Source organism: Panicum virgatum, chromosome 8N, assembly GCF_016808335.1.
Source record: "Panicum virgatum strain AP13 chromosome 8N, P.virgatum_v5, whole genome shotgun sequence".
NCBI classification, from domain to species: Eukaryota; Viridiplantae; Streptophyta; class Magnoliopsida; order Poales; family Poaceae; genus Panicum; species Panicum virgatum.
The window spans coordinates 27,723,496-27,795,584 of NC_053152.1; the positions used below are offsets into that span (position 1 = coordinate 27,723,496).

The following is a 72,089-nucleotide window of genomic DNA, read 5'->3' on the forward strand; positions in this document are numbered from 1 at the left end:
GCATGCTACTGCATACATTGAGAGTCGCCAGATCCCAATCCTCAGAGCTCAGAAACGTCTCTCTGATCGACTTCACCAAGAGCAAACAATCAAACAGAGAGATGATTTGAAAAATCTTGTGGAAGTGACTCGAGGAAAGATCATCTCCTTAACCTAGTCTAAGGCAGACATGGAACAATCCAAAAGAGACTTGGAAGCCAAGCGAGGGCGCCTCACCAAAGAACTGGAGTAGGTAAATCAAGAGATTGCCGATGTGGGTGCTAGACTAACCCAACTTCCATCGGCACTTCAACAACTTGAGATAGAAAAATAAGAACAGGCTTGTCAGACCTACCAACTCCACAAAAGTCTCAAGCCAATACCAGGTTCTGCTGAAGCTGATAACAAGGAGATCCAAGAAGCTGATGACATTCGCCTACGTGCGATTTCTGTGATCCAAGACACTCTCAGGTCACTGTAAAATGCTACTTGTTCTGCCGTAGTGGAATTAAAACTTCAACTTGATGTATTGCAAACAATGCTAACCATTAACTCCACAACATTTGTCTTTGGCAAACACATCTCTTCCCTCTGTAACCAATGCTGACAAAACACCATTGGCTTTCTTTTATATTTTTTGCTCTAAAGGCGACATTTAACATGTCGGCTATACCAAACCCAGCCGATGCTTAATTCAGCAGCTTTTTACATCACCACTCAAGACTCATCTGTAGATCCAACTGTCTGACTCAATGACATTTCATAATCAGCAATCTTTAAAAACTCTGTCTCCCATGCTTGACCAGAAAAACAACTTATCCTTTCATAGCTTTCTTCACAAGCTTCTGCTGATGCAATAATGAATGACGAATTGGCAGCAACGACTTCAACAACATCGCGGATCCATTGTATAAGACATTGATGCATAGTAGATGGTATGCAACAATTGGCATGAATCCAGTCTCTCCCAAACAGCAAACTGTACGAACCCTTTCCATTAATAACAAAGAAAGTAGTGGGAAGAGTTTTCTGCCGATGGTCAGATCAACACATAATGCTCCAACTGTTGGAGATACGATTCCCTCAAAATCTTTGAGCATCATATCTGTCTTAGTCAGATCTTCACTGCCTTTTCCAAGCTTATGCAACATGGCATACGGCATTATGTTCACCGCTGCTCCTCCATCTACTAACATCTTCGTGACAGGTTTGCCATCAACAAATCCTTTCAAAAATAAAGCCTTGAGATGTTTACGCTTTTCATCTTTCGGCTTCTCAAAAGTAGTCGGTATAGGTTCCAAATTCAGTTGAGCCATAGCTTCTTCCAAATTTTGCTTTTCATCATCGTTATCTGGCGCCATGAACTCGCTGGGCAACATGAAAACCATGTTAACCGGTGCAGTCGATGACCTTGATTCTTGCTTATCATCGGCCCTCTGCTTGACACGCCAAACCTCTGACTTGACTCCCCTTCTGGGAGCCTCCTTCCTCTCTTCCTCCAGTGCTTTTGTTTGACGCAGCCTCTGAACTCGCCTTTTCTGTTATCTGGTCAAACCCGCTGGACACCACCGAGGCTGATCAACATTGTCATGAACAGGCTCTCTCTCTAGATCCCTACGATGTGGGTACTCATCTGACACCTGGGCATCAGCAGTCTGCTCAACACGCTCATCGGCAGAAATCTTTCCTCCAGCAGGGTCACGTAGCATGGTCCTGCCCCCCAGCTGATCATGCACTGAAACCCTGCCCCCCAGCCGATCATGTACGGAGATGTGTCTATCATCGCTCCTCTCTCTGATGATAGGCCCACGAGGCCTCTAGTCGAATCGTGGCTTCTTGTATGATCGGTCTTCTCAGTAGAAACCATTGCACTCTGGACAATTATCTACTGTCGGCAGAGTCAAGCTTTCTTCCCAATAGTACACAAAGAAAGGACATCTCCAATGCCCCTCATGATGTCGTGCAGCTTCCTCCCTATTGATAAGGACACGTCTACGCTGTCCGTAATATGCCCCAATCTTTCACGGTACTAATTAAATTTCTTGACAAGACCGATCTCTGAATATTTCACCCAACTAGTGTGCACAGAAATTAATAAAGCTTCTTGCCAATGGCACCACAACTTCCTGTCGTGATTGTGAATAGTGGCAGACAATACAGCAATACTAATCAGTACTTGTCACGGAAACAGCAGTCAACCAATTCAAATAGGTTGGCCAGTATTTTATTCCACAATCTGATCACAGCGGCACATACACAGCTACTAGTATAGATGAGTCTCGCGTACAGCAATAAGTTTCACAAGACCAATCAAGATCACTGTATGTAATATTCCACGCCAACAATAGCTTGTTTGATCAACCAACACAAAGATAATAACGATGGTAGGAGGGATCGGCTTACAGCAGATGTGCAAACCAAACCCTAGATAGATCTTCCACCCGCGGCCACGACGAACCACGATCAGAAGATGGGGATCCACTGAAGAATCCGGAGTAGCGCACCCAGGAAACAATCCTGATCACGCTCCCAATCACGATCCAGAAGAATCGGCAAGGTAGATGAGATCGGACGGCGTCTCGCTGTTCGTAGGAGAAACCCTAGACAAGAGACACAAATAAAATCCAATCTAATCTCCTACATGCCTGGGATATTTATCAATGTGCACGCAGGCACCCTGGACTCCACGGCCCATTAACAGGCTCGGCTAAAACAAGTGCACGCAGGCACCACACCAGGACTCTAAAACCACTCGACCATGCCTAACTCACGTGTAGAAGTATCTCAAACCTAAGCATGTGACAGAATAACATTAAAATAATTGTAACATGCAACTAGTAATCTAATAGTATAAAAATGTGGACATATGCAAATCACGCATCTCTCAGCATCATGCTTGTATCTGCTTGTATATATGGAAATTACCACTTTTCCCCAAGTATTTCTCCAAGGCAATAGAAATTCAAGTGACGTCAACATGCATGGAGCCGATGTATATATATTTCCTTGGCTTCCTTTTCTCTTCTATTTGACGCAATACAGAACCTCTGAAAATGATATTGGATGAAATAATTGAATCATTTTTCACATCCAAAGAGTTGCTGCCTGAATTATTTTGTCCAGCCATGGGCTCATCATTCTCTCCCCCTTGAAACAAAGCCGTCCTCGGCTTTGAGTTATTGTCAATAGCTTCATTAATCCGAGAATTAGCATAATTATTGATAGACGTGCATTTTGTAGCATTGACCATGCTTGGTCCATTGCCTTTCATGTCTGCAGCAGGACAACCCAATCGAGACCCACGAAGTTTCACAGAAGTACCAGCCAAAATATTTGTATTAGCGCAAGAGTTTTCTAAAATTGCAATGGCAGAATTTTTGGCCACATCATCAGTGCCTCCATTGAAAAAGGTCTTTGGCTCTGTTAGTTCCATGGGTGAATCATTATCAATTGAAGTAACAAGCACCTCGACCTTCCTGGAAGCATGCATATTTTCGCTTGGCAATGTATCATGTCTTGAAATGTGAGAGAAAGAACCAAACTGGATAGACAAGTTTTCCAGACGACCCTTGCATTTATGTTCAAATGTACTGAAAGGAAGTATTTGATCATCTTCAAAAACATGAGCTGCTATAGTAGAGTCCGAACCAGAATGCACTGAAACAGTTTTGGGAGAAGGTACAGTGACATCGTTTTGTACCTCGTGAAGCAAAGCTGTCTGCGGCTTTGTGGCAACCGTGGCAGCCTTTTTCTTTACTTTCGAAGTAGCAAACACCCCAACCTTAATAGCACCAACCGGCATCGGTTTGAGCACATGATGAACTCCCTTGTGCACAAACGAATAATTATTGGAACGACCACTATGAGTAGCATCAAGATCAAACTGCCATGGTCTTCCGAACAACAAATGACATGCACTCATCGGCGCAACAGCACAATCTACTGTATCCATATAATTTCCAATAGAAAATTTTACTCTCGCTCTATGAGTAATTTTCAGCGTGCCACTTTGATTCATCCATTGCATGTAACGAGGCGTAGGAAGCCTCCATGTAGATAATGACAAGGCATGTACTAAATCTGAGCTAATAACATTAGTGAAGCTACCACCATCAATAATTAATTTGCATACCTTATCTTGGACTATGCACTGTGACTGAAAAATATTGGAACACTGCCCCTTCACCATGACAGCAGTACCATCACTTTGTACATCCTGTGCCATCATAGATAAGCCATCTGATGCATCATCTGTATCATCAATATTGATATCAAACTGAGAATCATAAGAAGCACTACTATGCAGCCCCGATGTAAAAGAAAAATCCGAAACACTAGCATTCACTGGGGCATCTGCTTCAACAATGGATGTGGTTGCAGGAAGATCACTAGGCAATCCCATTATAGCCGGCTGGTTAGTAGAATCATTTTTCTCAAATTGTGAAGCAGAAGCACATTCAGAAGCAACCATATAAAAACTCCCACTGCTTGATATTATATTCTTCTCCGGCTCAAGAGTAGGAGCAAATCGTCGCCGTAAGACCTCCTTCATCGCATACCAAGAAGTGCAATAGTCATCACCATGTTCCATCTGCATTCTTCGAAACCATAATGACACAGAAAAAGAGAAGCTTTGTTTAGCCAAATTTGCCAGCTGGTTTAACAGCAATTCACCAATACTATAACAATGTATTATAGCATCCTCCCACTCATAGTATTCTGACGGAGTGGTTGTTGCATACAACATCGGCACAAACTCAAGGTATATGTCAAAAGAGTAATCCATCATCAAAAATTAGCAAAGTACCGTGAGCAACCTGTCTCTGATACCAACTGATAAGGACACGTCTACGCTGTCCGTAATATGCCCCAATCTTTCACGGTACTAATTAAATTTCTTGACAAGACCGATCTCTGAATATTTCACCCAACTAGTGTGCACAGAAATTAATAAAGCTTCTTGCCAATGGCACCACAACTTCCTGTCGTGATTGTGAATAGTGGCAGACAATACAGCAATACTAATCAGTACTTGTCACGGAAACAGCAGTCAACCAATTCAAATAGGTTGGCCAGTATTTTATTCCACAATCTGATCACAGCGGCACATACACAGCTACTAGTATAGATGAGTCTCGCGTACAGCAATAAGTTTCACAAGACCAATCAAGATCACTGTATGTAATATTCCACGCCAACAATAGCTTGTTTGATCAACCAACACAAAGATAATAACGATGGTAGGAGGGATCGGCTTACAGCAGATGTGCAAACCAAACCCTAGATAGATCTTCCACCCGCGGCCACGACGAACCACGATCAGAAGATGGGGATCCACTGAAGAATCCGGAGTAGCGCACCCAGGAAACAATCCTGATCACGCTCCCAATCACGATCCAGAAGAATCGGCAAGGTAGATGAGATCGGACGGCGTCTCGCTGTTCGTAGGAGAAACCCTAGACAAGAGACACAAATAAAATCCAATCTAATCTCCTACATGCCTGGGATATTTATCAATGTGCACGCAGGCACCCTGGACTCCACGGCCCATTAACAGGCTCGGCTAAAACAAGTGCACGCAGGCACCACACCAGGACTCTAAAACCACTCGACCATGCCTAACTCACGTGTAGAAGTATCTCAAACCTAAGCACGTGACAGAATAACATTAAAATAATTGTAACATGCAACTAGTAATCTAATAGTATAAAAATGTGGACATATGCAAATCACGCATCTCTCAGCATCATGCTTGTATCTGCTTGTATATATGGAAATTACCACTTTTCCCCAAGTATTTCTCCAAGGCAATAGAAATTCAAGTGACGTCAACATGCATGGAGCCGATGTATATATATTTCCTTGGCTTCCTTTTCTCTTCTATTTGACGCAATACAGAACCTCTGAAAATGATATTGGATGAAATAATTGAATCATTTTTCACATCCAAAGAGTTGCTGCCTGAATTATTTTGTCCAGCCATGGGCTCATCACCTATATTGTCGCCTTTCTTGATCACGTTGGAACTTGTTCAGCAACATCCGGGATGTGACCTTCTTCTTTGGTGCCGCGGATTCTTCCTTCTCCTGCAGCTCCTTACTTTTAGCCTCATCGGCCGTTATCTGAGCTTTAGAATTGTGACGTGAGCACCTTTGTCTGCAATGCATTCCTCTTCCCTTCAACATCTACCATGTTAGCAGGAAACGGGTGTCCATCAATCTTCATCGGCTTTTTGGGTGTCTCAAACTTGAGCCTCCCTTGTTATGTAGCCAATTGTATCTGTTGACGAAACACTTTGCACTCATTGGTGTCATGAGATGTTGCATTGTGCCACTTGCAGTACTTGATGTCCTTCAACTCTTGGTCTATTGGGATCTTGTGATACGGTTTCAAATTAATCTGACCCTCTGACATCAACAGATCGAAGATCTTATCACCCTTGGTAATATCGAACCCGTACTTCTCGGTTTCTTTGTTGCCAAATGGACATGAGATCGGCTTTTTATTGTTCTGAACCCATTCAGCCGATCCCACCATCTGGTCATCATCTGAATCAGATGCATCTGAGCAGTCAACAAAATTGACTTTCTTCTGAAAGTTACCTTTCTTCTACTCATAAGGCTCGACTTCCCCAATCATCCTATGAGCCATTTGACTGATGCTGTAGAACTTTTGGGAAGCATACTTCTCTCTGATGTGTGGCAAGGGTCCTTGGAAAGCAACTTCTGCAAGCTGCTAATCAGACAGAACCAAACTGAAGCACCGGTTTCTTCACATCTCTGAACCTCTGAATAAAAGTAGCGACCGATTCATCATTCCTTTGCCTTAAGTTGGTCAAATCGGTCAGCTTCATCTCTTCTATACCAGAGTAGAAGAACTGGTGGAATTGCTTCTCTAAATTGGCCCAAAATATTATAGAGTTGGCTGGCAACATCATGAACCATGTAAAGGCCGATCCAGAGAGAGACATGGAGAACAGACACACTTTCAACGCATCATTTTGTGCTGCTTCTCCACACTGCATGATGAATCTGTTGATGTGCTCTACTGTGGAGACCTCCCCCTGTCCATAAAACTTAGTGAAATCTGAAGCTTGTACTTGTGGGGCAATGGTAGTTGATCATAAGCAGCTAGATATGGAGTTCTGTACATCAGATTCTGCTGCTTTTGCCTCAAACCAAACTGATCCCTCATCACCTCAGCAATCTTAGATGCCCAGTCAATCTATTGACCATCAGTTGATGCTGACTATGATGTTGGAGAGGCTATCGGCATGGCTGCCGATGCTAGTTGTGCACTGGGTGTAGCCATCGGCTGAGCAACCGATGCAGTTCGCGCAACTTGCTGAGTAACTTGATTGGATGGCAGCTGGTAGAGGACCATCTCATTTCTATGATTAGCCTGTGCTGACCCTTGATTAACTTGCTGCTGTGCCATAGGAGGTATGTTTGGCACATTCACGTGATGAACGAAACCAGACACAGGATCATGGAATACCCAAGTAACTCCATTGGCGTGAGGGAGTCTAGTCACCAGGACCTCTATTGGAGACTTGGGTTGTATGATCATCGCCAGATTTTGTTGCTAAGGTGTCGGCCCAGAAGCCGACACGCTTCTTGGACTTGTTGGCGATGGTGCTGATGCAGTTGTAATCGACGGCTGTGGAGCCGGTGCGGTGTCTTAAGACTAGGTCGGCTGTGGAGCCGACACATTAACTTGCTGATTCATCAACTATGACACCATGTATTCTGGGGGCATACCAAATCCAGTAGCAGGATTCCACCGAACTGGAAATCCTGTCATGTAGTTCCCCTGTGCATGTGTAGCCATTGGTGTAGAACTGGTGTACACAGGAGAAAACTGAGACGATGCTGCAGTACTAATCGGTTATGAATTCCCAATATCCCCATCTTCCTGAGCCTGAGGGTCAATCGGTGATGTTTCAGTAGCCGATCCAGTAGGGGCGAAGACCATCTAACTAGCCTGCTGATAGGCCGGTCCCACAAAGCCAAGCATTCCCCTATCTTGCAGCGTCTTGAGCACAGCATTGTGAACATAATTTGCCATGATCGGAGCATGACACATTAAAGCTTGCCCTATTGCTTGATTCATCATATGCACCATCCTGTCCTCCTTCTGTGACTCATCATAGGGTGGAAGAGTAGGAAAATCGTACTTCTTGATTACCTCTCCACTCCTATTGGTGCTGAAGGATAGAAGGCACCGCTGCTCATAAACTTCAGTAGATGCCTTGAGTTCTACTTTTTTATCTTCCTTCAGCTTGTCCTTGTCGATCGGGATCTCGTTTCCTGTAGAAACCTTATCCTTCCCTTCAGTTGTCATCTTGATGCTTCTGTCCCACCGAGCGTGCCAAAAGATGTGTTGACGCGAAACGATCACACACCAAAGCCCGAGAGCCCCGTATGCCAAGCTCGGACTGCACTTGATTCAAACCAAGGCGTGCCAGTCAATTTTACCTGTAAATTGACAAGGAAACAACAAACAGTCAAATTCAAGAGTGTATCGGCTGGATTTCTGAATCACTCTCACACAGCGTATCGGCAAGGCTTTGCCGATACAGAAAACGACAGCAGATTAGGTATAAAGAGCATGTAATAAAAGTGATCTACAGGGAATCGGCAAAGGCTACCGATACCGATATGCGACAAGACGGCTAGACCTAGAGCCGACACGTGCCAAGTAACAATGTACAAACCCACGAATGTGTGGATCTAAACAAAGCTAAGCTTGTAACCAATCTAATCAGCTTTACAAGGTTTATCGTGATAAACAAGGAGCTTACAGCCGATTAAACAGATCACTAAGCCGGATAGATTGTGAATAGATCTAAACGAGAAAACAGCGATGCGCCCAAGATCAAAGCTTAGATAAATTCGGTAAATTTTGAATAGATCTGAACAAAGCCACAGCGATGCGCCCGGAAGCTAAAGCTCAGATTTACTCGGTAAACGAAGACTTACTAGCAAACCAAGTCTCTCGAATGTGAGGCGTCCTTGATCGGCTTGAAAGAACTCGCAGAATAAAGAAAAAAAAGATGGCGAAGTCGCCGACGAGAAAGTAAATTGCAAGTAGTAAAGTTTGTTTGTTTGGATGTGTATCAATATTCTACAATGGCCGGGGGCTCATATTTATACCCCACGCTAACACAGTCCTAGCCGATTACGGCAAAGTACAATCTAAAAAACTTATTTTAATAAACAAAAACACCACCTTCTAAACTGAGGCCGCCTCGAACCAAATCTGTGCATTAATACCAAGACACCTAATCGCACCAAATTGTGACCGATTTTCTTCTCCCGGACACCATTCCCGTTCCTTAAACTGACATTTCCTTTATTCATCATCTTTTTGACGCGTGCCAAAAAATAGCATCAAGAGACCCCAAGCTGGTGCATGTAGAAATTTCAGTTGGATGCTGACTAAGTCTTCCAATGTAGCCATAGAATCCGACCACTCAGACCACTTGATCAATAAATGCTGGGCTAAATCAACACCTCTATTAACCATATGGTAACTTCACACACAATAGGCATACAAGGAGATAAATGTTCATTGTCTAACACCATATTGTTTAGTTGAGAGATGTGGAAAACCAGGTGGATGGAAGAATGTGTAGGCAGATAGAGTTTATATGCCACCTGACCAATCCGAGCCAATACTGAAAATGGATCAAAATATTTGAATGCTTTCTTCTGATTAGAATGCTGAGCGAGCGATGACTGCATGCATGGTTGCAGTTTAAGATCACCCAAATTAAACTGCCTCTTGCATTGTTTTAGTTCTTATCAGCTTGCTTCTTCATACGTAGTCTTGAACGGGAGTGTTGCTTGATAAGAGAATGTGTCACTTGACACTTGTACAACAAAAACATAGCTCAGGACTAGTGATAGCATCAGCATGACAGCATCTGACATACCAAAATGGCAGTAAAAATAACCATATAGTGCTTCAAATAGGGAACGACCAATTGCCGAGTGGAAGCTCCTGTTGTACTAGTATTCGCCATTGGTAGCCAATTCAACCATTAGAAGGTGGGCATTGTCAAGACAACGCAAAGATGTAAAACAACGCAACGATGTTTCTAATGCTTAGTTGAGGCGCTCTGTTTGTACATCAGATTAATTCCGGATGGTAAGAAGAGCTCATTTGAAGCTGAACGCTTGAACATTTGCCAATTTGAATAATTCCTACTAAAAGGATATTTGTGATGCCTAGCGGGGGGGTCAATAGGTGTATCTGAAAAAAAAGCTGAAAAAAAATTTCATAGCGGTTAAATTGGTGTTGTCATGTGGGGCTTGCACAACACACGCCGGATCTGCCGCGATGACGCCGCCGCCGCCGCCGCGCCATAGAGGAGACTCAGTTAGCCGGCCTTATGAGGCCCTTAATCTTAGGGATTGATTTCCAATTCAGTTGCAGGAAACACTATTTATTTGCTATAATCAGGGAGTGATGGGGTTGAGCAATATCAAACCATTTCCCTACTCCCTTCCTCTTCTCAATCTCATCCCCTTCACAATTGGGCGATCCGAGAAACTCCGTAGTCAGGGTTCTACTACCCTAGGGCACAATGCCTTTGACAACCTTGTATCAGCATCCAAGCGTTCCTCCAACGTCGTGCCATCACTTTTGCCCGCCGCCGACACCGTCGCTTCGCCATCATTGTCGTCGACTACCTCACCAATGGCTCAGCCTACTAGGCGAAGCACGCACTGCGGCGATGGTGGTCCGGGGCAGCAGCAATACAGGCAAGGGCCCGCTCCGAGGCGAGTGCGTGCCCAGAGAGGTCCAAAGGCAAGGCTTTTGGCCAAGAGACCCATGTGCACACGCTGGCCCGGCCACGTCAAGGCCATGGCTGGTCGGCGGCGGTGCGACTGCCTGCTACGAAGCGGCGGTGGAGGCCCTGGGTGCCAAGGCGGCCAAGGGCCGACCTTGGGTGCCTCTGCGTGCATTCTTGCACGGAACATGCATGGCGTGGCCGCGAAGACGGCGGCGGTGGGCAGCACGGGTAGGTTTTGGATGGCGGAGCGGCGTAGGGTCCCTACCGGCGGCACAAAAAGGACAAGAGAGTTCCTAGGGCTAGATAGGGTTCGGCCATGACGGCCAAGGCTCACCGGAGTAGTGGAACGGCGGAGGCAAGGTGCACCAGCGGAGCTCACGATCTGGTCCAACTGGTCCCATTGTTTTACCCCCCCACCCCCCACGCATTTCAGCCCCCAAATAGATCTAATTAAGAGCCATTAGCTTGTGTTAAACCCACAAACATAGCGGCCAGCTAGGGTTATCGCAACCACCAAGAGGAAGACGATGCCGATCCCTGCAGAGTCAATGTCACGTCAAGCAGCAACGGGCCTCCATCTGCACCGGCGATGGCACCCTCGATCACTCCAGCAACAAGGCCACCACCAGCGACTACACCTGCCGTCACCACGAGGTCAAGACCTAGGTCGACGATGTCGCTCTTCCGGACTCCTTCATTGAGGAAGTCTACACAGAGTTTAGCCGATGATGATTCTGGTCATGGCAGCCAACATCAAGAAAGCTGTGGAAGGTCATCTGAACGGTTTGACACCGACGCCAGATACATTATCTAGAACCCATACACTATTGGGATTGGATTCAACATTAATGCATGATTTTGAATTAGGTTTCATTAAATCAATTTGGTATTGTTGACACCCAAAATTGGCAAATGCTAAGGTTTGCTGGACAATCTGGGCGAACCGGTCAGACCGGCCATGTAAACCGGTCAGACCAGTCTGGGTAACATTATCAAATTGCCAATTGTACTGTAACATTGCGTAGATTTCGTTGAGACGATCGAAATGCATATATGCAACATCCAATTTGGAGTCCAGATGAAGGAGTTATGCCTCCCGAAAGACCTGCACCCTGGTCTAACCAGTCAACGCTCCAGGGTGGACAGACCGGTCCAGAGACCGGTCACACTGGTCCGAAATGCCCAATTTGAGTTAGAAGTTGTATTTTGACACGGGATTTGTTACAGTTTCGGCTCTTAATAGGTAGAGACCTACGACCCAATATATATGAAGGGCCACAGCCGATTGATGATAATCTCAATCGAATCAACAAATTTATCCTTTACTTTTATCTCAAAACCCTAGCTTTTCCAACCCCATGTTGTTCTTCCGTCGTCTCTACAAGTAGAAATTACAAAGCCGATCTTACTCGATTAAAAGAAGATCTGGCTAGTATGTTTAAAGCCAAACTCGGAGTGGATATGGGTAGATCTAGTTTATATCAAAAACCCTATGTCAGACCCGGGGCAGCGGGACTGCTTATATGTATAGAATGTTCTAGAGTAAGGGATAGCTCATGGATGTACCTTACCTCGCTTGTAACTACCCGAATAAACATAGAACTAGCTGCAGTACAAGAGAAACTACCCGATTGTGTTGTAGTAGGACTCCAACCGTACTCAGCTAGGACTTTCCATATAACTATGTCCCCCCAGATATATAAGGGCGGGCAGGGACCCCCTCAAAATACATCAACACCTAAGGCAATACAAACAACCACACAGGATGTAGGGTATTACGCAACTCGTGGCCCGAAACTGTCTAAATCTTTGTGTTCCTTGCACCATCGAGTTCCAGAGCAGTCGATCCTTACCTACAATCCTACTGCTAAGGGTATCCCTGAGCAGGCTTGGCGGTAAACACCGACAGCTGGTACTCCAGGTAGGGGATTCGGCGAGTTCATCAACGAATTCGATGGCCGGATCAAGCGGCGCCAATAACGTGCCTGAGGGCACAGCACTTGTTTTTGGTTCCTGGGTGTGACACCCCGGCCCAGGGCTTAATAGGATTGATAGAATACTCATGTCAACAAGTTGCAACTTCTTTTCCGAAAGCCGGTCTCCAAAGAACTCCGAGGTTAAGCGTGCTTGGCCCGGAGAAATTTGGGGATGGGCGACCGACCGGGAAGTTCTTCCCGGGTGCGCACGAGTGAGGACAAAGTGTGCAGAAAAGACTAGTGTTGGTCTGTGAGGACAGTCTATGTCCTAGAAAGCAGCCAGATGTAAGCGGCCTCGGCCTCAGGGAGGCGGGACGTTACAGAATGGTATCAGAGCCGACTCTCGTGGTTTCACGGGCACGTATGGGCGTAAGTGCGGAGGCATGAGCACGGGCGCGTGGGGGCGCAGATGCCACCGGCATGTGCACGGGCGCGTGGCGGGTCAGTGCACGGGCATCTGGGATGCGCCATTGGCACTGGACGCACGGACGTGGCACAGGGACCATTGGCACTGGACGCACGGATGTGGCACATGGGCTGCTGGCACTGGACGTACGGTACGTGGCCAAGAGAGGACGTTCCTGGCTTGGGATTGACCGACGGGGACGTCGGTCTCTTAAGGGGGTGAGTATGTGACACCCCGGCCCAGGGCTTAATAGGATTGATAGAATACTCATGTCAACAAGTTGCAACTTCTTTTCCGGAAGCCAGTCTCCAAAGAACTCTGAGGTTAAGCGTGCTTGTCCCGGAGAAATTTGGGGATGGGCGACCGACCGGGAAGTTCTTCCCGGGAGCGCACGAGTGAGGACAAAGTGTGCAGAAAAGACTAGTGTTGGTCTGTGAGGACAGTCTATGTCCTAGAAAGCAGCCAGATGTAAGCGGGCTCGGCCTCGGGGAGGCGGGACGTTACACTGGGCCTACACGGCCGATGGATCGGGCGGCTTCTCCAGCTACCTCATCGCGCCTAAAATACATGAATCGAAAACAACCAACCAATCCGCCGAAACCTGCATGGTTGCAGAACTCGACGGGAAACAAGCTCCACTCAAGCTTGACTTGGATATTGCAGAAAACGTGTCAACTCCAACTCGAGTTCACGAGTTAGCCGAGTTTGATACAAATTCTGACTCCGAAAACCTCCACTTTTCTGAAACTCTCGGAAAATAAGTGGCTCATCCCAAGTCAATCAAACACCCTAAGATAGTCAACTCAGAACTACTCGATGGAGTAGATCGGGTCTCACGATCGATACAGGGGTTCATAAAGATCGTTGAATCCGCTCACAACATATCTAAAACACAGCAGAACCCAAAAACATTGAACGAGTAGATTCTAAACTCATCGACTGCATTAAGATGGCTGAAAGCACTCTGCAAAGCAAGAGGAAGAACTCGGGAGGAGAATTCTGCGAAAAACTCGAAGAGGCAAACCCCCGGCTTGCTTGGATGGGACTGTCTCCTTCTGGGAAACCCCAGAATCTTTCAGCGAAACCTGCTCACAAGTGGACTCATGAACCAACTGATACTTCTGTTCCCTTATTCGATCTGGACTTTGATCAGTTCATGGGAAGTCTCAACAACTTCGAACCATTCGACAATATCGAAGACAGGTTAGACAACGTCGACTTGTTTACAGATGCCATGGCCCATCCACCCAAGATGGAAGATGCCCTCTGGGAACTAGTCAAGCTTAAAAAGGGAAAATCCAAAGCTCCTAAACAAACCAGCAAGTCAATTTTCAACAAACCTTGGATTAATGAACCAGAATGATTAACTCCCACTCAATCATGCCTACATTGGATGAACAAGAATGCCCTCCGCGTAGAGATGGACATCCCGCTTCTCGCTCACCCAAAGCACACATATACCAAGATCGGCGGCCTAACTGATTCCGACTCCGAGTACTCTTATGACAAGGAGGATGAACTGGACGACCTAATCCAGTACAGTAAGGAAGTCGAATCCAACTCGACTAAGAACTCCATGCCCGATCAGGACTCTCTCCCAAACTTGGTCATATATGCAACGCCCCAAGGACGGACATTGCACCTGGAAGAGACACACGGCCAAGCTCTCAAGGCTCTCAGCCCTCAGCCAACAAATCTCCCTTTCCAGCAAGGCACCCCGATAGACCCGTCAGCAAGGAAACAAGACCAAGAAGTTTAGGATCTCTGCCGAGAAATCCTCATGGTTCGCATCTCTGAAGTCCATGAATCAACGGGTGATTCGATGGAACGTCTATACCTCGACAACTATAATTCTGATGACTATGACGAGTACCTCTCCGACAACATGTGAACTACTCCTACAGTCACAAAAGTCGAAGTTGTTATCAATCAAGACCCGCCTGCACCTCCTCCAGCAGTCACAGTAACTGTCCAACTGGAAGAGCAGCCTACAGCGGAGGACCTCTATGAACGTCGTCGCCTGCTTAACCAAAAAAGGGCATTCAGACGCCAGCATGTCGCTAACCGCCAACAAGAACAGCAGGGCGACAACTACAACTACTCCAACAGCGACCTTCGCAACGTGATCAACATTGGTCATGATGCATGCAACGTCATCATCTCAAAAAGAAAGGAGCATGAGGAAATAGAGGCGTACAGCCCTTCTTCCAACTACCGTATCCCAGCGCACACCTCCACATCCTTCAAAAACCGCAAGCCGGCAAGCACCCATCCTTAGGGTAGCCCGGCAAGCACCCACCCTCAGGGTAAACCTCGCACCCAACAGTATGGAGAAACATATCTTGGAGGAGACAGGATCAACAAAACACTCTTACACAAGTGCTTCATGCACCCCAAGAGCTCCCACACGATCTTTGAGTGCAACTCACTCCGCAAAGCCCTTGGGGCGCCCTTGGTAAAGGAAGCATTACCCAAAATCTAGTTGATTACAAGAACGATTAGAATTACCCCCGAATATTTTTCATATTCAGCTAAGTAAACCATTGCTCATGTCTTTATAACTATGAGCAAGGGGTAGGTCATAAGAGTCAGAGTCTGTCATTTTACAATCGTTGTAATCACGACAAGCCCTCAATAAAAGTTGGTTTCCTTACAAATCGACTACTTTGCTCTCGCTCATCTGACCTATACCCCGTATCTAACAGTACTCCACTAGCTTTGCTCACCATAGAGCAACAATCGAGTAGTTCCTTAAACTATGGTTTACTCCAAGGAGTATTTTTAAGATGGTTTTATCTTGGGTAACCTAACGGGGTTCATCCTAGCAGATCTATCTTAGAAATTACTCCAGTCCTTGTTTAGGACACTCTACTCACTAGCTCGAGTAGGTTTTGGATATTTTTAAGATGGTTTCATCTTGGGTAACCCGACGGGGTTCATCCTAACAGATCTATCTTAGAAATTACTCCAGTCCTTGTTTAGGACACCCTACTCGCTGGCTCGAGTAAGTTTTGAATATTTTTAAGATGGTTTCATCTCGGGTAACCCGACGGGGTTCATCTTAACAGTTCTATCTTAGAAATTACTCCAGTCCTTGTTTAGGACACCTTACTCGCTCGCTCTAGTAAGTTTTGGATTTTTCTAAAATATTTTCATCTTGGTTAACTCGACGGAGTTCATCCTAACAGGTCTATTTTAGAAAGCAATCCAGTCCTTGGGTAAAGGACACCCTACTCGCTGGCTCGAGTAGATCGTGTATATTTTCAAAAAGTTTTTCCCACTTGCGTGATCTGATGAGGTCTATCCTAACCGGTCAACTTTGAAAATTACTCTACAATCAAGGAGCATAACAAAAGCTAAGCTCCTGGTTCTCCAAGTACTTGACGAAAGTCTCCCATTTACTCGGATAACCAAATTTACAAGGGCACCGCTCTAGCTCTAAACGTTTCTTTCCAAAAAGAAATACGAAATGGGCTACGGCCTAACCACTCATTTGAAAAGTGCTTTTCCCACTTGGTTAATCCCACGGGATTCAATCCTAACCGGTCAGCACTGAAGTTCTGAATAGAACCAAACTACTCGACTCAATTTGAGTCCACCCTGCTTATATCATTAATGGATACAAAACTTTGTATCTACTTTCAAGATCGAGTAGGTGCGATACCACCAGAACCTAGGAAGTTCTATCTACTACTACTCGACAAATCAAAGGATTGCACAATCCTTTCAAATAAACAAAATACTCGACAATACAACAATTTACACATTTGTACACACACAGAGTACTTGAGGCTCTAAACGCCAATCATTTTACAAGAAACTCAAGGAGATCCAGACTTGTTCAAAGTCTCCACTATCTTATCCACTACGGAGGAGGTCTCTCTCAGATACTGACCAAATTGGTCATGACTGCAATCGGCTTTTGCACCCTCCCCGAGCGAATCTAGTGGAGTACATGGCCAGTAGGACTTCACCAACCAGAGTACATGCCCTACGTACTGTCGGGTGGTTGTGGAGACATACCTCTCAAAGCTCTCGGGTACTTTACAAAGTCTCCCTGCTAGTGTGAGCGACTCATCTTCGTTCCCCTCTGGGATCTCCACAAGGTTCGCCACACCTTGAGCAGTGTCTTTTGGATCTCTCAGCTCTTCAAGCTCTTGCTACATCAAGTCACAGGATTCTGACAGCTCCTTGAGCTGCTTGAGGATAGTTTCCATCTCCCGGTCAGAATCTTCCTTGATCTTCTTGAGCTTCTCAATCTCATCTACTTTCGGTACATAAGAATCTTTAGATCCAGTACCAAGCTTTCCTCAATCTTTAATGATTTTGAGCAGGCTGTGTACTCGATTAAAAAAATTATAAATACCAGACAAAACAACCTAGTCGACTGCATTATATATGCTCAAGACTAACCTTTCTTGGCATTGGAGAGTTTTTTATTCTTCTCCTGGAGAGTAGCCTTCTCGGACGAGAGCTTCTCCACCTGCTCTCTCAGAGCATTTAGCTCCGAGTCGTCCCGAGGCTAGCTACTCCCCTGTTCCAACACCTCCTGCCAAGAGTATACAATAAAAAGATTAGTATACACTACTCAATCTAAATACAAGTACTCGAGTTATTCAAACTACTTACGCCCAAAAGCTTGTAAGCAAGCTTCAGCTTTTCCTGTGGCAGAACACTTTCCGATGAAATCTGGGAAGTAGTCACCTGCACCACAGACACCGCCTTTGTATGCGGCGAATCCTCAACTCTTCCCACAGTACTCCCTAGATTTTGGGAAACTAGAGGACAAATTGGGTTACAAAATCAAACAAGAGGAAAAACAAAGGGAAGTACTCCCTTAGTACAAGGCATTATAAGTTTACATGTGGGGGTCTCCTCAGGAAGCTTCTCGCCGCCTCCCTCCTTTGGAAACTTCACGCTCCCCTCTTCCTCCGGGAGCTTTTCATCGCTCCTTTCAGGATTTGGGAGTGGCGAATTCAGCATCACAGAATTCGCCATCTCCTCCGCCTCATGAGAATCCATCTCTGGAGTGCTCGAGGGCCTCTCCGCTATTGGCTTGGGGACTGAATCGATTTCAGTTTCTCCCCTTGCCTCCAGGAGTGCATCACTACAAAGACAAACTAGTCAAAATGCATTTGATATAAAGACAAATCTACAATTAAGTTTCGAGGAACTTACGTAGATGCCCTTGTTAAGGCAAGCTTCCTCACGGCGAACTTAGGGGGCGGCTTGATGATCACTGTACCACCACCCGTGTTCCCGACGTCACTAGCATTGGAACTACTCGCTGGCCGAATAGTCCCAGTCCCCTTTGACGAGCCCACCATGGTGGAAGGGGCAGTCTTTCCCACCACAGTATCATCTCCAGAAGATGTAGTCCGCGGCATCTTAGCCGCCGGACTAGAAAAAGCAAGAACAAAATCAAGGAAAGCAAATGGATAAACTTGAGACAAACTACTCGATTTCAACCATCTAGCTACTTACCTGTCGCTGGTAGCTTGTGAGGAGCTACGATGCTTCCTCACCGCCGACTGCGTACCCTTCGGGTGCCCCGCTTGGGTATCTGCGCTCAGAATAGGGCTGTGCTCCCCATCAGTGTCCTCTCAAGCCGCTTCTTCATCTACACAACCTAAATCAGATATTAGTATTATCTATGCAAATTTCCATGAGAAAATTCTTGGAATTGGTTGACAAATGAAAGAGCGCTCGGGAAGGGTACAAAAAGGATGGTTAGTGCCTGGCAATGGAGGACTGCTCTTAAAAAGCTCCACATCCTCCTACAGAAAAGCTATCAGAAGCTTGCTAGGACAAAGTACTCGATCGATATACTTCGATTACTTTAGTTCATACCTGCTTTGGAGGATTTGCAGCCGAGAAAGTATCAGGGACAACAGGTAGATCTTTTACATTTTTAAGTAGTCGCTGAATTCGGCTAAAGACTTCTTCATCCGAGATCTCTTCCTCCGAGTACCTTGTTGAATCAGTTGTTTCCTGATACTGGAAACTGAATGTTTCTCGAGTCTGTAGCGGCTGAATTCTTCTTTTCATCCAGTCGAGTACAACAGCCTCCCTAGTCAATTTTTTTGCCTAAGCTCGGCAATCCTTTTGAGTAACTCGGGGATTTGGCTGCTGTCGACTGGTTTCTTGTTCCACTCTGGCCATTGGGTCGGAGGGCCTGGAGTAATCACTGGTAGGGTTTCCCACTGGTCTTTTATGTACAACCATTTGGGTTTCTAGTCAATTACCTTGCTACTAAGCTTATAAGGGATACACACTTTCTCCTTCCCCTATCTAAGCTGAAAACCCACACCACCTACTACATCTAAATCGTAGGAATCGGGTTGGGGCTTGAGATGGAAAGAAACCGAAAGAGTTCAAAATGGGGCTCGATGCCCAGAAAATCTTCGCACAAATGTACGAAGATGGAAATATGAACAAAGGAGTTTGGGGTCAAGTGGTGACGTTGGATCCTGTAATAATGCAGGAGCCCAGAGAAAAAAGCCGAACAAGGGAGCCCCAATCCCCGTTCAAAATAAGGGGCAAAGGCTACGATTTCGCCAGTATTTTCATATGGACGATCTTCACCCAAGGCAGGACGCCATTGGATGATGGATTTCTCCGGCAAAAGACCATTAGAAACTAAGGTTTCCAAGTCGGAATCGGAACACTTGTTTGGAACCCATCCCTCCTCGTGGTTTGGCTCCGCAGCCACGCCCTTGCCCTTGCTCGACTTCTTGGGGGCCATCCGGAAGTCTACAGAGCGCTTCACGCGCATACAATGGCTAAACCCTAAGGGATTTGGGAGCGAGGGACAGCAAGGAGTTTTAGATCTGGAGGCTTGAGGAAATGAGCAAGAACAGATCTAAAAATAGTAAAAAGTGGGGAATGGCGGCTGGTAGGGTAAAACCTAGTTTACCGTTCTATTTTATAATAGCAGCGGTGGCATAGTGGTAAATACCCAGAAGAGTAACAGTCAGTTACCAATTACGGTAAAAGCGGGATTTTTTGAGATATTTCTATTTTCTGATATTACATTCCGGAAAAAGAAAACACTCACATCTCTTGACAACTACTCGACGTAACTTCCCTCTACTGGGATTACATTCCAGAATAAAGGAAAAGTACTCGACACAATACAACTAGTCGATATTACAACTCGATTACTTTCTTCTAAAAACTTTACAATGACTCAGGTCTGCGCGCACACTTCTTGGCTTCCTGAGCGAAGTCTACTGTAGCTAGATCGGCCCGAGGCCGTGACAAAGTACAAACTTGTTATTCCCATCAAGGGAATAATGATACTCGTATTCTGGGAGAAAGGTTTCAATAGTAAGGAGGCAGATTATAGTAATCGCCTCACAAGATCTCTTGTAGCATCTTGCAATGGAATTTCTCCTTCTCCCTGAATACGTTGTGACAAGGTTAAGTATCCCCACTAGAGATGGCAGTTCTTGGGCACCCAGAAACAGGTAACCCCAAGAGTATGACACAACTAGATGCCACTCATCCCTTGAAAACCTGCCTCATTGGAATATTCAAGGACATGATGTTCAGCATGGATCCGCTAAGAGAAGCAGGGTTGCAGGATGAGTTAGCAGGGACTTCTCTTGTCACTCGCAAGTTCTCTTCTAGCATCTTTTGCTGGAAAGCACTACACAAATTTCAGGAGGGTGAGAGCAAGAACACCAAATGCAAGCCATAGATTCAGAGTGTTGGTGCTTCTGGCAAAGACCTCTCACCCACCTTTTATAGTCGCATGGGGCCTTACTAGATGACAACCCGTGATGCTACAGTGGAAGCACTCACGGGTGCAATAATGCAGATTTTCCGAACAGTGAAATCCCATGTGAACGTACAGTAAAGAGATAAACATCCCGGCTTTTATTTTTGAGGATATTACAGGTGCAATCAGTGTGGCATATCCAATCGTATCATTTTTCTAAGATTTTACCCCAAAAAAGTGGTTTTTTCGGATATCAGATCTGATTAAACTGACAGATACTCTTAGGAATAAAATCTAGTGCCTTGTCTTAGATCCTTAATTCCAAATCTTTGCTCAGGGGCTGCCCGCAAGATACGGGATTTTGATTTAAGGCTCGGGGATTGCGGGATATGTGCATCAGAGATTTATTTTTTAAATTTTTTGGAAAATAATGAAGGAAAAAGACTGAAGTGACCCTCAGCCTGATTCTGCGATTCAACCTAAGGCTCGGGGACTACTCCATATGGAACGCGAATACTTCGCGCACCATATATGATCAAGATTTCAGGGCTTGAGCACCTCACAGCCTCGGAGCAATCGGAAGAACTTGGAGGACTACTCGACGTACTAGAAGGAAGGCTTAGAACCAACCAGAAGGATGTTTTGACTACTTGAAGTACTCGAAGACGCCCTTTCAAGTACTCGACGCCTGCAAGACTCGGCTACAAAGAGCTCGGGGGCTTTTCAGACCCAAGGCAGCGAGACTGCTTATAGGCATAGAATGTTCTAAAGTAAGGGATAGCTCATGGATGTACCTTATCTCTCTTGTAACTACCTGAATAGGCGTAGAACTAGCTGCAGTACAAAGAAAAATACCCGATTGTGTTGTAGTAGGACTCCAACCGTACTCAGCTAGGACTTTCCATGTAACCCTGTCCCCCCGAATATATAAGGGCGGATAGGGACCCCCTCAAAATACATCAACACCTAAGGCAATACAAACAATCGCACAGGATGTACGGTATTACGCAACTCGCGGCCCGAACCTGTCTAAATCTTTGTGTTCCTTGCACCATCAAGTTCCAGAGCAGTCGATCCCTACCTACAATCCTACAGCTAAGGGTATCCCTGAGCAGGCTTGGCGGTAAACACCGACACCCTATCTCAATGATTTTGATTTGGTTTCTTATCCCGTTGGCTGGTGTGTTCTTGGTTTTATAAAATTCAGCGGTGATGATAATAGAACAACTTGGGAATACATTAGTCAATATGTGGCTCAACTTGGAGAGGCTAGTTCTAGCAATGCTTTGCATGTTCGCTTATTATCTTCATCTTTGACTGGAATTGTTTTCTCTTGGTTTCATCACTGCCTCCAAATTCGGTCCACTCTTGGAAAGAATGAGAACAAAAATTCCATGATCACTTTTATAGTGGTGTCAATGAAGCGAAATTGACAGATTTAACATTGGTTAGACAGGGTAGAGATGAGTCTATCCATGATTACATTAGAAGATTTAAAGATGTAAAAGACCGATATTTCGATTTGTCAATTTCTGAAAGAGATTTGGCTGGTTTGGGTCTTGGTGGTTTATGTTCTCACTTTAAAGAAATGCTTGAGGGTTATACTTATTTTTCGATTAATCAACTTCAAGTTGCAGCTTTAGGCCAAGAGTGCAGATTTAGAAGGGCCAAAGAAACTTGTGAAACTCATCAGTCCAATACAAATATTGATTATGAATCCAATAATTCGAACAATGAGAAAAAGGGAGTCTATGTTGCTGAGCTTGTATGGCTTTCGGAGGCTATACCTTATTCTTGTTCATCAGTTAAGCCGATTCAAAAGAATCAGCAAGAAAAAGCTCATTTTACTTTTGATGTTTCTAAGTGTGATTGCATATTTGATGAGTTATTTAGAAATAGAAACATCAAATTGTCTCATGCCATACTGCCGCTTGAGGAGTTAAAGCGGCGTGCATATTGCAAGTGGCATAATTCTTTTTCACATGCAACCATTGATTGCAATAATTTCCATCGACAGACACAATCGGCCATTAATGAAGGACGATTGGCTTCGCATGAGATGCAAGTTGACATGGCATCGTTCCCTCTTTCACACCATTGATCTGAACAATGCTAAGGTACTCATTCAGTCGGAGCAAGCCGAAGGAGCTAAAGGAAAGAATGTGATCATTGGTGAAGAAAGGCCAAAGAATGTTAATGACAAGATTCTGGCTAGGGAAGTGGTGCTAGAAAAGACTCCAGATGGCAAGGAGTCATTGAAAATTACTTTGAAAGCTTCAAGACCTGGGGGCAAGCAAGTTCCTCGTAGAACTCGAGTCGGCCTGTTACTCAAGCGCGACCGGTCAGACTACCTCTTCGACTGGTTAGACTGGTCACCCCCAGGGCCGAGCCAAAATATTCAAGCCCAAGTGCTCGGAAGTGGGTATTTTGAAAGTGAATGAATCAAAGGTGCAAGGAGTAGTTGTGAAGCAGAAGCTCACCTTTGATCAGTTGCTTAACAAGTATACAAAATCCGTTCCAAAAGATCGGTCATTAAAAAAGACACCAAGGGCACCTCTGCAACAAGGCAAACCTGTGTTTCCTAGAGGAGAATTCAACAAGCGCAGAGGTGATGTCACCACCCTGTTCCCTCCTCAGATGGTGTATCACACTATGCCATGGGCGCCACCGGCATCGGATTCTTCTTCCCCAACGTGAGAGCACGAATGGATTTGGATGCAATGCTATCCGATGTCACATCCACCATCCCACCCGAGAGGAGGAAACTTCAAAAGGCTTGTGTTTGACAGGTTATCGCAACCAGTGCACGACCGATTGGGCTTTCACCAATCAAGTCCGAGGCGAAAACCTACACTGGTCAGACCGGTCCCATCAGGGATCAGGTCAGTTTCATTCTCCAAGACAGGTATACCATATCAAGGAGAAGAAAGAAGAGGTATAGTCCACTATTGATTCAGAGAAGATCAAAGCTGATGCTATTATGCAGATCGGCAACATCAAGGTGGCTATCAATGAGGTGGGCACAAGACCAATGGTTCTTGGTAAATCGGTTGATACTTCTGTCCAGAGGCCGATCATGGCTGATGATCATGAGGCTAGCAGTAGCAGCACTACAACATCGAAGTACTTTCAACCAAGGTGGTATCCATCTGGGTTGAATCATAGTCAAAAGAGGAAGCTGTAGCATTTACAATGTCAGGAGAGGAAGGAATAGGAGGCCGAAAAGCTGAGGGCTAGGCAATTTAACAAATACATGCTCGTTATCCCTCAGAGCAAGGTGTGGCGGGTCAAGTCAGCTAACCAGCCAGCAGGACCGGTCGGACCGCCTTTACTGATCGGTCTGACCGGTACAGCCGACCGGTCTAACCACTCTGACAACCCGGTCAGACAGGCTGAGACATAGTTGAGTAGAAAGTTGAATCAGCAACACTCGTTTCGGCTCCTTTAATTGAAGAAACACCACTGGCGCCTTTAGTACAAGATGATGAGGAGCTAGTCAATCATGAGGCTACGCCTAGAATGCAGCAACGTGGAGCTCAATGAGACTTTAGTGTTCAGGGGCAGAAAATTGGCAAATGGTAATTTACCTCATGAAGTTTCTATTCAATAGATCAGTTTGCAGAGGGCTCTCAAGGCTTTGATTATGTTTTATTTTGAAGTCTTGAACTGGTTCAAAAATTTAATATTAGCAAATAAAGCCGAATTAGAAGTTTTTCAATTTGAGATAGAAAGTTTGCAAACTTTCAGTGAGGGAAAATGTAGAGATACTTTAAAACAATAAGCATCAGAACATCATGTTCAAAAGATATTTTTATGCTAAAGACCGATGTTTAGTAATGTGTGGGGGCACATCATGAATAAACCGGTCTAAACGCCATTGACACTAATCTGACTGGTTGGGCTGCTACTTCGGCTATTGAGGTTTCATAACTTATTGAGGCCAAGTTTAGTAGTTAGAAAGCTTGTTGTTGGACATTTGCATAATCCAAGACATATTGGAAGACAAGATGAAAACAAACCGGAGGGGTTCAAGAGTAATCTGGTAATCATCCAATCAAGATATTGTGGCGACCGATTGATTTTATAGCAATTCAGTCATTTTATACATCCACAACAGCTTACAACTTTGAGAATGATTTTAAATTGGTGTTTCAAGAATTCACAGCCGAGATATTATGTTTGAGAAAGCTTGGCTCACTCACACAAGTTGTATTAATGGCATAAAGCAGGACTGAAGTAAAGATATTGAGTAGAATCAGATGACATGGCCGATATACAATATCGCCCTTGAAAGCAAGACATGATTGGCACAGGAGCTTCTCGTTGTTTCAGTACAATTTTGAGCATTGAGAGATGTTTCTTGGTACGCAAGCTTTACCAAGAAATAGAGGGGCATATGTTGACACCCAAAATTGGCAAATACCAAGGTTTGCTGGACAATCTAGGCGAACTGGTCAGACTGGTCATGTAAACCGGTCAGACTGGTTTGGGTAACATTGTCAAATTACCAATTGAGCAGCACCATTGCGTAGATCTCGTTGAGATGATCGAAATGCATATATGGAATGTCCAATTTGGAGTCCGGATGAGGCGATCGAAATGCACCCCGGTCTGGCCAGTCTGACCGGTCCAGGGTGATCAGACCGGTCCAGAGATCGGTTAGACCGGTCTGAGTTAGGAGTTGTATTTTGACATGGGATTTGTTAGGGTTTCGACTCCTAATGGGTACAAATCTCCACACCCCATATATATGAAGGGCCACGGCCGATTGAGGATAATCCCAATCTAATCAACACATTTATCCTTTACTTTTATATCCAAACCCTAGCTTTTCCAACCCCATGCTATTCTTCCTTCATCTCTATGGTGTTTGAAGGAGTCCAGAGTGGCCTGCCAATCTCAGGGTAACCCTAACTCCATTGGCTCCGACGGGGTCCCTCCTGAGCTGGTGAATCTAGGTTTTCGCGGCGATCTCTGAAGGACCGGTTAGACCGGTCGTGCCAAGCGGTCAGACCAGTTGGCACAGAGGTTCTCGCTGGTGAGGATCGTTGCGATCCGCGCGTGCTAGCGCTTTCATGTGTTGACTAGATTTGTATCAATAGGTGTCATGCCACCCCTCGCATCTAAATAAAATCCTCATATATTGTACCAATGACTTTGCATCAGTGCATTTAAATCCTGATGACGTTCACACATAAGAAGAAGCAATGAATGGCACAAATTTAATTATTTACAAATTTAATTATTTACATGCATGTTGTGACGCACTTACTACAAATAATTAAAACTTCATCGCTGAAATTGCAGTATGGAAGAACCTTGGACACTGTATTTCATTTGCCAGGGGGGCGGAGGGAGACCAATTTTTTCAGTATGAAGTTCACAGGAGTGATCTCTCCTACGGTAACTTCGCAACAATCAAATCAAATCTGGGGTATGGGGGGAGGGACTGCTTGTACTATAAGAAGAGATGTGATGGTGGCGTTGTAGCACCACTGGAGGAGATCGATCCTAATGGCGATGCAAGCAATGACAGAAAGTAACCAGGGAGAGAGGGAGGTTAGATTACTTTTGTCCAAGCAACAAGTAACAGACCGAAATAATGTGGCCCTAACACCCATTAAATCGGCAACAAGTACATCAGATGTTGAAAACTTGGTAGAGGATTTGTCGGTTATTAATGAATACAAGGACGACTTTCTTATCTGCATGAAAGGGATCGAGGCATGGGTGAGTTATGCTGCTACTCTAGTATAGACGTTTTTTTTTCAATGCAATGAGGACTAATTTAACCATCCTTTTTCAGAGTTTTTTTTTGTTGAGAACTCCAGCCTTCATTCATTCATGAGAGTCCAGATTGCAGGGTACATGGAGATGGCTTTGCAACTCCATCGGTGGTGAAAGCCACTCCACCAATGGGTTGTCAGCCGAAGCTAGCTGGGCACATATACGAGCAACCTGATTACAAGTTCTAGGAACAAAAGACAATCTAACATCCTGAAAATCATGACAAATGTCTTCTAAGCGGCTGAGTATAGGCGAGATTTCAGACCGCTGGCTGGTCCTGCTCTCCCACAGCTTAACAATCCTTTTTTCAGAGTTAGGAGATTCATCCAGGGAAGAGACTATAGACATACAATGAATGGCTGAGGATGGAAGGTAAACTTGATCAAATCAGTAATATCCTTCTCCAAGTTGTCAAACAAATTGTCCATCATTGGCAAGCTTGTTTATTACTTGCACATGTGATGATTTTGTCTGCAGATGGGTATGTCAACTGTAGCCCTCAGATAGAAATTAATTCAAGCCAAGGCAGCAACGACAGAACAGCACCTGCGCGGCTACCATCTCATGCTCGGCGTACCAAGCAACTAGGAAATGGTACGTAGTGTTTAATGTGTTTTCATTTTGAGGTCCAGTTCATTTACCGTTATGCAAAATATTTTTCAATCTTTGTCATTGTTATTGTTTCAATGCAAAAGGCTATGAAAGTAGTAACAAACTAGGACGTGGTACCTTGAAAGGATTGAAAGCAACCAACAAGAGAATCAAGTTAGGCAATCAAAAGCTGAAAGTTGAATTCTCCAAACTTGGAGGACCGGTTGGTGATAACACCTTCACGTTAAACTGATGAAATAGTAATGTTTACTAGGAAAAGGGCACCACTCATTGGAGTGAGATCGTGGAAAGATATTGACCCAGATGTAAAAGACTCAATAGCATCTGATATCTTGGTAAGATTCTTAATTATGTTTGTTGGGCATCAATTTTACTAATTAATGTAACAAATTAATGACCTAGTATGTCTCTGCTATATTAATAACAGGCTAGATGGGACCTTGAGGATAATGAGGATACAAGGACAAAGATATGGAAAATTGCTAAGGAGCGATACAAAGGATGGAGAGCAACTTTTAGTGCTACCTACAAGGCATACAACAGCTACGATGAGAGAATGAGAAACTTGCTTGGAGATTTAGACATTGTTGAATGACACAATCAGGTGTGTTATGTTGTACCTTTTTAAGACTTGGATTATCAGTATTCTTGATGTTATAGGGCTGCACAATGTGGTGATACATTTATAAAATTTCTACATTGCTTGAAACATAGCAATTATTTAATAAATTTGAATTTGCAAGAAGAGTTCATGTCATTTAACCTGGAATTCTGGAGTTGTAAAATACTTCAGGCTCAAAGGGTTTTTCTCAGTGCAGCTATAAGAAGGTAATAACTCGAAAAGCACATGCTCAAGCTTTTGTATCAAGCTACAATATTAATTTGTAACTTTGTTGCCAAATCAGAAAGACCCAAAAACTGGTGAGGAGCCTGATGATTTGGAACTTTGGTTCATTACGCACACCAAGAATGGGGTATGGACGAACGAAGCAACTAGGGATGTCTATGTGAGTATATACTAGATTTGTACATACCTTAGAAGCAACTGGGGACGAACGAATAGTACTATCAACATCTGCTCGACCCTTGCCGCATGAAGACTATCAACAAGACCTTGGTATAGATCAGCCCTTATCTGATCTTGGTTATTGGGGAAGTAGTCTAAACGAGAGCTCTCGCTCTTGACATAACTGTCCACAGCAAAGTGCCGGAAAATACGCTTGCCATGCAATATTGGGTTAAATATTCTTGGCCGCATCTGAAATTTGTAGTAGTAGTAATCACGTACAGACATGCATAGATTTTCGGAGACTCTATACATATAAGAATATTATATTGGTGACCATGATTGCACATCCTACAAAGGTACACTGCATGAGTTATGTCAAAACAAATTACCTAGATGATCATCACCATTGCCCTGCCCCTGTTGTCTGCATATCTCGCGAGCGGCATTCACTTCTTCCATAGTAACACCTGCCTTTGGAATCATGTTGTGCCACCCAAGTTCACCTCTTGGAAAAAAATACAAAGTACGAGAGTGTGTTGTAGCACCCATGGTATGACCGGATGCCATGCATAGACCTATCCTTCCCATGCAGGACAACACTATGCTCAAATTGACCTCAACGCTCGCTCCCTTCTATCCATATAGCGGCCACTTCAGATGTGAGCGGTGTGTTATATGTTCTCTGGTCTAACCGCTAATCAAGGTCAATTCCACGTGATAGTCGTCAAGATTCTCATTCTGCCCCATACTCCTGAGATGTTCAGAGTATGGGTTACCATGCATGATGTCGACCAACTTCTGAATCACCTCCTTGTCCATCTCTATGCACTTCTGCCGGCACTTGTGGTACCGATACTCAAGGCTGGGGTCGTCATCGTAGAAGTAAAGTTTCAGGTGTTTAGGTTCCGTACCATCTCTACCAAATGATCTGAGGTTATGGTAAATTTGGCCATGCGCACAAGACGTGTATACCCCAGCGGTCCTCATATTGGTGGTGATACGATCGAGCTGACAATACAGTGAAGTGAATGAAAAATTCCCATTGAAATATCTGATGTTTGCACGAAAGTGCCTAGCATCAGCATCTGAACTTGACCACAGCCTCATGAGCTTGGGTGGTGTATCAGGTGTGGATAGCTTAATCTTCCCGCCGTGGCAGCAGAATCAGAGGGGTCGGACTCAAACTTCTTCGCGTTGCAATGCGGGCAGTTCTCAACTGGCTCCAACATGTGGATATCTTCAGGCAAATTTGCATACACTGCGTCATACGAATCTGATACATCTGGGATTGAACCAGAGTCATCATCCATATCATTGAGTACAACTTCCTCTTCGGTGTCATCATCTAAAGTGGAGTATTTAGACAGTAACATGTTAGACATATTTAGCGATGGTATTAAAGCATCTTGGAATTTATCTTCATGCATATACGTACCTTGGCCTGCGAAGAGGTATCCTTCAAACTCTTCGTCGTCCTCCTCAAATATCACGTCCTCATCGCAATCATCCTCGGCTGTGAGGTTGGCACACACATTAATGAAATGGATGGTGTCATGTGTGAAACAAATAATAATTTTAATCTAAAGAAAAAAAAGAAATTAAAATCATCTATAACATTTGCAGAGGTTGGATCCCCCTTATATTTTGGTTGGCTTTGATCAAGACTGTCTATGAAGCATATAACACGATATCCGGTTAAGGTAGATTTTAAGTTACAAAATAGATGTAATAATGTAAAAATGTAGTAATTGTAACTACCATTCATAGCACCAGCCGATTGAGTAGGGGTTGCGATAAACTGACTTCTTCCTCATTATCTTCATAAATGCCTTGATCTTCACGTATTGTCTGACAAGCTTTTGTTGCCATGTTTGACACAAACTCTCGATTCTGACGTGTCAATAATGAATGTATTTCTCCGTGTGTTACACGACACCTATGAATTAAGCTGTCAGCAAACATTTCTGGCTCCTCAAGATCAGGTCGTTGTTCTTCACGTGATTATATGTAGACCGGCGACCAGTCGAACTGGGGTATACTCACATCGACGGCACTTAGTTTTGCACCATCCTTAGCTGGATCTAAAATTTCAGGTACATAATGTGAATTCTCCATGGCGATGGAATGAGGGTGCAGTCCATTCGTTCTCAACTCTTTTTTTCTTTGTTTGCACACTCTCTTCCTCTCCAACCGTGCCATCTATTACGCTCATTTCTGGCTTTCCTTTGCTCTGGGTCAGTATTTTGTACCACTCCCTACTGTACATGCTCTTTGACCTTCTTGTCATAGTATGGGATACAGAATCAAGGTTGTTTATGATCTTGTCAGAGACTTCAGGAGACACCCCACCTGCACACTTGTCACCTAGCTTTGGTGATTGGAAGGATTGGTCATCATTGTCATCACCTTTGGGTTGATAGGAATAGTTGCTTTGGAGGCAGTCATTACTTTTACAAGGATCAACATTTTTGGTGTTCAATGCACCAGCCTCCTCTACAAATAGTATGTACAAATATAAGAACAGAAGGTAGTAAAAGTCCAACTAAAACTGCATCATTAAATGGTGTTTCAGAAACTCTAATTGGCATCAAATTCTTTTCATGATATTATGAGACATAAGTTAATGTTATGAAGCAGATCAAAGTATTAAAAGGTACAACAATCTGAAACAATGATCCACCCAGATTACATGTAATGTTTTTGTAACACCTCAAAGATGAAATGCATGTAGCACCTATATGTTTTTAACGCACTTCACGTTTCCTCATATTTCTTGTATTCTTCTCTTCCTGAGGCATTGCTGCATACCTTGTTCTTTCCCTTTCTCTCTTACGTTGCTCGGTACTATTATTTGCTGACTGTAAACTAGATTCACTCTCAGCCCCTACAGTTTAAATAGCAGAACATATGTAGTCAGTGCGTCTATATTTTTAATTCAAGTAATCCCTTGTATCATGTGTATTCATTAGTTACCTCCATTAGTGCGGTTTGCCAAACGGAGCACGATCTTGAGAACCATTTATTTCCATGGGACTCTGATATTCTGTAAACCACACATAATAAAAACAAAATTTAGCAGCATACTAAAGTAAATACAAGTAGAATTACATGAATGACATCCAAACTGACACCAAGGCCTATGGCACAACATATCCTAAATTTGGAGGTGAAATTGCTACAAGGGGCTTATGATCGGGATCATAGGAAAATTAGCATGCAACCAAAACTTACTCCAGCTCAAGGCAAAGAAGCCATTTCCTTGCTGAACAGAACATCGAAGCAGTAAAATAAATGAAGCGCTCATAGGATGCATTTTACAATTTGAGAGGGTAGTTCAAATTTACAATCACACGCGTCTCCGTTCGCACTTGATCATGTACCAGATTTCAGAAATTACAGTAGAGGATAAACGAAAGCATGGTATATATCACAATTTAAGAGGATAGATTCCATATTTTGAACTTACAATGACATGGTAAAAAATGAATTAAACAATACTATCTTTGTTAATAGGAAACGAGAATGATAATCGCAGAATCTGTCATCAAAGGACTAAGGACTGAACTAACCAGTATATATATTAAGAAAACAATTTGTTACAGTGAATTCCAGGTCAAGCTGATCTGGTGGTGATGCCAGATGGCTTTTGGAAGTCTCAGATCCATGATTTAGACATATGTAACTCTATTTGACAAACCAATCCTGCAGAACTTACAAGCTATGAATGCAGCACAAAAGAAGGTGAAGGTGAAGGCCACATATTCATACCTTGCAGGGCTTATCTTTATCAAAAATGTTTTGTGACCATGATAAAGGAGACCAGGAATCAAGATGACCACCACAACCTATAATTTTGTAAGGAGACTGAACTCGATACAGGTATTGGTCATTTATCATCCAAATTAATAGGAAGACTCAATTGGCCAGGTAACAACAAGTCCACACCCCATGCTTTAATACTCGAAAGCCTAAGCAGGCCAAAAAGGTTTTCAAGACTTGGTAGAAAAAACCCAGGTGTTTGGCATACATTCAAAACTCTGGGGCTAGATGAATTTTGGCTAGCACCAAACACGTATGTGACATCTAACAGACCAAGAGATCTTGTGAGTAAAGTCCTTGACAGGAAATTCGATTCAGAGTCCCTAAAAAAAAAGAAAGAGCCAGATTGACTACATATCACCTTACTCATCAACTACCAGATCTATTTCTTCTGTGAAGTGATGTAATTAGTTGCAACTATTTGCTAACACTAAAAAGCTCTAGTGAAGGAAACTTGGAACCAAAACCAAAAAAATCTGAAGATAGTTGTGGAAATATATGAATGCCATCCAACCTGACACGAAGGCCTATAGAAGCCATTCTATTGATAACTCAACCACAGTAACAGAACATCTACACAGTTCATGCATATGAGCCATTTTATTGCTATCCTTTCACACAATAGGAAATCAGCAACAAGGAAGGGATAAAAGCATGTTATCCAGGGGCGTCCCGCCCAAACCGGGGGCCCAGTACGAAATATTAAGATGGGCCCTAACGGCAGCAGCGTCTAGGCTACCGAGTGTTGTGGGCGTCTAGAACTAGCCGTAGCCTGTGGGCGTCTCACAGCTCACATCTGGCGACCAGCGTCGGAGAGTTGACACCGCGACCGCCAGGTGCTAGTCTGCTCCAGATCCGCCTCCATGAGGCATGAGCGTCAGTGCACGACAGTAAGCGGTGTCGGTGATCAAGTTGAGCGCCGCCGCGCGGAAGGCTGGACGCCAGACGATCAACAATCAAAAATACGATGTATGACTTTTGGGTGCAATTTGAACATCGATTTGCTATGGATTGAGCTAAAAATTAACAAAATTGAAGCCTCATATATTACTATACATAAGTTATACTTTATATTTTGGGGCCCCTCAAATTTGGGGGCCCTCTGCGGTCGCACAGCCTGCACGGGCTTTGGGACGCCCCTGATGTTATCCAGCACCTTTCTTTTTCTGACGCGCTTCACGTCTCCTCAGATTTTTTGCATTCTCTTCCTGAGACATTGCTGCATACCTTGCTCTTTCCCTTTCCCGCTTACGTTGCTTATTATTATTGTTTGGTGATGGTGAATTGGGTACACTCTCAGCCCCTGCGTTATAAATAACAGAATCTATATACTTAGTGCATCTTGACTAATGCAATCAATCCGTGATATCATGTTTAACAGGAATATGTAAATTTTAAACTAATCAATAATCTGAACATACTGAGCCCGCATTAGTCAAGACAACAACAGGATCTCCATAGGAAGCACGATCTTGAGAAAGCACTGCAACAAAGATTGGTTAGCATGTAGTTTGTAGTATTATATCTAATAAATGCAACATCACCCATTGTTTACCTGTCGGCGTCGATACAGTACCCTCATGTCGGGGAGTTCCCCGTATGTAGGAGTCATTAGTATGCAACCAATCACTATTCTCATCAAGACCAAGTCCAGCTGGTTGTCCAGTCATGTCACTCATGTTCTGAGACCTATAAAATCATGATCAACCTAATGGACTGGGAGTAAAAAAAGAATTCTGCAAATTATAGCAATAAGTTAACTGTTAAGTTAATAAGTTACTGATTCTTGTAGTGTCTCCATGCATGATTTATCTGGGATCTATACTAAAACAATAGAGAAATGAATGGAGTAAGAGGAAACAACAGAGAAATAAAAGGAAACAACAGTAAAATGACAAGACTGGTATGGATAGGAGTCCTACGAGGATTATGACCCAATTTATTGGTCACTACTTTTAATATGATAATGGCATTCAATATGATAATGGCATTCTGGAAGAAAAGCACCAAGCATGACAGATGCAAAGATTACAGTAGCAGCTTTGAATGAGACTCCCAGTCTTACAGCTCACTACAGTAATATAAATATCAAACCTAACAGTTCAGTATCTTCCACTTGTTTCGGTTAGTGATAAGTGCACATGAAAAGGCATGCCTAACAGTTCAATTATTTTGTCTGCTGATATATACAAAATGAAAAGCCATACATAGGTTACAACTGTACACATACACTTCCAAATCGCATGGACATATTGTAATGGCCATATTAGTTAAACAGCCAAGAAAATCACCTCATAGTGAGTGAACGACAATATGGACAAACAACCTGTTTATTATGTGTCAAGGGTGTTAGCACCCAAGACAGGAGGGCCACGACTACGGAGCTCGTAGCCTTGGCTGGTAATGGCGATGGGGGTTTTGCCCAGGCGCTCTATGGTGGAAGGAGAGAGATATAAGGAGAAGAGGGAGATTAGGGATAACTTGTGATTGCTTAATCCTTAAGAGTGTCGATTACATCCACTAAATAGGCTCATGGCCGGCTAACAAGAGGGAACAAACCCCTTAATTGTAGCTAATCTGCATGCCAACATGCCTAAACTTGTGCCTAGCCTGTTGGCGCTGGCGGCTGCTGCTCCTGTGGGCGTGATCTACGGCTGTAGTGCCGGCCCCACATGACATCTCCCCCCCCCCCCGACCTAGATGAGCAGGTCATCCTCGAGCTGGAAGCTGGGGTAGTGGTCGATGAAGCCGTCAGCGTCCTCCTAGGTGGCAGAAGCGGCGGACTCCCCCTTCCAATGAACCAAGAGCTGGCGAATACCTCTGGCCAAGCGGGAACAGATGACGCGTTCCAATTCTTGGATGGTGGCGCCATTGTGGACCGGCGGTAGGCTTGGTGGCGCTGTCGGAGGCGTGCCGACGAAGCACTCAGGAGGACGACGTGGAACACGTCGTGGAGTCGAGCGCGGGGTGGAAGCTCGAGCTGGTAGGCGACCTCGTTAACAACAGCGATGATGCGGTACGGCCCATAGTAGCGAGGCTTGAGCTTGCCAGCCGTGGGTGTCTTGAGTGAGGACGCCGCGCGCTGGTGCAGGCGGAGCCAAACCCAATCGCCGACGACGAAGCAGAGCTCTCGGTGTCCCTTGTCATAGTGACGTTTGTAGACCGCTTGGGCTTGCTCGAGGCGGAGGCGAACATCAGCAAGGAACTCGTCGCGCTCCGCCATGTTCTTGGCGACCGTCGCGACTCGTGTCTCCCCTGGCTCGTACGAGGGAATTGAGGGGGGGTCCCGGCCGTAGACGACCCTGAACGGCGTGTCGCGGAGGACTGACTGGTAGGCGGTGTTGTAGATGTACTCGGCCCATGGAAGCTAGTGGAGCCACTGTCAGGGACGATCGCCGGTGAAGCAGCGCAGGTACATGACGATGACCTTGTTGGCTGCCTCCGTCTGGCCGTCGGACTAGGGGAGGAACGTCAACGTCATGTGCAGCTTGGCATCGATCAGACGCATGAGCTCGCGCCAAAACTTGGAGGTGAAGACGTGGTCCTGGTCCGAGACCATGGACTGCGGAACGCCGTGTAGTCGTACGATCTCGGCGAAGAAGACGTTGGCCACAGATTCCACCGTCTAGGGGTGCGCGAGGGGGATGAAGTGGCAGTACTTGCTGAATCGGTCGACCACCGTGAGGATGACCGATTTGCCGCCGACGCGAGGCAGTGCCTCGATGAAGTCCAGCCCGATGTCCGTCCAGACCACCGTGGGCACTGGTAGGGGCAGGAGCAGGCCGGCCGGGTGCCAGTGTTCCATCTTGTAGCACTGGCAGGTGTTGCGGGCGCGGATGTGTGGCGCCACTGGGCGGCTGAAGAAGGCCACCGGGTGCTGCCCTTGCAGCAGGACCGTGCAAAACCCGTGCGTGGAAGCATCACACTTGACCACGAAGGGCTGGCCAAAGTCAGGCAGCGCGAGAACGAGCACCGTGGTTACCGCGGTCTTGAGCGCCGCGAACGCCGCCTCAGTCTCGGCGTTCCAGGAGAAACCCTCCTTGCGGAGAAGGGCCATGAGGGGCGCGGCGATCGCGCCGAACTCCTTGACGAACTTGCGGTAGTACCCCGCAATGCCGAGGAAGCTGCGCACCGCCCGTGCGGACTTGGGAGTCAGCTAGTCCGAGACGGCTTGGCCCTTAGCCGGGTCCATGGCGACGCCTGCTGCCGAGATGGTGTGGCCGAGGTAGGAGATGGCGGTGATGCCGAACGTGCACTTGGAGCGCTTGGCGTAGAGGCGGTGCTAGTGCAGGACGTCAAGGACGGCGCGCACATGGCGGAGGTGGTCGCTCCACGAGTTGGAGTAGATGAGGATGTTGTCGAAGAAGACGAGGACGAACCGGCAAAGGAACGGGCGGAGGATGTCGTTCATGAGCGCCTGGAATGTGGCCGGGGCGTTGCACAAGCCGAAGGGCATGATGAACTCATAGAGGCCATCGTGCGTGCAGAACGCGGTCTTGGCAATGACCTCGGTGCGCATGAGGACCTGATGGTAGCCGGAATGGAGGTCCAACTTCGTGAAGAAGTGCGCAGCAAAGAGCTCGTCTAGGAGTTCGTCGACGACCGGGATCGGGTAGGCATCCTTGATGGTGATCGCGTTGAGGGTGCGGTAGTCGATGTAGAATCGCCAAGAGCCGTCCGCCTTGCGTACCAGCAGTATCGAGGAGGAGAACGCCGACGAGCTGCGATGGATGATGCCCTGGGTGAGCATGGCGGCGCACAGTTGCTCTAGCTCGTCCTTGTGTGTGGCCGGGTACCGGTACGGGCGCACTGCCACGAGAGCCGATCCGGGGATCAGAGTGATCCCGTGGTCACGGGAGTGCGGGGGTGGCAGGCTCGTGGGCTCAGAGAAGACCGTGGCTAACGCGTCGAGGAGGGCCGGTAGGAGGTCGTCTCCGGCACAGGAGCGGATGGCCGGGCTCGGAGGGGCCGCCTGGCCCTGCCAGTGCACTTGGTGATCGCCTCACTAGAAGGACATGGTGAGGGAGCCGAAGTCCCACAAGATGGGCCCAAGGGTCACGAGCCACTGCGTACCCCGGACCACGTCATAGCCGATGAGTGGGAGGTAGAAGTCCGCCAAGAACGCCTCGCCGTTGATGGAGAACGGCGCACCACGGTACACGCCGGGACAGGGCATGCGGTCCCCATTGGCCACGGTCACCTGCATCTTGACCCCGGGTCGGAGTCGGAGCTGCGTGCGCGAGGCCGCCTCCGCTGCGATGAAATTGTGGGTCGAGCCGGAGTCCAGGAGGGCAAGGAGGGAGGCGTCGCCGAGCCGGATGCCCAGCTGCATCGTCTCACTAGTGCGGATGCCGGCGATCGCATGCACCGAGATCTGTGGCTCATCGGCGGCGGCGGCGGGGTCAGTCTGCTCAATGTCATCGCCGTCGTCGTCGTCCGCCAGGTCGAGGAGGAAGATGTGTTTACAGACGCAGTTGTGGCTGCGGCTGAAGCACTCGTTGCAGTTGAAGTAGAGCCCGAGGTGTCGGCGCTCTTCCATCTCGGTCTGCGTCAGGCACTTCACCTGTCGCCCGTAGACAGTGGCCGGGGTGGGCATGGCAGCCGGCGTCACTGGAGGGGGCAGGGCCGGGCGCGGCAGTGAACTGGGCAGCAGCCCCCTTTGGCGAGATGGAGGCGCGGACGCCGCGGCGCACTGGTTGCGGAGCTCCAGTTTGCGCGCAAGGCTCATGGTGACGACGACGGACTGCAGGTTGTGGATCTCGACGTCGAGGCTGAGGGGCGGCTGCAGACCGGTGGTGAAGATTTGCACCTTCTGCGACTCGGAGAGGTGACCAGCTCGTGGGAGAAGCGCCTCAAAGCGGTCCTGGAAGTCGACCACCGACCTAGTACGCTTGCAGGCCATCAGCTCGCCCGGCAGATTGGATCACAGGGGAGGGCCGAAGCGGGTGTTCAGCAGCTCGGAGAAGCGGCGCCATGGCGGCATCCCCTCATCGCACTGGAGCTGCATGTACCAGAGTTGGGTGCCGTTCTCTAGGTTGTAGGACGCCATCCACACCTTCTCCTCTTCAGCGATCCGCTGTTGACGGAAATATGACTCACAACGATTGAGGAAAGCGAGCGGGTCGGACTTGCCGTCGAACTTGGGGAAGTCCATCTTTTGGAAACGAGGAGGGCAGTCGTTGTGGTGTTCGTTGACGACCCGGTCGCACTGGCCAGAGGACGAGGATTCGGTGCGCTGGTCCAGTTGGAGCGTGTCGACCTTGGCTTGGAGGGACTCCACCGTGGTGGTGAGCTTGGTGATGTGGGCGGCGAGTTCGGCAGTCGTCGGTTCAGCCATCGGGGAAGGCGGCGCAGTGGCGACGGCAGGTGGGCTGGAGGTGGAGGTCGAGGTAGTGGAAGAAGAACGCCTGGATGCTGATACCAGGTTGTCAAGGGCGTTAGCATCCAAGATAGGAGGGCCACGACTACGGAGCTTGTAGCCTTGGCCGGTAATGGCGCTGGGGGTTTTGCCCAGGCGCTCTATGGTGGAAGGAGAGAGGTAGAAGGAGAAGAGGGAGATTAGGGATGACTTGTGATTACTTAATCCTTAAGAGTGTCGATTACATCCACTAAATAGGCTCATGGCCGGCTAACAAGAGGGAACAAACCCCTTAATTGTAGCTAATCTGTATGCCAACATGCCTAAACTTGCGCCTAGCCTGTTGGCGCCGGCGGCTGCTGCTCCTCCTGTGGGCGCGATCTGCGGCTGTAGTGCCGGCCCCACATGACATTATGTTTCTTAATAAACTTCAGGCTTCAGTTTATTGTGTCTTGGGCTACTTAATTCTTAATGGAGTCACTATGTTATGCACGGCTTGTGTGGCATGAATAAGTCAAAATTGCAGTTCTAATTCGCAAATATCTTGAAAGAATTGTATTGAAAATCTCCTGCTTATTCCCGGAAGCTATGCATTTTCAAGGGCATTTTTCCATGTAGGCGCAAAGAAGGTGGAAGGAAACCACAAGACATACTACCATATGAAGGATATTCCCTTTGTCGCCCATGACCCTTTGATTGAGAAGTTCAGGTAACTTTTCATGGGTGACTACTTACTGGAGGTGGATTCACTTGGAGGATGAAGTTTTGCCTCATTCCTCATTGCACTATGTACTGTTACACTGTCGTAACATCTATTAGTGGTAGTTTCAATAGTTGGTTTCTTACAGTAACTGATTTTCATTAAATCAACTCTGCAAGGGACTCCCAAATGGCTAGTGAGGACTCAAACGATACACACTGCAAGTTTTTACATGCATAGATTCCAAATGGCTAGTGAGGACTCAAAGATATGCTAACGAATATGACTGGAAGACAGTGGACGGTGCAGTAACTACTGAATCTAGCCAGCCTGTCATCAAGAAGCGGCTTCCAAAGAAGATCAGACAAGTCCCTGAGTGTCATTTTCTGCCTAGTCAATCTTGGCCTTCTGCATTGGCAATCTATGGTGCCTTTTGTGCTACTGGTGTTGGTGCAGGAATGGTGCATGAGGTGTGGTGTGGATAAACAAAAAGATCAAAGGTGCAGGCATGGACCACACATCAGACTAATTTATTTCTAAGAAACTCTGATGTATGTCTGTGAGTCCAACAGTTTATTCCTAATACAAACATGAGGTTCCAACAGTTTTTATGATCTACAAAACAGTACATCTGCTTTGTTTTAAATTGTTCCGTGACATCTTTCTTGATGACTCGAACGTCAATAGAGTTCATTAAAAGTGCATGTCTGTTTGCAAGCATACTTGTTTTAACAATTGGGAAGCTATATCTGTTGGTGATATGCCCAAGAGCCCATCATCACAATACGGTTTAAAGGCCCAAGAGGATATTGATCCAAGAGGTATTAGGGTTACTAATGGGCCTATGAGATAGAAGCTCATTAGTACGCCCTATATATACGAGGGAGGGGCTAGGGGGACGACACAACTTGTGAGCCCCGCCACCTCCCTAGCCCCCCCCCCCCACCTCTCTCAGCCGCCGCCCTTGCCGTGCGTGCGGTGCTAGCACACCGACGCCCGGCGTTTCATCCCCGTACGTGTGGACTCCGTGGAGGCGCTGCTGCGACTGCTGCGCTGATCGGCTGCTGGGATCAAGGACGAGGAGCTCGGTTCGTGGGACATGATCGACTACTTCCTCTACATCGACGCGCGACTTCTTCCGTTGCGCCGCGCGTCTAGTGGTAACGATCTATGATCTTCTACTCGCAAGTATCTTGGGTATATGCGGTAGTGTTGTTAGCGTAGCCTACCCGTTTACCTACAGTGGTACCAGAGCCATCTTGCATAGTTTTTTGTCTGGATCATTAGCATATATGTGACATGTTGTTGTAGTAGATTGGATCTATTACTTTTGCACGGTTTGATTAGATCAATTGGTCATAAGGGGTTAAAGCTGGAGCGAGTTGATTGCGCGGCATGTGACAAAAAGATTAGTTCGTGTTCTTTCTCTGTTATGCATACAACATGTCCCTACCGGCTGGAATCACCATCAGGGACTAACTGTGTGCATAGTCAGCAGATTGAACCAACAGATCGAGGTCATGTGTAGATGCAGTCTTCTCAAGTGCAAAGTTTGCACGGTCAATGTGATTGACCTAGTGAAAATTGAGGCATTATGAATGGCTCGAATTTGAGGTGATGCGATCACTCTGATGAGATTTCATAGGGATTCCATAGATGCGATCTGTGTAATTCCATGGCTCGGACCGCCGTTGCTTTCTCGCTATAGCGGCTTCCTAAGCGCTACTTTGGTAGAACACATCGTACGCCTAACTTGTTTTTGCAGGGTGTGATGTGAATGGTATGGCCTCAATGTCATGTGATGATGTATGTGATGATTTGTGCGGCCTGCGTGTCGCAAGTTAACACAACCAGGTTGAGGTTGCACCATTATTGTATAACGACCTGCGTGTCGACTTGTGATGTTTGAATCCTCATGTAATTATTTCACTAGCTATTAGATGTAGTAGCTTAGTATCTTTTCATGGAGGCTTCAATCATGATGGCGATGATGATCACCACAAAACAGGACGGATGGCAATGGAGGTCACCTTGGAGCCATGGCGATGGAGCCCATTGTGATGCAAGAGGCCATACTATTCACAATATAATATGATTATATGCCTGTGATGTTTATTTTCCTGTCATACTATTCTTTCATGCTTTTACGAATGGTGGATGTTTTAATCATGATAGAATAGCTTCCCTCAGAAAAGGTTGATTTTTGATGCCTTTTACCAATAGCTGTACCTATAAATTTTGAACGTTGTGTGGTAGGTTTACCAAAGTAGAGTACCCTCAGCTATCACTTTTGTATATGGTGGATGTCGGACATTCACAAGCATAATATTGGTTTACTCAACAAAGCTATCAAAACAATTTTGGGCTTTAAGGCATAGGGTTGGGGTCGGGGCTTTCGATGCCACCCAATAAACAAGAGTCGCATAGAGATGTGATTAGCAATTTGTTGCTTACCTGTATCACTACTTTTCTAGCCGTGATGCTATAGCTCACTAGGATTTTAGTGATTATGGATCTTGAACCACTATATGTAATTAGAGGGAAGATGACTTTGATATAGTAGGTTGTATTTTGTTAAATTAGTTAATGAAAGTCTTTACATAAACTTAGTGCTGAAATCTTGCTTTACTTTTATGTTGTAGATCATGTCTGCCAGTAACAATTCCGCTTTCAATTTGCGTTCTGTTCTTGAGAAAGAAAAGTTGAATGGAACAATCTTTATTGATTGGTACCGCAACCTAAGAATTGTTCTCAGGCAAGAGAAAAGGGAGTATGTTCTTGAGCAGCCATATCCTGATGATCTCCCTGACAATGCAATTGCCGCTGATCGCAGAGCTTATGAGAAGCACTGTAATGACTCACTTGATGTCAGTTGTCTGATGCTCGCCACCATGTCCCCTGATCTGCAGAAGCAGTATGAGCATGCGGATGCTCACACCATGATCGAGGGGCTGCGTGGGATGTTTCAGAACCAAGTCAGGACTGAGAGGTTCAATATCTCAAAGTCTTTGTTTGCGTGCAAGCTGCCAGAAGGTAGCCCGGTCAGTCATCATGTGATCAAAATGATTGGTTACATTGAGACTTTGGACAGATTTGGTTCTGAACTTCACCAAGACTTGGCTACTGATGTTATTCTCCAGTCGCTCCCGACGAGCTATGAGCCTTTTATCATGAACTTTCAGATGAATGGCTTAGATAAAACATTGAGTGAGTTGCATGGGATGCTAAAGACAGCAGAGGAGAGCATTAAGAAGAATCCCAATCATGTGATGATGATTCAGAAGGGGAACAAAAAGAGGAAGCGTTGGACGCCACCTAATCCCAAAGGTAAAGGTAAGGAAAAGAGTTCCAGTGGTGAGTCCTCGGGCTCTAAGCTAAAGCCAGCACCTAAGGCCAAATCTGGCCCTACTTCTGAGGATGAATGCTTCTACTATCATGAAAAGGGACATTGGTCTAGGAACTGCAAGAAGTACTTGGAAGAAAAGAAGAAGAAGAAGGGAAGTGAGACTTCCACTTCAGGTATAAATGTTATAGAAATTAATATTGCATTATCTTCCAGTGAATCATAGATATTTGATACTGGATCGATGATTCACACTTGCAAATCGTTGCAGGGTCTAAGTGAGACTAGAAGATTTGCAAAAGGCGAGTTGGACGTTCGTGTCGGCAATGGCGCAAAGGTTGCGGTATTGGCGGTCGGCACCTACCACTTGTCTCTACCCTCCGGATTAGTTTTGGAATTAAATAATTGTTAGTGCATTCCTGCTTTGAGCAAGAACATTATTTCTTCTTCATGTTTGGAAGAAGTTAATGATTTTAAGATTGTAATAGAGAATGGATTATATGTTCGATTTTTTGCAATGGTATTTTTTATGCTCATTGTTCATTGGTGAATGGATTATATGTTCTTGATCTTGAGGATAAATTTGTCTGTAACATTAATACTAAGAGGCTTAGACCAAATGATTTGAATCCCACTTTTATTTGGCATTGTCGCTTAAGTCATATAAATGAGAAGCGCATTGAACAACTCCATAAAGATGGATTGTTAAGCTCATTTGATTTTGAATCATTTGACACATGTGAGTCTTGTTTGCTTGGAAAGATGACCAAAGCGCCTTTCACTGGTCATAGTGAGAGGGCAAGTGACTTGTTGGGACTTGTACATACCGATGTATGTGGACCAATGAGCTCAATAGCCAGAGGTGGTTTTCAATACTTCATTACTTTCACTGATGACTTTAGTAGATATGGCTATATCTACTTAATGAGGCACAAGTCTGAATCGTTTGAAAAGTTCAAAGAATTTCAGAATGAAGTACAAAATCAATTAGGCAAGACAATTAAATTTCTACGATCTGATCATGGAGGAGAATATTTGAGCCTTGAATTTTGTGATCATTTGAAGCAATGTGGAATTATTCCGCAGCTAACTCCGCCCGGAACGCCTCAATGGAATGGGGTATCCGAACGGAGGAACCGAACCTTGTTGGACATGGTTAGGTCCATGATGAGCCAAGCTGATCTTCCATTGTCATTTTGGGGTTATGCTCTTGAAACTGCTGCGTTCACACTGAATAGGGTTCCAAATAAGTCTGTTGAGAAGACACCATATGAGATATGGACTGGGAAACATCCCGGATTATCTTTTCTCGAAGTTTGGTGATGTGAGGCTTACGTCAAACGTTTGATGTCAGATAAGCTCACTCCAAAGTTAGACAAATGCTTCTTTGTGGGGTATCCTAGGGAAACCAAAGGATATTATTTTTACAATAAGGCGGAAGGCAAAGTGTTTGTCGCTCGCAATGGTGTTTTATTAGAAAAGGAGTTTCTCTCAAAAGGATTTAGTGGGAGCAAGGTGCAACTTGAAGAAATTCAGGAAACACCCGAAACTGTTTCAGCACCCACTGAAGATCCACGGGATGTGCAAGATGTTGCACAACCCGTAGTTGAGGCACCAGCCCCACGAAGGTCTATAAGGGCACGTCGCACTACTGACAAGCTCAACCTCCTTATTACGGAGGAGCGCCACGTATTATTGATGAAAAATGATGAGCCCTTGACCTACAAAGAAGAAATGATGGGACTCGACTCCGAAAAATGGCTTGAAGCCATAGAATCTGAGTTAAAATCCATGCATGATAATCAAGTTTGGAACTTGGTCGATCAAATTGATAGTGTAAGACCTGTCGACTGTAAGTGGATTTTTAAGAAAAAATTAGACATGGATGGAAATGATCACATCTATAAGGCACGATTGGTGGCGAAAGATTTCCGACAAATTCAAGGTGTTGACTATGAGGAAACCTTTTCGCCCGTTGCAATGCTAAAGTATGTTCGGATTCTCCTAGCAATTGCCGCATATTATGAATATGAGATATGGCAAATGGATGTTAAAACCGCTTTCATTAATGGACATCTAAGTGAGGATGTGTATATGACACAGCCTGAAGGTTTTGTCGATCCTAAAAATGCTGGGAAAATATTTAAGCTTCAGAGGTCCATCTATGGATTGAAGCAAGCATCTCGGAGTTGGAATATTCGTTTTGATGAAGTAGTCAAAGGGTTTGGCTTCATCAAGAATGAAGATGAGCCTTGTGTTTACAAAAATGCTAGTGGGAGCGCACTTGTGTTTCTGGTCCTATATGTGGATGACATATTACTGATCGGAAATGATATTCCAATGCTTGAAGCCGTTAAAACCTCATTGAAAAAGAGTTTTTCGATGAAGGATTTAGGAGAGGCGGCTTATATTCTAGGTATTAGGATCTATAGAGATAGATCAAAAAGGCTAATTGGATTAAGCCAAGACACGTACATTGACAAGATATTGAATCGGTTCAATATGCAAGATTCCAAAAAAGGTTTCTTGCCAATGTCACATGGCATTACTCTAAGCAAGAGTCAGTGTGCTACGACACCCGAAGAGCAAAAGAGGATGAATACGATTCCTTATGCTTCAGCCATAGGGTCGATCATGTATGCTATGCTTTGCACGCGCTCAGATGTTTCCTTTGCTCTAAGTGTTACGAGCAGGTATCAGTCAGATTTCGGTGAAGCTCACTGGAAATTGTAAAGAGTATCCTTAAGTACTTTAGAAGAACTAAGGATATGTTCCTAATATTTGGAGGCGAAGATGAGCTCTTTGTAAAGGGTTACACCGATGCTAGTTTTCAAACAGACAAAGATGACTCCAAATTGCAATCCAGTTTTGTTTTCTGCCTCAATGGTGGGGCAGTGAGCTGGAAGAGTTCCAAGCAAGATACGGTGGCTGATTCGATGACAGAGGCCGAGTATATTGCAGCTTCCGAAGCTGCAAAAGAAGCTGTTTGGATCAGAAAGTTTGTTTCTGACTTGGGTGTTGTTCCTAGTGCGTCCAGTCCAGTGGACCTCTATTGTGATAATAGTGGTGCCGTTGCACTAGCAAAGGAGCCTAGAACAACTAAGAAGTCCAGACACATACTGCGGAAGTATCACCTCATCCGTAACTTTGTTGAGAGAGGTGATGTGAAGGTTTGCAAGGTGCACATGGATTCAAACGTTGCTGATCCGTTGACGAAGCCTCTCCCACAACCAAAGCATGAGGCGCACATTAGATCTATGAGTATTAGATACTTACATTAGTAATTCTAGTGTGCATGGGAGATTTTTGTGTCATGAGTATGTTTATGTAATGATGAATAATTATTATTTGTTCCATGGATGATTATTTTACATTGATTATCAAGTACGTGACTTGTTCGTGAAACTCTTTGTTGACAATGATATGATTCTAAATTATCCCTAGTTTATGTCGTTATGTGGGACAACAACGACATTGAGACTAGCACATGCATTAATTGATGATCATGTTTCACGGATCATGGGTATGGAGATATCGGATTAATGATGTGGACACATGTTGGTGAACATGGTGTTGGATTGACCCACTCCAAGACAACGTTGGGATTGTTATTTTGTATGTGCCATCAGTTGTTCTTGAGTGTTATACCTACTGGATCCTTAGACCTGAGATCGCCATTGTTTCTCACTGTGTGTAGTGGTGCATCTTGGGGCTGCTAAACGCTACTCCGTAACTGGGTAGTTACAAAAGTAGCTTACAGGTGTGTCATGAAACATGGAATGGGATGTGAGCGGATCAAGATGGAATTTGCCCCTCCTAGATAACGGGAGAGATATCTCTGGGCCCCTCGAGATAGTTGGATTTCAAAGTGCATGGCCATGCCAAAGTGATTAAAGAGTTAATCATTATGACTAAAGGTTAGTTATTAATAGAATCCACTATTAGATAGAGAGAATGGTCGAGCTATCACAAAGGTGGCACGCATCTCGCCTTGAGCTTGACTAGTATCGTGTGGCAAAGGGATAGGTGTATGAGTATATCTAAGGTTCGGCCGATATGATCTTTATGTGTATTTGTGAGTCACTATGCCCTGCTAGGTGCCGCTATTGACTTGTGATTCGGAAATGATTTCCGATCACGACCACCTACACATGAACCTAACGGGTCACACACTTAAGGGGTTTGGAATGTTGGAAAGCTTGCCTGTATGATTGTCTCTAGTGTAAGTGGGAGATTGTTGGTGATATGCCCAAGAGCCCATTATCACAATACGGTTTAAAGGCCCAAGAGGATATTGATCCAAGAGGGATTAGGGTTACTAATGGGCCTATGAGATAAAAGCCCATTAGTACGCCCTATATATACGAGGGAGGGGCTAGGGGGGCGACACAACCTGTGAGCCCCGCCACCTCCCTAGCCCCCCCCCCCCTCTCGGCCGCCGCCCTTGCCGTGCGTCTGGTGCTAGCACACCGACGCCCGGCGTTTCATCCCCGTACGTGTGGACTCCGTGGAGGCGCTGCTGCGACTGCTGCGCTGATCGGCTGCTGGGATCAAGGACGAGGAGCTCGGTTCGTGGGACGTGATCGACTACTTCCTCTACATCGACGCGCGACTTCTTCCGCTGCGCCGCGCGTCTAGTGGTAATGATCTATGATCTTCTACTCGCAAGTATCTTGGGTATATGCGGTAGTGTTGCTAGCGTAGCCTACCCGTTTACCTACAATATCATGCCATGATATTATTCTAATGGCAATATTCTAACAGAACAGTAACCCATAAAAAAACAGAACAGTAAATGTATGATAAAAAACACTGATGGGTATTAAATAAAATGCAACACCATGATCACTATAGCAACAAACTCCTCCATCCAATACAAACATGAATCCAAACTGGCAAATAAACTGAAGACAAAAGAGGTTTCAGATGGCTCTGTTCAGCAGGATAATCGGCATATAGATCAATCTCGATATTCAGAGATAGACATGTGATTTGGTCTGTTGAGCTTGAATATTTCCGAGTCATCACAGCCATCTCATTAAAATTTCTTCATCCAACCACAAAAGCAACAATAAAGGTACCAACAAACAAATGTGCAGGAAAGTACAAGCATGATCATACAACCTCAGACCGTCCTAGTTCATGAAAAATATCAACAGATATCAGGCAAATGTTTACCTGTTCTGCAACCATCAGGTCATCAAAGGCCAAGATCCACCCAAAGAATAATAATATAAAGACAGGAATGAAAGAAAAACACAATGTGTGATTAAAGTATTCTCAGCACCCTTTTGAAGGAATCAGACAGGGATAACTGTATTTTACTTGTGGTATCATCATTCACACCTCATATCAAATCAGTCTTCAGAAACAGGAAAAGAAAAGAAAAACAAGTTTGAGGGATCTATCAGATCTTCCTATTCAATATGAAAGAATAGTCATGGAACGCCACAACCAAACAGATAAGGCGTCGTCCCTTTCAAAGTTTTGCATCCTTTAGATCCCACAAACTTAAGAAATAAAAATCAAATTCACATGTGATTGAATTTATGTGGCCTTTCCAGGATCAGATTAGCACAAAAAAAAGCCACCAATCAGGATATAACCACAAGAATTGAATGTCGCGTCCGAGCCATTAGATCGAGAGAAACAAAATAATCCTCCAGAATTGGTAATGGACGCATCTGACTAAAAGAATCAGAAAAACAGAACTATCCTAATCTCTAAAGATGATAACACTACAGTTGATTTGCTAGATTTGAGTTCAGACAGACAAGGGTTTGGTCTTCAATTACCACCATGATGTAACAGTATCAGAAACTCTAGTCCAAAACACAATAGTTCATCATCACTCAAATCTCAGGTCAACTATCCTGGCAGAAAGCAAATAACAATCTAAGTGAGCAATAAAAGGTTGAGGGCGAATTCAGAGCTCAGACAGCCAATGGTTTTATCTCAAATACAGGCAGTATCAGACACTCTAGTCCACAAAACATGCTCATCACTGCTCCAATCTCAAATCAACCAATCTACCAAATAAAAGAGAATAATATATAATCTGCGATACAGCTTCAAACAAATAAAGAATAAAGCACGGCAGCTTCGAATGAATTAAGAAAAAAGCAGGGGTTATGTACGCCATGGGCTTTCAGGGACACATTATGCACACGAGAGATGTATTTTGTGCTTTGGCTAAATTGGTGGATAGACCTGGGCTATTTGTTAAGCTGAATTCCCTAGGCTTCCAAAAAGGCTGAAATGTTAATTTTGTTGCAAGGAACAAAGCAAAATAGGCCCACCGTTGAAACACACAGGAGTAGATAATATCATGCTGTTATTTAAATCCCATCTCACAGTAAGGAAAAAAAGATACGAAGCTGATGACAACACACACTCTCGAGTTTTTCAGCCTCCACGCAAATCAGAAAGCACTTCGGCGAGGATAGTTAAAGTTGGCACATATCACAGCATCATTGTTTGGACGTTAGATCAATGAAACTAAAAGAATAAACCAAACAAGACATTAGCATCTAGGACCTCAGCATTGCCCATTGTTGTCATTTGACTGCAGGGCTCCAAGTAGGTTCTTCCTGACAGGCAGGAAGTAGGTTCTTCCTGACGGCAGGAACTTGGAGCCGAATGCAGCCTCCAAACATTGGGCGCTTTCATCAGTGGCCAACAGGATGCATTACAGTCTAAGAAAAAAATAGAATTGTTTATTAAAAATGTGTGATAAATGCTCAGATTTTTAATCAGCCCTATCTGTCATGAATTCTCAGAAGCAGAACTGGCGTTTTAAGCTGAATGGTTTTATCATCACTGGCAAAAAGATGGATCAATCGATAAGGAAGATGATGCCAATTAAACAATCAAAGAAAAGTGATGCGTTGATGAACGAATGGCTCATATTAAGAAATTCAACCATTATTTTTCCCTTTGCTTCACGGGCTAGATCAGAAGCGCGGGTAATGTCAAATCACTGCCAACAACCAAACGCAACAGGGAAAAAAAGTGACACGTTTTTACTAATATCTGTATCCATTGCTTTGACACAGGCCACTCACAAGAATTATCATGGCCTGCAACACTGAATAGCGCTTCCTTCTCCAAGGGGAAGTAATCCGACAAGCTCGGGGTTAGCACCATGCAGACACATATATTATTTATTACATCCTCAAATCGCAAGCGAGATCAAACGGAAAAATCAAGAGAGAGAGTACGAAGTTGTGGTCAAGCAACAATCATATAGCCTACTGGAGCCATGGCAACTCAATCCATTTCTAAGTTCAACTATCACATCACTCAAATCTCCGGTCAACTATCACATCAGAAAGCAAATAGGAGTTCATTGAAATTCTGTAACCACCCGTGGCCGACGAACGAGCTCGGCGTGAGCAAATCACAGAAGCACACGGGATTCAGGGCGGAACGAGGACAGCTTCCTCTTCCGATAAACTTGTTTCATGTTTGTTCTTACTTGTTCATCGCGCAAAGTACATTGGCTTTATAGCCGAACACGCACACATGGCCTCAGGCCCACTTACAGAGACACTATTACTTTACCGACAACAGAATACACGCTTTCTCATGTCGATGACGGGCTGTGCTGGGTCATGACATCTTCCCCCCTTGAGACGCGGCTTGACCCCAAGCCGATGCACAAGGGAACCTGGTCTTCACGACGTAATAATCCTCCCACATAGCAGACGAGGCCGGAAGCTTAGACCATTTCACCAAAACTTGAGGAACAGTCGTGTTACCTTTCTTGACCAGACGGTGATCCAGGATGAGCTCTGGTGCTGTTGCATGAGCAGAAAGATCAGGCAGTGTGCCAATGTCAGCAAACAAAGGAGAATGATCAGGAATGAAAGGCTTCAATTGGGAGACATGGAACACGTTGTGGATCTTGCTATCTGGAGGCAAAGTTAATTTGTAAGCAGCAGGACCCACGGTCTCTAGAATTTCAAAGGGGCCGAAAAACTTGTATGCCAATTTAGGGTAGGGTCGATTGGCCACTGTGGAGTGAGCATAAGGTTGTAATTTGAGTAGCACTTTGTCACCCACGAGAAAGGAACGATCTACGCGGTTCTTGTCAGCTTGAATCTTCATACGATTCTGGGCAATAGCCAACTGCTGCTTTAACAGTGTGGAATATGCTTCTCTGTCTTGCAAAAGCTCACTGACAGAAGGTTCTAACATTGCAGAATCACCACTGACAGAAGTAATACCCAGATTTGGTTCATAACCATACAAAGCCTTAAACGGAGAGCACCCCAGAGAAGAATGGAAAGATGAATTATACCAGAGCTCAGCCATAGGAAGCCAAGTACGCCATTTCTGAGGAGAATGATGGATAGAGCAACGCAAATACATTTCCAAGCATTGGTTCACTCGTTCAGTTTGCCCGTCGGTTTGGGGGTGATAGGCAGTGCTATGCAACAGCTTTGTGCCAAGATGAGTGAACAATTCCTACCAGACATTACTGAGAAAGACTCTGTCATGATCGGAAACCATGGTTTTGGGAACCCCATGTAACTTGACAACTGAATCCAGGAGTAGTTTGGCCACTTGACTAGCAGTAAATGGATGTTTCAGAGAAAGGAAATGTGCATACTTGGTAAATCTGTCAACCACCACCAAGATGACATTACAACCACCAGAGAGTGGAAGATCCTCGATGAAATCTAAGGAAATGTCTTGCCAAGCACCCTCTGGAATTGGCAAAGGTTGTAACAATCCAGCAGGATGAGTGTGTTCATGTTTGGCCTGCTGACACACAGCACATTGTTTCACAAAATCCTCTACATCTTGCTTCAGACCCTTCCAACGAAACAGGTGTTTGACTTTGTAATAGGTAGACTGAATGCCTGAATGACCCCCAATAGGACTTGCATGGAGAGCTGCAATTACTTTAATCCTCAATGCAGAATTCTGACCTACCCAAGTATGTTGTTTATACTTGATAACTCCATTTTCCAAAGAATAGCCTTTATCATCAGGAGAAGTGATAGCAAGGGATTGGAGGAGAGTGTGAGCAACAGGATCAGTATGCTATGAATTTAACACTTCCTGAATCCACTGGGGTGTAGCCACAGAAACAGACTGAATAGACATTAGGTGACCCACACGAGAGAGCATCAGCAGCCAAATTCTCTTTACCTCTACGATACACCACCTTGAAATGCAGTCCCATTAACCTGGCCATAGCATTGCGTTGGAGATCAGATTGCAGATTTTGCTCAGTAAGGTAAGACAAGCTCTTGTGGTCTGTTCTGATAATAAATTCTTGTCTCTGAAGATAAGGCCTCCATTTTTCAATGGCCATAATCAAAGCAAGAAATTCTTTTTCATAAATGGACAGGTGCTAATGAGTTAGACCCAATGCCATACTGAGAAAAGCTATAGGTTTATCTTCCTGCATAAGAACAGCTCCTACTCCAGTGGCACATGCATCAGTCTCTACAACAAATGGGACTGGAAAATTGGGAAGAGCTAGTACTGGTGTCTGAGACATAGCTGTTTTCAGAGTTTCAAATGCTAAGGTGGCCTCAGAATTCCACTGGAAACTTTTCTTCTTGAGCAGATTTGTCAGTGGCTTAGCAATGATGCCATAATGATGAACAAAACGTCTATAATACCCTGTCAGACCCAAAAACCCTCGCAGCTCAGTGACAGTAGTAGGGACAGGCCAGTTAAGCATTGCTGATGTTTTGGATGGGTCAGTGGCAACTCCTTGTTGAGATATAATGTGGCCGAGATAATCAATGTGTGTCTGAGCAAAAGAACACTTACTGGCTTTCAGATAGAACTGATGCTCCCTTAACTTTGTGAGAACTGCCCTTAGATGACTCAGGTGGTCTTGTAAAGAAGCGCTGTAAACAAGAATATCATCAAAAAAGACCAAAACAAACTGTCTGAGAAAAGGCTGTAAAACTTCATTCATGGTGCACTGGAAAGTTGCAGGAGCGTTGGTTAAGCCAAAAGGCATCACCCTGAACTGAAAATGACCATGATGCGTTTTAAAAGTTGTCTTGGGCTCATCAACAGGCAACATCCTGATTTGGTGATAGCCAGAGGTCATATCTAGTTTTGTGAAAAATTTGGAGCCAAAAAGTTCATCCAAAATTTCCTCAATAATTGGCAAAGGAAACCTATTCTTGATGGTCAAATCATTGAGATTCCTATAATCAAAACAGAACCTCCAAGTGCCATCCTTCTTTTGCACTAGCAAGACTGGGGAAGCAAAGGGGCTGCTACTAGGAGTGATGAGACCAACATGAAGCAGCTCTTTGATTTGCCTCTCAATTTCATCTTTATGGAGAGGAGAATATCTGTAGGGTCTGGAATTCAAAGGAATGGCATCAGGAAATAATGGAATGGAATGATCATAGGTCCTGTGTGGGGGAAGGGTAGTGGGTTTCTGAAAGACATCAGCAAATTCAGATAGAAGGCTAGTAAGTTCTGGTGGAGGAGAAGGAGGGGAGTCTCCACACTGCAGAGCTGCCAGGGCCCAAATATCATTGCCCTTGTGCCACTTAACTACACTGTCAGCTGATACTGCAGATAGAGATAATGGTTGGGCAGGAACCCCTTGAAGCTTGATCATGTGCCCCTGGTGACAGAATTCCACTGAATGATCAGCCCAATTACAAGTCATTGGACTATTCCTCTTAAGCTAGTCATATCCCAAGATAACATCATAAGCACCCAACTCCAGAACTTGCATTGTGGTGGAAATGGTGTGACCTTGGCACCACCACTCCAAATCAGGAATGATCCTGTCAGTGTATAACACTTGGCCATTTGCCAACTTTACGGCCTTGGATGCCGATGGAACAGTGGGTAAACCCAACAGGTCCACAAAAGACTGATTGATGAAACTATGAGAACTACCACTGTCAATCAGGATAAGAAGAACCTTGTTTTGGACCAAGGCACGAATCTGCAGCACCTCTCCCTGAGCAGTGCCAGCCAAAGCATTCAAAGATAGATGTTCAAACTCTTCCTGCAAAGAATCTTCCACTGCCAACTGGGTAACAACCTCATCAGACAAAGGCTGATCGAGATCATTGATCACCATAGCATTAACTTGTGCTTGGGGCCGTTTAGTGCAAGAAGCAGCATGAGCTTTGTCATATTTATCGCCACAATACATACAAAGACCATTAGATTTGCGATAATCACGCAGTTGCCTTTCTTTCCAAAGAGGACTGACAGAAGAACTGGAAGAATGAGTGTCAGTCTTAACAGAAGACAAAGAAGACTTAGGAGAAGGAGAAAACTTTGAGGAACGAGATTTCTTATCCTCCAACAATTGCTGCAGAATCTTAGCAAGCATAACAGCCTTCCGTACTGTTTTAGGAACTTGAGACTGAACCCCAGCACGCAGATCAGTGTGTAAACCTTTGATGAACTGTGTAACAAAGAACACCTCATCAAGCCCTGTGTTGTGCATTGACACTTGATATTGCAAATCAGTAAAGGCAGCAATATAATCATCAAGAGAACCATCCTGCTCCAGAGTGACCAGTTCAGAGATAGAGTCACGATCTATGTAGCACCGATACGGATAGGCGTATCAGTATTGGTCCGATATGGATACGTGGATACGTTCAGAGATAGAGTCACGACTCACGATAAGTGTAAGACCCAAATTGCTCTTCCACAGCTGAAATGAAATCTGACCAGGTACTGACTCCATGTTTCAGTTTGTACACTTGAAACCACTTAGCAGCGTGTTCATCCATGTTCAGAGAAGCCGAAGTCACCCACATAGATTCAGGAATATTGAAAATGTGAAAATAATCGAGACAATAATCTTTCCAAATCCTAGGATTATCACCAAAGAACTTAGGAAACGGCATCTTAGGAACAGCATGATGAGATGTAACAGGGGAGTCGGAACTATGATGAGAAGGAACAGCGGTATGGGGGAAAGCACGAGTCTCACCAAAATCGGAAGGATCGGAAGGAGAGCGAATGGGATGACGATGTAGAGCAGTGTCAGTATTGGAGAACTGATGAGCAAGCCGGGGAACTGTCTGACCCGTCGTGTCCATCTATTTCGCCAGTGTGGCTTGATCACGAAGCATCTGATCCATGATCTGGGCGCTCAAATCCAACTGCGTAGCCATCTGATTCTGCACGCCAGCCATCTCAGCCTAAACGCGTTCCATGTCGCCCACCCGCGCGAACAGCAGATCGATGCTCTCGGTCATCCGCTTCCGGTGCGAATCCTCTTGCTGGAACGAGGCCGCCATCGCGTCGAGGATGAATTGGGTCTGAGCAGAGGGCTTGGGAGGCGCCGTGATGGAGAGTTGCAGAAGGTCCACGCGCAGGGCGAAAGCACGCATGTATCCTTGAGATCCCCAACTACACCTAAGCAACGTGGTGGAGAAGAAGTGGTCGCTGGCGCCGGAACGGCTAACCTGCGATATGCGGTGGCCGCCGCCGACTGGGAGTCGGTGGGTGGGGCGAGGACGCCGGAATCGGAGCAATTCACGGCAGAGCGATCGAATTCATCGATGTGGCGACTCGGATCAAGGGAAAGAACAGCGAATCGAACAGAAATGCGCCGAGGATAGGTGAATCCGATACCATTGTAACCACCCGTGGCCAACGAACGAGCGCGTCGTGAGCAAATCACAGAAGCACACGGGATTCAGGGCAGAATGAGGACAGCTTCCTCTTCCGATAAACTTGTTTCATGTTTGTTCTTACTTGTTCATCGTGCAAAGTACATTGGCTTTATAGCCGAACACGCACACATGGCCTCAGGCCCACTTACAGAGACACTATTACTTTACCAACAACAGAATACACTTTCTCATGTCGATGACGGGCTGTGCTGGGTCATGACATATTCACTGAGGAATCACAATGAACATGAGGTTCATAGGAAGAAATTAGCAAAGTAACATTCTAGCAGAACTGAATCCCTAAGTTTGGAGACAAAATTAGCATGAAAAATGGTGGGAGACAAACAATGAATTCAGTTCCATGTCTTCACAGGTGGGATATTTGACTCACCGGCGGTGGCAGCGGAGGGGTCCGGTCCCGCGGCTGCGCCTCCACATAAATCAGAATCTGACATCCACAGATCCTACTCCGTGCTTTGCTCCTACTCCGCAGGACTTCCGCAGTGTTACTCCCGTTGCCGCCGGTGAATCACCACGACGTGAGAATCACAGAGAGATCGGGATCCGGCGGAACGAGGACAGATTGTCCTGTCCGAATGATTTGTTCTGAATTCAGTTCATGACATGTTTCGTTACAGTTCTGGGTCTTATACCCCTCACACACGCGTCGGCACGCATGCCTATTACAAAAGTGTAAAACGAAAATATATGTCTTCCTCCTTCTGATGTGTCACGGCCTAGGTGCGTCACGGCCCAATCGTGACATCTTCCCCCCTTGAGATGGAGCTTGTCCCCAAGCCATGGCGTCCGAAAACTTCTTCTGAATGACATAGAGGTCTTCCCAAGTGGCTGAAACGGGCGAAAAGTCAGACCACTGAATAAGAACTTGAGGAATAGCAATATTACCTCTTTTCACCAGACGACGGTCATGTATCTTCTCCGGTGAAGTTGGATGGGCACTGAGATCAACCAACTTGGTAATGTCAGAGTAGTGTGGAGTGTGATTAGGCACGAAAGGTTTCAGTTGAGACACATGAAAAATGTTGTGGACACGGCTGTCAGATGGGAGATCCAGCCGATAAGCAGTGCCACCGATGCGTTCCAAGACTGAATACGGACCAAAGAACTTGAAAGCAAGTTTGGGAAAAGGACGATTTACCACCGAAGATTGAGCATACGGTTGGAGCTTGAGAAGTACTTGTTCACCGACCTGAAATACTCTGTCTGTACGAAGCCTGTCGGCCTTTTGTTTCATCCGATTCTGGGAAGTGAGTAATTGAGCTTTCAACATCTGAGTGTGGTGCTCTCTTTGCAGCAGGATGTCTTCTACAGCAGACTTAGAGGATGAAGGAGCAGTAGATGATGGAGAAAACACTCCCAAATTGGGTTCATGGCCATACAGTGCTTTGAAAGGTGAACCACCCAAGGCAGAATGCAGAGACGAGTTATACCAGAGTTCAGCTAAGGGTAGCCAACGCTTCTAGTGTGTAGGAGACTGATAAATAGCACAATGCAAATAAATCTCAAGACATTGATTCACCCACTCGGTTTGGCCGTCAGTTTGTGGGTGATAGGCTGTACTGCGCAGCAACTTGGTGCCCAATTGAGTGAACAAGGACTGCCAAATAGTGCTGAGGAAAATACGGTCACGGTCTGAAACCATGGACTTGGGAATCCCATGTAATTTGACCACAGAGTCCAGCAACAGCTTGGCAACTTGAGGAACTGTGAAAGGATGTTTAAGAGCCAAAAAATGGGCATATTTAGTGAATTTGTCCACGACTACCAGAATAGTGTTAAACCCCTCAGATGATGGCAACCCTTCCACGAAATCCAAGCTGATATCCTGCCAAGCACCATTAGGAATAGGTAAAGGCTGAAGTAACCCAGCAGGGTGAGTATGCTCATGCTTTGCCATCTGACAAATATTGCATTGTTTAACAAAGTCCTCCACATCTTGTTTGAGGCCTTTCCAATGAAAATGATGCTTGACTTTATGATAGGTGGGTAGAATTCCAGAATGCCCACCAATTGGAGAAGTGTAACACCCGGTTTATAAAAGGACATAAACCGAGCAATCATATACGTGCCAGGATCAAGTCACACGTATATACAACAGAATGAACAGTATATCACAGCACATATCACGAATAAGTCATAATAAATCAAAATACGAATGTTATTTATTACATTAATGACAAAATGTCTGATACAGCGGAAGCGAAGTACAAATACGATAAAAGCTCTCCAAAGCTGAGCAGGGCGCCACAGGGACGTCGACTGGGAGACAAACACCTAGAAGTCCTCGTAGTCCTGGTAGCGCTGAGCGAACTCCCTCGTGTCGGCAGGAACTGAGCAGCAGTAGCGTAGCCAAGAGGAAAAAGTAGAGAAGAAGCAAGAGTGAGTACACAACTTGTACTCAACAAGTATAACACAAACTATGAGGCTCTAAGGTTTGCTGACTGACTGCATTAGCTTTTAAGTCTTGGCAAAATTTTATTAAAGCTAATTACTACAAGTTGATGAATTACCATTAACCCAGTTACATAGTAATTAATCAGAATTAATTTATGAAACTACTGAGAACCAAACCGAAACCAAGCCACCAAGGTAACCCCGAGAGGCACCTCACTCGTCGGAAGGAGACAACCCCACTAATCAAAAGGAGGATCTGGGCCGCTCATGACCGTGAGCACGGCTAGTATACTAGTTTTACACTCTGCAGAGGTTGCACATCTTTACCCACAAGTCGTGAGCTACACTAGGGGTTCATCACACTTCCTTAGGTGAGATGACTAGCGACTCACTACGAGGCCGTTACAAAGAATCTCATTGGTAAGGCGTAACCGCGAGAGTTAGGTCAGCGACGATGGGGCCCACCTCACGGGGGTACAAGCACAGGTACGCAAACCAAGCACAGACCAGCCGGAGGAGCAGGGACCATTGAAGCTTACTACTCTTGCCCCGCAGGTAAGTTACTCCAAACCAAAAAGACCTAATTAGTAAGCCAAGTCTATCCCATTCTAGCCTTGTGGTAGCGCTGTTGTCCCAGGTTGTCGCTCTATAAACCGGTCCTTATGGAGAGTGGCCAACCAAGCACTAAGCACCGTGCTGGCCCCCTAAACCATGTTTCTACAAAAACCATCTTTTAACGAGACGTGAGCCACTCATCCACACAGAGGGCCACTCTCAGAATTGAGTTCAAGTAAACCATTAATCAAATTAATTAAAAGGACCAGAGTGTGTTATAGCGCGGCACCTAGCACAACTAACCAAAATGCAAACCAAAGGTATATAAAAAGGATATAAAGTGGCTAGGAAATCCTTATAGGCATACAATATTAAAATGCAGTATGAAAATGTATTTAAAAGTGATAGGTTGTTTATGTCACACTTGCCTTCCTCGTACTGCTCCTGCTGCTGCTCAAAGTGCTCGGAAGACGGCTACTCCGGATACTGGTACTGGAGCTCCTCAGATGGATCAACGTCTACTCACGAACACATGGCCAAAACAGTGCACAACAATAAGCATACAAGCAAAAACTAAGAAACAATACATCAATACATAAAAACAGCACACTAAACTAGTCTAAAACTATTCTACGCATTACAACGATCGCGTGGACATAAAGAACGCTAAAAACGGAGCTAAAACGCATAAACTAGGCCTAAAACAAGTTCTAGGGGCTTATCTGCGAGAAAAACTAAGTTCCAGGGGGGTTTTCTGCAAAAACTGAGGGCCTAAATGTAAATAAAGCATAGATCTAGGGTCCAACGTGCAAAAACTACAACTCTGGACCGCGGGTTCGATTTCTAAGAAGGCCAGGGGCTTAAGCGTTAAAAATAGGAACTATTTGGAAATACTTTTGAACTATCACAGACTGCGGCTTGAATCCCAGGAACTTCAGGGACTCTTTAGCAAAACTGGCAGGCCGAACCGGTACGTTTAGATCTGGGCGCTTGGATCCGGATCGGGTGGCTCAGATTTGATGGGCTTGGATCTAATCGTGTGCGTCCGAAACAAATCGGACGGTCCTGGGGCTTTGGGCGCGCGGGGCGGCGGCGCGCTACCGCCGGCGAGGAATCCCGCGGCGGCGCGCAGGGAACCCACCGGAGAGGGCCGAACCGGTGTTCCCAGGCTCGGTTTGGACCGTGGCTTGGCCGTGGCGCACGTGCGTGACATGGGTGACGCACTGGTGGCCTTGGCGGGGCTAAAGGAGGTCCGTGGCGGTGCTGGCCCTGCGGCGGCGGGTCGGCGCGGCGAAACGCACCGGCGAGCGGTGTTCTGCGGGGCTCCGGGGCTACGGCCTAATTGGAGTAACGCAAACGGAGGCGTGGGGCTCTAGGGTGCTCACCGGGACTTGGCAAGGTCGGAGATGCGGCGCTGGCGGGAAGTCCGGCGGCGGAGGGTGCGGAGGATCCCGTGGAGCGGCCGTAGGGGTGCGGCTCCTGGCGTCCTGGTCCCGCGTACAGGTGCGCTGTCGGGCTGCGGAGGTGAACATGGGGTCAGAGGGGCCAGAGCATCACCGGAGGTGTTGGATTGAGGCGGCGCAGGGACTCACCGGCGTGGAGGTCGCGGCGGTGCTCCGCTCTGAGCAGAGGCAAGGCGGCGGCTAGGGTTGGCGCGGTGGATGGGGGTGCAGGGGGGGCCGTGGGGGTTCCTATTTATAGGGCGGCGGTCCAACATAGGCGTGCATGCCCGGGCGGGGAATCACGGCGAGATTCCCGGCCGGGAGTTGCGCTGCGCGGGGGGAGACGGAGCTGCCATGCGGGGCCCACGGGTCAGCGGCGGGGCGCACTGCGAGCGGGCTGAGCGGGCGACGCGGGCGACGCGCGGGTGTGCTGATGTGCGGGCCCAGGCGGTCAGTCGGGGCGCTACTGTGTTCGCTAGGCCGAGACGCGCGGCTGGCAGGTGGGTCCAGGGGCGCGGCCGAGGGAGGGCGACGCGGACTGCGGGCGTGAGGCAGGTGAGGGAGGCTGGGCCTCGGCGGGCACGGACTGGGCCGGCGCTGCGCGCGGGGTGGAGCAGGCCCGGGGGAGAGGGAAAAAGTGGGCTGCAGGAGAGAGAGAGAGAGAGAGAGCGGCTGGGCTGGGAAGTTGGGTTTGGGCTGGGTTGACTTTGGTTGTGGGTTTGCTTTCTATTTCTCTCTTTCTAAATCTAACTCAAACAAAGTTTGAATTCAAAAACAAATTTGAATTCAAAACACACTCAAATATTTAAAACTATGCACCAGCATGAATGCAACACCAAAATTTAAACCTATGATAAATTTTATTTACTTATGAAACGAAAACTAGATTAAATGCAAGACTATACACAATAAACCTTAGAAAATCAAATAAAGCCAATTAAATTTATTAATAAATGCTGAAATTTAAATTAGGGTGTTACAAGAAGAATGGAATGCTACAATAACTTTAGTTCTCAAGGCAGAATTCTGACCTATCCAAACATGAGAGTTGTGTTTAATGAGGCCATTCTCTAAATGAAAACCTTGAGCATTTGGAGAAGCCACAGCCAAAGACTGCAGAAGCTGCTGGGCTGCAGGATCAGAGTGATAAGGGTTAAGAACTTCTTGAACCCATTGTGGTGTAGTTTCAGAAACCAACTGGAGAGCCATGAGATGACCCACTCTAGACAATGCATCAGCAGCCAGGTTTTCTTTCCCCTTCCTGTAAACCACCTTGAATTTGAGACCCATCATACGTGTCATGGCTTTTCTCTGTAAATCAGACTGAAGATTTTGCTCAGTCAAGAAGGATAAACTCTTATGGTCAGTTTGGATAATAAATTTGTTCCACTGCAAATAGGATCTCCACTTATCAACAGCCATTATCAAGGCCAAGAACTCTTTTTCATAAATGGAGAGCTGCTGATGGTTAGGCCCTAGTGCTTTACTGAGGAATGCAATGGGTCGGCCTTGTTGCATAAGGACAGCTCCAATACCTAAGGCACAAGCATCAGTTTCTACCACAAAATGTTTAGGGAAGTTGGGTAAAGCCAAGACTGGAGTATGAGACATCAAAGTCTTCAGTTCCTGAAAAGCCTGCTCAGCAGCTGTGGTCCATAAGAACTGTTTCTTCTTCAGGAGATTAGTGAGTGGTTTGGCCACTATACCATAGTTCTGCACAAATCTTCTATAATAGCCAGTGAGGCCCAAAAAGCCTTTGAGCTCAGTGACATTGCTGGGTGTAGGCCAGGCTATCATAGCTTCAGTTTTGGTACGGTCGGTAGCCACTCCAGTTCTAGAAATAATATGGCCCAGGTACTCAATCTGAGTTTGTGCAAATGAACATTTACTGCTCTTGAGGAAAAATTTGTGCTGTCTGAGCTGAAGGACCTGTCTGAGGTGATCCAAATGGGCCTCCCAAGAAGGACTATATATGAGAATATCATCCAGAAAGACTAGGACAATTTTTCTGAGATAAAGTTGGAGGACCTCATTCATCATGCACTGGAAGGTGGCTGGGGCATTAGTAAGACCAAAAGGCATAACCCTGAATTGGAAATGACCATGATGAGTTTTGAAAGCTGTTTTGAATTCATCCTCAGGCTTCATTCTAATTTGATGGTAGCCAGCAGTCATGTCCAATTTAGTGAAAAACTGAGAGGCAACTAGCTCATCCAGGATCTCCTCAATGATGGGAAGAAGGAATCTATTCTTAATGGTAAGATCATTCAGCTTTCTGTAATCTACACATAATCTCCAGCTTCCATCTTTTTTTTGAACCAAAAGAACTGGGGAAGCAAAAGGACTTGAGCTATGAGAGATAAGGCCAGCATCCAACAGCTCCTTCACTTGACATTCAATTTCATCTTTGTGACCAGGAGAGTATCTATAGGGTTTAGAGTTCACAGGAACAGCCTGGGGTAATAAAGGAATAGTATGATCATAAACCCGGCTAGGTGGAAGAGTATTGGGTTTAGTAAACACATCCTCAAACTCCTGGAGAAGGCTATCCAATGCAGGAACTAGTGGTGAAGAAAACTGCTCCACAAAGTTAACCAAAACCATAGCCCAAACATCATTACCTTTGCTGAGCTTGACCAAAGAGTTAGCAGAAATGGCAGATAAAGTCATAGGGGGTGACAGAACTCCGGACAACTGGATCATCTGGCCCATGTTCATGAATTCCACTTTGTGATTATCCCAATAACAAGTCATAGGACTGTGTAACTTAAGCCAATCATAGCCCAAAATAGCATCATAACCTCCTAATTCCAGCACTTGCATAGATGTAGAGAGTGTGTGACCTTGGCACCACCATTGGAGATCAGGAACCATAGCAGTACTGAGTAAGAACTGACCATTAGCCACTTTAACCTTCTTAGGGGGCCATAGGCACAGGAGAAATGTCGACTTGATGGAGAAAAGGACTCACAAAGCTGTGAGAGCTACCACTGTCGAGCAAGATAAGTATAACTTTGTTCTTAACACGAGCTTTGAGTTTCAAAACCTCACCTTTAGCTGTACCAGAGATGGCATTCAGAGAAAGTTGCTGGAAATCATCTGAAATGGCATCCTCAACTGCCAACTGGGTAAGAACTTCTTCAGACAGATGCTAGTCAAGATCATTAATTGCCAACGCATAGACTTGAGCTTGAGGCCTTTTGGTACAGGAAGCAGCATGAGCAGCATTATAAGTGTCACCACAATACATGCATAAGCCATTAGCTCGACGAAAATCACGCAATTGTCTCTCCTTCCATAAGGAACCAGTGTCTCTCCTTCCATAAGGAACCAGAAGTAGTAGTAGTTGTTGTAGACTTCTAATCAAACTTAGGAGTATACGCAGTAGACTTGGAAGAGAGTCTGGTGGATCTGAATTTGGTACTGTCAAGGAGTTGTTGCTGAACTTTAGCCAACATAACAGCCTGCTTCACTGTACTTGGGACTTGTGACTGAACAGATGCTTTCAGCTCAGGTTTCAGACCAGTGGTGAACTGAGTGACAAAATAGATCTTATCCAAACCCAAATTATGCATACTGACTTGGTATTGGAGGTCAATAAAAGCAGAGATATAATCCTCAAGGGAGCCGGTATGGGTCAGAGTGACTAAATCACAAATAGAATCTCGATAATCATAAGAACCAAACTGATCCTCCACAGCAGCAATAAAATCTTCCCAGAGTCCTAACCCATAACGCAATTTGTAAACCTGAAGCCATTTCGCAGCAGGACCGTCCATGTGCATAGAAGTAGCAATGGTCCACATGGACTCGGGAACATTACTCAAACTGAAATAGTTCAGACACTTGTCTTTCCAAATTTTGGGGTGCTCTCCAGTAAACAGAGGAAAGGACATTTTAGGGACATAAGGACGAGAGGAACCAGAGGAGTCCACGTGAGCACGATGCGAGTGATGAGCAGAACGAGGAGGTGGTACCTCATGAGAAGAATTGGGATCCGGGCGAACTGGACCAGTTTGTGGCGGCAGATGGTGCTCAGCGAGACGTGCCACCACCGAACTCATGACTTCCAACTGCTTCGCAATGGCTTGCTGGTCCTGCAACATCTGATCCATAACCTTGGTACTGAAATCCAACTGAGAAGCCATATGCTGTTGGGATCGATCAATCTCCCCCACCCGAGCAAACAACAGATCAATACTCTCAGTCATGTGTGTCCAGCGATCGTCTTCCCTTTGACTGAAGGCATCCAAGGCGTCGAGGATGAATTGGGACTGAACGGAAGGTTTAGGAGGAGCCGTGATGAAAGTGAGGGAAGAATCAGGGGAAATCGGAAGGAGAATAACAAATCGGCACGACGACACACCCGATCTTGAACTAGGACCTAAGCGGCGCGGAAAAGGAGTGGTCGACGGCGCCGGACTGGCTAACCGCCGATTTGCGGTGGCCGCCGCTGACTGGTAGTCGGTGGGCAGGGCGAGGACGCCGATCCTGGGGTAGGAGCAGTAGAGCGGGTCGAACTCACCGGAAAAGCAAGTCGACCAGAGAACGAGGTCGTTGGAGACAACGGGTAGTGACGCGCTCGCCGAGAATCGCTGAATCTGATACCACTGTTACTCCCGTTGCCACCGGTGAATCACCACGACGTGAGAATCACAAAGATCGGGATCCGGTGGAACGAGGACAGATTGTCCCGTCCGAATGATTTGTTCTGAATTCAGTTCATGACATGTTTCATTACAGTTCTGGGTCTTATACCCCTCACACACGCGTCGGCACGCAGGCCTATTACAAAAGCATAAAACCGAAATATACGTCTTCCTCCTTCTGATGTGTCACGGCCCAGTCGTGACACGCAGGCGGAGGGAGGGGGTGGTAGAGCGCAGGACTTCCGCAAGCAGCCGCATACCACGCAGCTCGGTCTTCGATGGCCACCAAGAGGAGGGAAGGGGGCGGCGGTGGGGGAGGAGATGGCGGTGCCGCACGTCGGGGGAGGCTGCTCGGTCTCCGATGGCCACCGAGAGGAGGGGAGGGGCGGCGGTGGGGGAGGAGAGAGCGGCGCCGCGCGTCGGGGGAGGCTGCCGGTGCTGCGCGAGAGAGGAGAGGGCGGCGTCGCGCGTCAAGGGAGTGGAGGCCGTCGGGGCTGTGCGAGAGAGGCGAGACGTGAGGCCCGGTCGCGAAAAAAGAGGCGCGAGACGGGAGAAGCGGCGTGGGGGGCGAGAAAGAGGCGAGACGGAAGAGGAAAGAGTTTTTGGATTGATACCATTGCATTTTTTTTGAAGTTTTGAGAAATACCATTACTATTTATCTATTCTGAACTTTACCATTACAATTCTTCCTCCATTTAAAATATGCCACGGTATACGTCTGGAGACACCATGATATACATTTGGGCCCAACTGCAGCATACACATCGCCATCATATTTTTATATGGACATAATTGCCCCTTCCACCTTTCTCTCCCTATGTCACTGACAAGTGGAACACATTAGTCATCTTCATCTTCTTCCTTCTTTCCCATCTTCTCCATGACATCCTCCCCAACTCCCCTAGCAATGGGTGCCAGCCGCCGTCGTGCCGCGCGGCCATGGTGGGGTGGACCTCCTGGGCGGCCATGGCTTCATGGTGGGCTGGAGCTATTCCGCCTCAACCAGAGCAGCAGCAGTAGCAGCCCCATGGGCGATGCTCCGACTGTCAGAGCGCCAGCTCCGCGGACGAGGACGACAACCATACCGCCTCCAGCTTCGGCCACCGCGAGAAGAGGACCAAAGCCGGCAGCCGCAGCAGACCAATTTCAAAGCACCAACAGTCGTTATTAGCTGGCCACCAGCAGCACGAGAAAGAAGGAATTCAGCTACTCTAGTACTCTACTTCCTCGCAATTCCCATGAATTCGATAGCCGAAACAACATAGCAAGGGGGAAGGATACCAAGCCAGAAAATAGTTCTGAATTCAGAATAAGAACTTTGCAAATGTAAATGATGACTTCTTTGCGGCATAAGCAAATAATCAACACAGTGCTAACTAGTTAATGAGATGTTTGGAAGTCAAGAAACAAAATCACAACAAAGCGACAAAAAAGTTAGTAATAAAAGGGCCTTTTTTTGGATGACCGACTTGACTGATCAATTGACATAGACTCGTGACTCTCTGCAACAAGTTCTGGAACAGCTGAAACCCCTTCCATTTCTGACCAGTAATGATACTGCAATAAGCCATCAGAAATTAAAGGCGGTAGCACATAGAACTCAGTTTGTATAGCATTTCTCTACTATCTAGTTACTGCATATTAAGACAATATAGGATATAGGATGCAAACATAGTAAGATACTGCTTGTGTGCCTTTCCTGATCATGGGAAAAAACTAGACAATTCAGAAGGCAATATAATGTATTAAAATGCATAAGCAGACCAGCAAAAGCATAATCAGCCATGGGCTTAATGCACAAGAGCATCGAGCTTGTTGCCTAGTCTACAGAGAAGCACACATATACCAATGCTAGTACATGGCAAGAAATATAGAAGCCACAAGACAGTTATTTACTAAAGTTAACATACAAAAAATGTGTGAGTATCAGTTCTGAAATTCAAGGTTCAGTTCTGAAATTTAAGGTGCATTCTAATATTTCAAACTGAAATCGTGATAGCAGCATTGGGCCCAAGCAAATCTAATATTCCAAAGTTTAATTTGGCTCTACAAACAACCTCCTTAAAACAACAATTGTTTTGGCCATGCTGTTAATTCTAAGCCAGTACCATATCAATTGTTTTGCAGCACATCATTGTAAGCTAGTACTATATCAATTGTTTTGGCCATGCTGTTAAATCTGTGTTACAAGCATAGTTCCAATTAAATTTTGGCTGGTCAACAAATGAAAGGGAAACACACAAGTGACTAGCATCTATATCAGCGGATCAAAAAATCGACTAGCATCTTTATGGTTATCCATCCACCTATTCGCAAGCAGCCATAGCAATAAATCGACCAGCTATTCTGCTAAGTTGCGGCACAAGCAATTCAGGAAACATACCAGCGGCCGCAAGTTTCAGAACCGGGGGGCGGGATTCTTGCTTCACGCACGAGCGGCGCCAGCGATGACCAGCGGAGCTGAGAGGGGATCGGAGTTGCTGGCTAGCCTGTGAGCTCCCTCAGGTCGTCAAGCAAAACAACCACCGCCTGCAGCCTGCAGATCCCGATCAAAAGAATTAGGGGCGGGTGAATGCGTGTGGGGATCAAGAGCAGTAGCATGAAATCAAAAGATTTAAGGGAGGATCGTCTCAGCCTTTTCCTCACCGGTCGTGGCACCCAAGAACACCAGGCGGCGAGGTCCGGAGCCGCGGAGTCCAGCGGTCCAGGAAGGAGGCGCCGCGCCGGCCTGCTTAGGGACGACACCGCCGGATGTTGGATGGGGTCGACACCGCCGGTGCGCCGGATGACAGCAAGGCCGTCGACAAGGTGGAGGCGCGGAGCGTGGGCAGCGGCGGCGGCGGTGCCCTTGCCCTGTCGCCCAACCCTATCACGACGAGGAGGAGCAGCCCTTTCCTATTATCCACGGGCCAGGCCCTTAATTCCTATCCATAGACTGCCATGGGCCAAGTCCAAAATCCGGACTGCGCCAATCCTTTCGAAGCACGGCCCGGTCCAATCATACCCTTTATCTGAAAAGTCTATAAAGAGTCCTAAAATCTTTGCCTATGAGTTTGGAGGCCCACGAGGCCCTCGGATTTTCACGGCCCACCGTCAGGGCTAGTGGTGTCCAGGAGCTCCACCCCACCATGGTCGCGTAGGAGCTCCGCCCTGTCATGGCCGATTGGCACGCCAACGGCCAGCGACCACTTCATTGCCATGGGAGTTGGGGAAGGTGTCATGGAGAATACACGAATGAAGGAAGATGATGACTAGTGGGGTCCATACGTCAGTGACGTAGAGAGAGTAAGGTGGATGGGGTAGTTCTGTCCATACGAAAATATGATAATGTCGTGTAGCTGCAGTTGGTTCCAAGGCTTCTCCAGATGTATAACATGGCATATTTTAAACGGAGAAAAATTGTAATGGTGAAGTTTAAAATAGATGAATAGTAATGATACTTCTCCAAACTTTGAAAATTACAATGGTATTAATCCAAAAAAAACCAAGAAGAAACGGCTGTCCTCGAGAGTGGGGAGACGTGGGCGAGCGTGGCACGGAGCGGGAGTGGTGGCAGAACCATCAAGTGGCAGATTGCAGGTATCCATTTATTCGTACCATCAAATAAACTAAGACCAATTATGACCATACAAACCAGATACATATGGTTCTAAAACATAACTATTACCTAATAAAGTAAGCATGCCTTCTTTCTTGTTACAAATCGTATTGAGAAACAAAATGAATCTTACGCTATGTGTTTGAACTGTACTTGTAAGTATAGAAATCGAAATGGGTTTACATTCGTTGCTCCTAAAAGTGTCAATTTCAATGTTCTCCATCTTATTTAACTTGTCAAATAATTTTGTGGCATTTTCATGAAAAAAGCTTATTTCACAAAAGATGATGATAATAGACACCTCATGTGGTCAGTAAATAAAATGTGCCATATTTATATGTTGTTCACATGGAAACTTATTGTTTTTTCAGCAAAATAGGTGTGCCATGTTTGTTATTTATAGTCTTTTGAAGGATATGTACACATTAATTTAAAATTTTGTATCTATTTCTAAAACGAGCAAGATTTCCACCAAACTTTTTTGTTAGCCCATTTGGTTTGGTCCGTCTTGTATTTATTGATACGTGAGCCTTAGTCCATCCCATATACGAGTCCAACCAACCTCCTCCATCTACGACTCGATCATGTAGATCCGTACAAATTAACGCATGAGCACCAATACGTATCCGATACTTATACCAATTTTATTCGTAGCAACACATGTGCATAATTGCCTAACTTAAATTAATGTGTACATATCCTTTTTGTTATTGCTGTTTATTTGTGGTCGAAGCACATATAAAATTTAACTATTTTATGTTACACTTTCCACACTCTATTGCAGACAAATAAGCTGGGGTTTGTTGTGTGCGCTTGGAGAAAGGTGTAACTCTTGAGAAGCTAAGGATTGGACTGAGCAACTTTGCCAAGGGTTCTGCATCACCAAAGATTAAGACTAGGATGGGACTGTGCAGCATTGTAAGAACTTCTGCAGCTCCGAAGGCAGAGAGCTGAGTTTGCACTTTGCAGCATTACTTGATCTCTGAATGCAGAGCCAACGGAGTGCTTAGTTTGCAGCATTACTTCATCCATTCCTTATTGGTGCCTGAATTCAGCTTTCAGTTGCATGTCAACAACACTACTGGATAATCTGTAAGCACTCTGCTGGTTTGTTGGCTGTGTTGCCCTAGATAGATAATATATTATAGCAAATTGCAGTATGGCAATTTCGAATGTGCAAAAAAAATCGTTGGCAAGAACCTGGTTGCCATCTCCCCTATGGATTTAGCATGCAAGGTTTTGGGTATTGAATTCAAGGTGAGGCAAGTTCGAAAAGTCCATCCTGAAGTTGGAAAAACAACTGCACTAGCGGATGCCATCGTCTATTCTGGAAACTTGAAAATTATTTTACTTTGGTCAAAGGTCAAGGCAATATGAAGAATTTTCAAAAACAAAATAATGTCAGACGTTCCAGTTTTTTTTTCTCGACGAAAGCTGAAGCAGGACTTCAAGTTTACATGAAGATTAGCTAAATAAAATTCAAGCACCATTTTGAATTGCAAGACACCGTGATTTTGTGTTATCTTATAAAACAAATTGAAGCTGCTCATAAAGGAATGGTATTTTTAGCCATCAATTTCTCACAGGTTATACCGCTGACAACAATAAAAGAGCGTAGTTTAATGGTACTTTAGATTTTATGTTCTTATATATAAATTGTTAGATTGACTCGTGGTTGAACTTTATGGCACTTGAAAAATGGCAGAAATACTTTCACGTTTAGAACATGTCAATGTTAAATGTTGAAGAGCATGTCAATGTCCTAAATGTCATACATTTAGAACAGAATAGTACAATGTTGCTACAAAGGACCACTGTCCCAGCTGCTTAATTGTATGCACACTTTGAACAAATAAGTGCATAATGCATCCCACTGCGTTTAAGAACATACGCTATACCATCTTACATTTCTGTAAATTGAAGCTCACACGAGAACCTCAATAATGCGGGGTGTTAACATGAATGAGTATAGACCAGGACAACAGACCTTTTGAGGCAACTTACACATTCTTTTAGGATTAATTATTTCATGAAAAAATTGTCTGAACTCGGAAAACTGTCACAATGTAAGGATATATGACCAAAAAAACAGCAAGGCAAATTTTCCCACAACTCCAACCTACAGACCCTGTAAATTATCAGCAACTATCAAATAGGGTGTACAATTTTTTGCATACATGTCCTCAAGACTGAACAGCCAGCCTTTGAAGGTGCTCACAGAAGACCTGGAAGCTAACATCATCAGTGAAAATGATGTCAGAACCAGGGGCGACATCGTGAGCTGAGTTATATGTGGCCGACGGATTCAGCTTAGCCAATAAGAACCTTGCCTGCAAAGAGGGGTACATTATGTGATGAGTCAAATATGGTGGACAAATAAGTTGCCGGGCAGTCTTCATGAATATGTTATATTAAACAGTTCTTGCACCAAACAGTAAGAAACAAAAATGTTCACTACAAGAAACGGTACATAGATATCCATTGAAGTGTAATGAAGGCCCTTTTTTTCTCGAATACACAGGAAAACTGCATATCATTGCCCTAAGAGACGAAAGAGGCCAAACTAGCCTTACAACACACCCCATGTTTGGCCTCTTTCCTCTCTTAATGCAGTGATATGCAGTTCTCCTGCGTATTGAAGAAAAAGGTAGCAACAAAGATGAAAAAACTATGAATTTTCAAAGGATTTGTGCAACTCGCGATATGAAGATGTTAGTACAACAAACGAGAATGAACCATGAAATATGTAGAGATAACAAACCTGCGAGCCATGTTGGTCGCATACAACTAGTCTTGGAACTGGAAATCGGCCTTTTATTATCATCTGCGCCTCCTCATGGGGTGCTTGTAATAGTTGTGCAAATTGCTGAAAATGGTAACAATGAGGATCATAAAAACAGTAACTGCTAGATAATGTTATAAGTCATCAGCTCCCACAGAAGAATATAAATCCAACATTCTGACCACAATGTGTAATGCTTATGGAAGGAGCATATCCACTATTCAGCAAAGCCATTTATGTGACTGGCAAAACCAGCAGACCTATACATTGTACATACAAATTTCTAGGACAGGTGTTCTCTCTAAAGAATATGAACCAACATGGCTCTTGAAGACTCAAAACCAGGTGCCTAGCGAATCATTAGTGTTAAAAAGATCTTATGGGTTATATATAGATAGCATAAAAGACAACCCATGTTACCTCATGCTCAGGTTGGTTCTGGTAGCCCATGTTTCGCCACTGAGCAATTGTCATGCCATGGAAGATGACAACACTAAAGTATGCATCAAGAAGCAGTATCCGGTCTGCTGCTATTGATGCCACATCAAGGAATACTGGCGAAGGAGGTGAATCAAAAGAAAATGATATTAATGAAGGCTGGATCATTGCAACGGAGTTGTTGACAGTTTCACGGTTGAGTAACATCCGGAAATAAGCTGTCTCATCTGGACTATTATTGAAAACCTGCAACATACAAAATGATAAAATTAATAACGCAAAACCTGAATCACAGCAGAGGAGCAAAAATTGGTGTGTACCACATCACCTGGACAAATTGTGAACGCCGGAGATTAAACATAAATTGAGGGAACAATGAGAAATTTGAATGCAGGCTAAATGAAGTAGGGTCATCCTTTCGATAATCCCCAAATCGTGAACAAAGCCGTATCAGAGATCTATCAAGCCACCGTGTTGCATCGAACTCTTCCTGCAAATATTAGAATGGAAGAATAATGATACATCTCGATTTTCTAACAGAAGATTCAGTTAATCAACATGAAGAGCAAAAAGATCAATTAGAAATTCAATTATACAAATTTGGAATGTTTTAACAGAGTCCCCAGAGGCAATAAGTCAGCTATTAGTAAACCAGTTTTCCCAGTGCACAATGGGAGAACATACAAGGGGGCATTGAACATTTAATTATAGTTCAAACCAAAAATAATTAATAGTAACTCTAGTTGGAAATTCCTCCATAGGTTACTGCATGGGAATTGGTGTCAGACATGGTCCAAGAATTTTTAGTAAACAGAAATAGTCTCCGTAAGCATTAATCCATTATCCATCGAAAGCTGTTCCAATCAATTTTCTAAAAGCTACCAAGTGAACAAAGTAATGTAGCAATGATTTGACAATATACACCTAAATACTAAAATAAGATTTCTCTTAACATATTCCAATTGAGATACAAATTCACATATATTATTGCATAATATATTCAGTATGCTGAGCACAGAAGAAACAAAAGAGGAGTGGAGTGGACTTTTCATATGTCAG

At 45.3% G+C, this 72,089-nt stretch overlaps 1 protein-coding gene, 8 non-coding genes and 2 pseudogenes across 9 annotated transcripts in view; all 11 read right to left on the reverse strand.

The window, feature by feature from the left end:
• Positions 1 to 47,438: 47,438 nt before the first annotated feature.
• LOC120687110 lies at positions 47,439 to 47,548 on the reverse strand. The gene has a single exon (XR_005680605.1). It is a non-coding gene; the product is annotated as a small nucleolar RNA Z107/R87 (small nucleolar RNA).
• Positions 47,549 to 47,635: 87 nt separating this feature from the next.
• Positions 47,636 to 47,721, reverse strand: LOC120687111. The gene has a single exon (XR_005680606.1). It is a non-coding gene; the product is annotated as a small nucleolar RNA snoR20a (small nucleolar RNA).
• Positions 47,722 to 47,774: 53 nt separating this feature from the next.
• Positions 47,775 to 47,861, reverse strand: LOC120687090. The gene has a single exon (XR_005680588.1). It is a non-coding gene; the product is annotated as a small nucleolar RNA R38 (small nucleolar RNA).
• Positions 47,862 to 48,056: 195 nt separating this feature from the next.
• LOC120687113 lies at positions 48,057 to 48,186 on the reverse strand. Its single transcript, XR_005680608.1, has one exon. It is a non-coding gene; the product is annotated as a small nucleolar RNA snoR80 (small nucleolar RNA).
• An 83-nt stretch (positions 48,187 to 48,269) lies between these two features.
• LOC120687108 lies at positions 48,270 to 48,371 on the reverse strand. The gene has a single exon (XR_005680604.1). It is a non-coding gene; the product is annotated as a small nucleolar RNA Z157/R69/R10 (small nucleolar RNA).
• A 67-nt stretch (positions 48,372 to 48,438) lies between these two features.
• On the reverse strand, positions 48,439 to 48,527 carry LOC120687109 (annotated as a pseudogene).
• A 307-nt stretch (positions 48,528 to 48,834) lies between these two features.
• On the reverse strand, positions 48,835 to 48,943 carry LOC120687112. The gene has a single exon (XR_005680607.1). It is a non-coding gene; the product is annotated as a small nucleolar RNA snoR97 (small nucleolar RNA).
• Positions 48,944 to 49,048: 105 nt separating this feature from the next.
• LOC120687089 lies at positions 49,049 to 49,189 on the reverse strand (annotated as a pseudogene).
• A 57-nt stretch (positions 49,190 to 49,246) lies between these two features.
• On the reverse strand, positions 49,247 to 49,342 carry LOC120687088. Its single transcript, XR_005680587.1, has one exon. It is a non-coding gene; the product is annotated as a small nucleolar RNA Z223 (small nucleolar RNA).
• A 70-nt stretch (positions 49,343 to 49,412) lies between these two features.
• Positions 49,413 to 49,498, reverse strand: LOC120687115. The gene has a single exon (XR_005680610.1). It is a non-coding gene; the product is annotated as a small nucleolar RNA U36a (small nucleolar RNA).
• Positions 49,499 to 69,688: 20,190 nt separating this feature from the next.
• LOC120684610 (protein transport protein SEC23-like) overlaps positions 69,689 to 72,089 on the reverse strand; it is a 7,332-nt gene continuing 4,931 nt past the window's right edge. The window contains exons 9-12 of the mRNA XM_039966472.1: positions 71,359 to 71,520; positions 71,013 to 71,276; positions 70,572 to 70,676; positions 69,689 to 70,140 (exon numbers count right to left, since the gene is read on the reverse strand). Of these exons, the coding sequence (XP_039822406.1) occupies positions 69,994 to 70,140; positions 70,572 to 70,676; positions 71,013 to 71,276; positions 71,359 to 71,520 (678 nt within the window). The 3' untranslated portion in view covers positions 69,689 to 69,993. The remainder of the gene's footprint in view (positions 70,141 to 70,571; positions 70,677 to 71,012; positions 71,277 to 71,358; positions 71,521 to 72,089) is intronic.